The 72,089-nt window shown below is 41.5% G+C and overlaps 1 protein-coding gene and 1 non-coding gene across 3 annotated transcripts; both read left to right on the top strand.

The window, feature by feature from the left end:
- The first annotated feature begins 7,856 nt into the window (after positions 1-7,856).
- Positions 7,857-22,136, top strand: LOC117667750 (uncharacterized). Of its 2 annotated transcripts, XM_034421347.2 has the most exons (3): positions 7,857-7,899; positions 18,777-18,902; positions 21,424-22,136. In XM_034421347.2, the coding sequence occupies exons 2-3, from the start codon at positions 18,855-18,857 to the stop codon at positions 22,081-22,083; spliced, it is 708 nt and encodes a 235-aa protein (XP_034277238.1). In that variant the 5' UTR covers positions 7,857-7,899; positions 18,777-18,854; the 3' UTR covers positions 22,084-22,136. The 2 variants fall into 2 exon arrangements, with proteins under 2 accessions (XP_034277238.1, XP_034277240.1); XM_034421349.3 differs by lacking the exon at positions 18,777-18,902.
- Positions 22,137-28,472: 6,336 nt separating this feature from the next.
- On the top strand, positions 28,473-28,589 carry LOC117667795 (U5 spliceosomal RNA). Its single transcript, XR_004592148.1, has one exon. It is a non-coding gene; the product is annotated as a U5 spliceosomal RNA (small nuclear RNA).
- Positions 28,590-72,089: the final 43,500 nt, after the last annotated feature.

The raw sequence follows: 72,089 nt of genomic DNA on the forward strand, positions 1-72,089 counted from the left end.
CTGGATTTTTATTTGCTGGCTCAGCTCTTTTATATTGCTGTTTGCTTTTTTAATTACATTTTATTGAATTGAGGATTTTATACATTAAACTACCATGGGGAGAAGCATATTATAAATGCTGTCAACAAATAAATAATACATCTGTCCTGCTTTTTGTTAAGTCAAATAATCATCCTGGGGCTTATGCTGTTTCCATAACTTCAAGTAGCTGCAAACAATATTTTCTCCCCCCCCTAATTTCTCCCCCCTCAAGGTGCTTTTTCCTTTCCTGTATCCATCTGTCTTGTTTATTTTCTGCTACACACATTGGGTCATGCATTTGCTGGTAAAGGGTACTGATAATATACACCCCATCATAATAGGATCATCCAGAAGAAAAGTTGGATGATAGTAGTGCCAAGAGAGAGGTGGAAAGAGGCGGGGAAAACAGTGAAGTGAGATGAAACAGACAAGATAAACATTATCTTTGCCCAATGCTCTTCTGAGTACATTGAAGGTAAAAAATAAAATAAAATATCATCCTCATCTTATTCTCACCTTCAGAGCTTTCTAGATACTGTTGTGTTTGTTATTTTTAGTTAATAGTTCCCATCTCTCTCTGCCGCGACAGGATAGGTTACACAATAATACCGACTGCTGGGATAAGGCATCTCAAACCAAAAACTGACAAATGATCTGAGTAATTTCTCTTCTGTGCCGCCAAGAAGACTTCTCTTAATAAGCAAGTAAGAGATAGCTAACATTTTGGCCAGGCAGTGGCTCTACAACTATGACATCAAAACAGCAGCTCTGTTTTTCTCCAGGTGCGATGAGATCTCAAAAACCACCAGAGTTTTAGATTGAGGTTGAATTGCCTGAACCTTCCTGGTCCTACTTGTACTCAGAATAATAGGTCTCCAAAATGTAGAATGAGTTCCCAAAAATTGTTTGACCCTAAGGTGAACAAAACACAACTGCTGTTTTGATGTCACGCATGGCCTAGGCAATACAACATGCCGAAGCAGTTTTCCCAAATCTGCTGAAAAGTATTAGCCCCCCACTTGACTTATTCATCAAAATAATAAAGAAAGGATATAACTAAATAAAATAAGCGTGCCAATTTTAACTTGAACTAGTGTGTTGTGTGAATTCAACTAAACCTCCTTAGGAACAGACAAAATTTAATACCAGAGTCACAGGGGCTATAATACAAAATGGATCACAAGCACAGTTAGGGCTCAACTTTTATGAGATTTGAGACTTGTTTTAAACAAACAAGCTATACTAAGTCTATTCTTATTTATTTATCAAATTTACATTCTGTCACAATCATAAAAAGATTCTTGGTTCACACTAGCAAAGGAACAACCCTGTAGCGGTAGTCCTCGACTTACAACAGTTCATTCAGTGACCATTCTGTTAGGCCTGGAAGCCATCTTCTGCATTGAATCTTCAGGCCTGCCACATTTACTACTGTGGGGAACTGCTAAGGGGGATTGTATGGAGCAGTCATAATAACATTCCTTTCTCAGAGAATCAAGGACATCTTGCCCTGCATCTGGAGGGCTGGAACTGGGAGGCATCTCCAATTGGGATGGTGTTGGGCAGGGACTTGGACTTTCTTATGGGTGGGAAAAACCTGGAAGCTTTCAGATTCAGGTTTTCCCAGATGTGCCAATATGACATCTCTAATAAAATGGAACTTTGAGGAACTTCAAGCCTCAGAGCCTTCTTTCATTGGGGGTGTTACTTGGAACCCTGACACGTTCAAGGTTACAATGGCACTGAAAAAAGTGACCTAGGACCATTTTTCACAATTAAAACCTTTGCAGCATCCCCATGATCATGTGATCAAAATTCAAAGACTTGGCAACTGGTTCGTACTTATGACCATTGCTGTGCTCCAAGATCATGTTATCCCTTTTTGCAACCTTCTGACAAGCAAGGTCAAGGGAGGGGGGGGAGCCAGATTCATTTAACAATTGTGTTGCTAACTTATCAACTGCAGTGATTCACTTAACAACTGTGGCAAGTAAGGTCACACAATGGGGCAAAACTCAATAAATGTTTCACTGAACAACAAACATTTTGGGCTCAATTGGGATCGTAAGGCAAGGACTATCTGTAATACAGATTTAAAAATATATAAATACTCAAAATCCTACAGAAAACTCTGTAGGGTTTGAATTAATGGGCTGTGGGAAGTATACTCCAAAAGGACAGTGCCAAAAACTTTATAGCACCAGAAACCAGAAAAGGAGAGCAATTAAAGGGAATCAGGCTAAAAATAACTCACCTGGAACTTCCCTTTTCCTCTTTCCTGGCAGAATTAACCCCCAGGATAGGAAAGTCAAAGCCCCAGGAACAGGCATAACCCATTAAGGCAGGAAGACAGAATTCAGAGCAATCACCTTATCTAAATGAGATAAAATCTCATCAAACCACACAAACTTCAACGGGAAAATAGGTATAAAAATCCATACACTTATCATGCCACTTTGCTTGCAAGCCAGGAACGCCGGAGCTGTGTCACTACTTTTCTTGCCTTCCTGAATTAAAGGATCCCTTTTCTGGCAGCTGCTTCCATGTCTATTTCTTCTCAGCATTGGTGACAGCTTCCCAGCTGGGAACAAACCACAGAAATTTCTTCCAACAGGGCCTTAAGGACAGTAGTGAAATTCAATTTTTTTTTACTACCGGTTCTGTGGGCGTGGCTTGGTGGGCGTGGTGTGGCTTGGCGGGCATGGCTTGGTGGGCGTGGCAGGGGAGGGATACTGCAAAATCCCCATTCCCATCCCACTCCTGGGGAAAGGATACTGCAAAATCCCCATTCCCTCCCCACTCCTGGGGGAAGATATTGCAACATCTCCATTCCCATCCCACTCCAAGGGAAGGATATTGCAAAATCCCCATTCCTTCCCCACTCCTGGGGGAAAGGATATTGCAAAATCTCCATTCCCATCCTACTCTGGGACCAGATAGAGGTGGTATTTGCTGGTTCTCTGAACTACTCAAAATTTCCACTACCGGTTCTCCAGAACTTGTCAGAACCTGCTGGATTTCACCCCTGCTTAAGGAGAGAACTAGCCCATGTGCCATTCCATAGGCTAGCCACCACTTCAGGAGTCTCTCTTCCCTCTACCTACCCTAACTGACTGCTGAGAAAAGAGCAAAATAGCTCTTTTCTAGAGCTAGAAAAGAGCTTGTGTCCAATTCCCAACTCTTGCAGCTGATCTACAGGAATATCGTGGTCAATAACATTGATGGTCACAGACTGGTTCAGACAGTAGGTATGCTATCCCCATCCAGGTCCCAACATGGCTCATTGCCAAATGATGATTATAATCCCTGTTCCATACCCGGGCTTGAAATCTGAACAATAATTTTCCCTGCCATATTATTTCTCAATATTCTTGTTCAAACCCCCACAGATTTTACGTGCATTTAATTTTAGTATGGCTATTTTTAAACAGGGTATTATGCACTGTTATGTATTTTACCTTGAACAATGGATGTTTATGTATATTCTTGAATATTAATGAGCAAAAAACAGAATTGTCAAAATATTATTTTTGCACAAACAAAGGAAATTCTGCATCAAGATATCCTTGATATCTTGATAACCTCCCACTGGATATCCAATAACCTCCCACCGGCCAATATGCTCTCACAGAGGGCCTCCTCGGGGTGCCGTCGGTCAGGCAATGTCGGCTGGCGGCCCCCAGGGGGCGAGCCTTCTCTGTGGGGGCACCCGCCCTGTGGAATGAGCTGCCTCCTGGAATACGATTGATCCCGGACCTCCAGACCTTCCGTAAAGCCCTGAAGACGTTTTTATTTCATCAAGCCGGCTTAGCCTAAATGGTTTTTAATTGGGATTTTAAATTTTATGGATTTGGGGTTTTAAATTGGGTAGCCAGTGATTTAATTCTTTTAATTATCTTAACTTTTACATTTGTATGTTTTTTAATTTTGGCTGTTCACCGCCCTGAGTCCCTTCTGGGAGAAGGGCGGTATACAAATTAAATAAATAAATAAATAAATAATAAAATATGGCATAGGACCTGGGTATTTGCAGGACTGCCTTCTGCCGCCGATAGCCTCCCACCGACCAGTACGCCCACAGAGAGGGACTCCTCAGGGTGCCATCAGCCAGGCAATGTCGGCTGGCGACCCCCAGGGGGAGGGCCTTCTCTGTAGCAGCTCCTGCCCTCTGGAACGATTTGCCCCCGGAGATACGAAGGATATCAGATCTCTGGGTCTTTCGCCGTGCCCTGAAAACTTTTCTTTTCCATCAAGCAGGGCTGGGGTGAACCCCCTCCCCTTTTTTTAGTCTTTTTAGTTTTTTAGTTTTAAATTGTCATGGGGTTTTAAATTGAACTGTTTTAAATTGGGCCAGTTATATAATTCTTTTAACAATTTTAAATTTTGTATTGGCATGTGTTGGCATGTGGCTGTGGCTGTTCACCGCCCTGAGTCCACTAGGAGAAGGGCGGTATACAAATTTAAATAAATAAATAAATAAATAAATAAATAAATGAATAAATAAATAAATGAATGAATAAATAAATAAATAAATGAATGAATGAATGAATGAATGAATGAATGAATGAATAAATGAATAAATGAATAAATGAATAAATATGAGAGAGCTAGTTTGGTTCAGTATTAAGGTGCTGGCTTAGGAAGCAAAGGACTGTAAATTCTAGTTCCACCTTGGGAATGAAAGCTAGTGGGGCGACTTTGGACCAGTCATCCTCTCTCAGCCGAATCTACCTCACAGGGTTGTTGTTATGTAGAAAATAGGAGGAGGAAGGAGTATCAAGTATACTCACCACCATGATTTATTTATAAACGATAATAAAGGTGGAATAAAAATTAAATAAAGCATGCCCCTCTGTTGCAGACCAGTTAAGTTCTTGAGTTTTCCTGCTGGCCATTAAGATCATTTCCTAATGCTTAAGAAAAAAAAGCTTTCAAAGAGCCTTGGTAGTACTAGGGTTTAAGGCACCCTGTTATTAAGCTGCTTAAGACCAGCTGCCTGCAATTACTGCAGGGTTCGAATCTCGCCAAGGCTCAAGGTTGACTCAGCCTTCCATCCTTTCTAAGGTAGGTGAAATGAGGACCCAGTTTGTGGGGGCAATAAGCTGACTTTGTATAAATATACAAAAGGATGAAGGCTATTGCTGAGCACATTGTAAGCCGCCCTGAGTCTTCGGAGAAGGGCGGCATATAAATCAAATAAAAAAAAAAAAAAAAAAAAAAAAAAAAAGAATACCCCTGTTTAAAGGACATAAGAAGGGGCATTACATATTGGGTGAATTCCACAAGTCAACACTATAAAGGAAAAAAAGAATCAACGGGACTGTTTCTTAATCTTTTCGGGACAAAGAGGCATTGGTTGTTGCAAAGAACTTTGTGGGTTTATAGAAAGTGTTGTCACAAGCAAGACAGCCCTGCTGGTTGAAACCGCTCCTCCGCTCATGAGTTGCTGGGAGATATCAGTAGAACTCCAGCTTGATTTTCAACTGCCCTGTGCCAAAAATATTCCGAGCGCAGAGCAGAGCTTCAATTAAGAGGGCTTGGAATAAAGTGAGGAAATTCAGCAAACGAATGCAAAACGAGCTGATTTGTATTCACAAGGCTGATTTGGATTAAATAACTCCACCTATAATTCCTTTGCCAAGAAAAACTTCAGGGGCTTGCCCAGGCAGTCTCTGAGAATCAGACACGATTGACTGGAACGCAGATAATAATAATTCTTTGCCTCAAATTCACCTCTCCCTTTAAAAAAAATACAACAATGTGCATTTCCTTCCTACATCTTATTCTCTGTTCCTTCAAAACCTTGCTCCACCCCCCAGTTTTCTTCAAATTTGGTCCTCAATAAATGTTAGAGATAGACTGCCTCTCAACGTGAGGGCTTAGAGCACTATTATGGTTGATAAACACTAGACAACCTGTGGCCCATTGGGTTATCTTTTCAGAGATATTTCCTTATCAGATTCTTCACTGCCTTCAGCAAAGGTAGAATTTCTAATGTCTTCACTGGAAAAGTTGGGATGCATTCACAGATGTACCTACTTTGAAAATTGTCCACGTCAAACCATATAGCCCATTCAAACATCACCATAGGAAACTTTTTATAATATTTTCTATTATGCCACAAATAGCGTTATGATCATTTCATGTCATAAAATGTTTTATGAAATTTTAGTTTCATGGGAGTCATGAATATCAGGTTTTGGACACATTCTGTAAGTTAGCCCATGTCAGGTACCTTGGTTCAAAAATTGTCACCCTAAATGCACCATTTTGTCTAGTTAAAGTTACAAGAATGAGGCTGTAAGTAGTACAGGTAGTCCTCGATTTACGATCACAATTGAGCCCAACAGTTCTGCTGTTAAGTGAGACATTTGTTAAGTGAGCTTTGCCCCCCTTTTATGACTTTTCTTGCCACAGTTGTTAAATGGATCACTGCGGCTGTTAAGTGAATAGCAAAGTTGTTAAGTGAATCTGGCTTCCCCGTCCTCAGTTGCCAAATGTCCTGAATTTTGATCACGTGACCGTGGGATGTGGCAATGATCATAACTGTGAAAAATGGTCATAAGTCACTTTTTTCAATGCCATTGTAACTTTGAACGGTCACTAAATGAACTCTTGTAAGTTGAGGACTACCTGCATATAGATTTAGCAACATGTCTGCCATCGATTTATCTGAAGGTAGATGTTCTTCGAGAATTTATTTGTTTAGCAACCATTCAAAGTTACAACAGTGCTGAAAAATAACTTTAATGACCAGTTCTTTACAGTCATTGCAGTGTTCTGTAGTCATATGATCACAATTTGCTTGCTATACAGTTGGCTTCCAACAAGCAGAATCAATGAAGAAGCCAGCAGTAAAATCTGTGATGTTTGTGATGCCTTGTTTAATGACCAAATGGGGAGCGATATTGTTAGACCATCATGATCACGTGTTTCACTTAATAACTGCATCACCTAGGAAAAGAGTTGCCAATTCCAGTTGTGGTCTCTAAGCCAGACTTTCTGAATTGCTTGTTTCTCATTACAAGCAGCAACAGATTCCACAGGTTAATTGTGCAGCCTGAGAAGAAACGTTGCCTTTTGTCTCTCTGTCAACCTGTTTTCGACAGACATGGGGCAAGGTTCACACATTAAGCTACAGTATCATATGCTTTGTTTGGTTTTGGCTCTACACGTTGTTCAAATCAGAGGTAGTATTCAGCAGGTTCTGACCAGTTCTGGAAAACTGGTAGTGGACATTTTGAGTAGTTCAGATAACCGGTAAATACCACCTCTGACTGGCCCTGCCCCCATCTATTCTCTGCCTCCCAAGTCCCAGCTAATCAGGAGTAAATGGGGATTTTGCAGTAACATTCCCCTGGAGTGGGGTGGAAATGGAGATTTTACAGTATCCTTCCCCTGGAGTGGGGAGGGAATGGAGATTTTACAGAATCCTTCCCCTGGAATGGGGTGGGAATGGAGATTTTACAGTATCCTTCTCCTGCCACGCCCACCAAGCCATGGCCACAGAACCAGTAGTAAAAAATTTTTTAATCCTACCACTGGTTCAAATCCAACTATTGTGGTTTGCAGGCCATATTTATGGACTGAATCTCACCAGCTGTAGTGGAGTTATCTATGGGTTAATGAGATGTGTAACTTGGTCACGCATAAGCACCCTACTCAGTTTCTTTGTTCCAAATGCCCCCATTTCCTTGTCTCCTGTTTGGTCTTTTGTGATTGGTGGATTAACACCCAGTCCAGGCTGCAAGCATCATTGACTTCACAATAGTGCCACTAGATAAGTCCTGCCAAAGACCTTTAAGGCCAGAGAAAACTGCATCTGCTTTCACTGGCATCTCCTGCACTGGATGAAGCAGACAGCTAGCTAAGATGTTGGTAAGAGTCCAAGGCAGACACACAATGCTCTCAAAAATTTATTTTCCCCACTTACTCAGGGCTTTCATTATGGTCCCACCAACCCATTAATCTGGAAGTTTGATGGAGAGCAATTTTATATTGTTTTGAATATAACAGATCCAAACTATTCAGCTTGCCTGTTTAAACTGGTCAGGTTTATTCAGGAAAGGAGCTGCTGTGGTTCTAATTTTCAAAAAGAGAGGAAAAGGTGAATCCGGGAAATTATAGGCCAATCAGTGTGACATCAATAGCTGGGAAAATCCTGGAAAAAATGATCAAGCAGTAGATTTGTGAGCATGTAGAAATGAGAAATGAGATTACTGGAATCCAACATGGGTTTGTTAAGAACAGATCATGCGAGACAAACCTTATTATCTTCTTTGATTAAGTTACTAAATTAGTGGATCATAGAAATGCTATGAATTTAGTATACTTGGACTTTAGTAAGGCATTTGATAAAGTAGACCACAGCCTCTTGGTAAAATAGACAGTACCACCACCAGATGGATTAGTACTTGGCTGACCAACCACAGTCAGTATGTAGTCCTCAATTGAATTAACATCTACGTGGAGGGAGGCATGCAGCAGGGTACCTCAAGGTTCTGTATTGGGGCCAGTACTCTTCAACATCTTCATAAATGATCTAGATGAGGGATAATACCAAGCTGGGGGAAATTGCTAACACTCTGGAAGATAAACTCAAGATTCAGAAGGATCTTGACAGACTTGAGTGTTGGGCCATAGCCAACAAGATGCAGTTCAGAGATGAGAAAAGTAAAGTCTTGCACTTAGGTAGGAAAAACCAAATGTGCAGGTACAGAACAGGCGGTACTCAGCTCAGAAGTAGTAATTGTGAGAGGAATCTAAGTGTCCTGATGGACCACCACTTAACTATGAACCAGCAATGTGCTGCAGCTGCCAAAAAGGCATCAAGATCATGAGAAGTGATAATACCACTTTATATTGCGCCAGTGAGGTCACACTTGGAATATTGCATCCAGTTCTGGTCACCAAGATACAAAAAAGATGCTAAGGTCCTAGAAAGAGTGCAGAAAAGAGCAACAATGATGATAAAGGGTCTGGAGGCTAAATCATATGATGAATGGTTGAGGGAACTAGGTATGTCTAGCCTAACAAAGGGAAGGTTTAAGGGTGACATGATAGCTATCTTCTGATATTTGAGGGCTGTCAAGAAAGGGAGTTGATTTATTCTTCAAAACACCTGAGAGTAGGATAAGAAGTAATAGATGGAAGCTTGTCAAAGAGAGATCCAACCTGGAACTAAGGAGAAATTTTCCTATTAGTGAGAACAATAAATCAATAGAACAGCTGGCTTCCCAGACTTGTGGGTCTCCATCACTGGAGGTTTTCAAGAAGAGATTGGACAACCATTTGTCTGGGTTGATATAAGGTCCTCTGCCTTAGGCAGGGAGTTGGACTAGAAGACCTCCAAGGTCCATTCTTGCCCTGTGGTTCTATTCTATTCTACATGCTGAAGTGAATGGCCTCTTTTGTGCCTTGTATCTGTCAAGGGAGCCAAAATCCACCCTGTCTGAGAGTGATGGAATTCATAATGCAGCACAACAGGTGGGGGTAAACTAATTTTGCATAATACCTGCCTCCTCCTCCACCAATAATTGTATGCATTACATTGAGGTGTTCTTATTATATGTTGTGTCCAAGCCTAAAAATACAAAGTTGAAGTATAAAAAATATTGAAAGAAATACATTTATAGTAGTTGTTAAGATTGAAAAACAGAATTGGAAATATAGGGAAATTTTGTTTGGTCCATATTTTCAAGAAAAGAATTCTAACGTATACTTTCTAGATCAGGGGTAAGCAATTAATTTTCCCAAGCAGCCACATGAGAAACTGGAACTGTTGTGAAGGTCCAAATCAATAGGCTGAATTTAATTCTGCCACCGGTGCCCACTCGTTGAGGGAGGAGGTAGTGCAGAGCCTCGCCTCACCTCACCTCAGCCGAGCCACTATTCTTCTGCTATAGGTGCAGAAAGCACTTTCTCTCACCAGCTGACTAAAGGAACGCACACAGCTTCTTTTCCTGCCACCTGAGGTGCACTTATGTAAATTTTATTTTCTAACTTCCAATTGACCTCACACGGACTGGACAGGGCTGGACATGGCCTGGGGGGACCATAAGATGCTCAGGTCTGTGCTAGACTAATATGCTAACAGAACACAGTTTCTCTTTGAGGTGCATCATGGTTTAGAAGTGATGTACAGGGACATGACGATTCAACCCAACCCTAAGCCTGCTTCCAGTAATATTCAATCAGATATTTTCCAGAAAACTCCTATTTAGCTTTTTGTCTCCAACAACTACTAGTAATACCCTGTCTCTGATAAGGCTTCAGTTTGGCTTATTGTGGATTCAAATGTCAATCGATGACAACTTTGTTCCATGAATATCCATGATTTTTGAGGACCACCTCATCTATGTCAAATTTGGGGGAACCAAGCAATTTTAGGAATGTGTAACCATGTGGTGTTTTGTCCTACCTCTGTGATTACATCCTAGATAGATAGCTTCAGACTTTGGCATTCTGAAGACTGACTCTGAAAGGGGATTATCTGCACATTGAGTCTTAGTAAGCCTAGTGTGATTAGGATCCATGACTGCAAGAAAGATTCAATTGTACCATCAAAATTCTTGCACCAGTCTTTTTGTTCAACATGAGAAGGGCTCATGTTATGGCTGGGTGAGAGGTGAAGAAGTAAAAAAAATGGGTCTTGAATGCAGGATACAATTCCTCCCACCATGAAGACTTTGCAACAGTCTAACTTGAACTATCATGCAAGTCTGTTATTTAGCTGATGTTCTCAAGGGCTGGCTCTATCAAAGTCCAATCCTTGGAAACCAGTTGTTAAATTCTTCTTCCAAGGAAGAGACATATTTTTTACCAGGCTCACAATCTCCACAGGCAGACCCGAGCTATACACCTTCCCTATACCTCTGACAGCTGCATCCTGTATCCATAGAGTGATGGCTTCTATTTGTGTCTATGTTGCTGCAGCTTGGAAACAAAGCTAGTACATTTCCTTACTAGGCAAGATTACTAGACTGGCCAAGCTGGACATGAAAGAAAAACCAAGATTATTTAAATGCACATTTTTGCAATCATCTGCTCTTTAATTGTACATTTGTTGATGAAAATATTATTAGCAAGTAATTCTTTCCTTATTTAATGCATTGATGTTCATAATAGTTTTTGAATATTAACATTTTTTGTATGTATTCTGTAATACTTCCTCTGATAGGACTTTTAAAAAGTAAGATAGAAAGAATATTGATGCTTTTGAACTTTGATGCTTTTGAACTTTGATGTTGGAGAAGACTCCTGAGAATACAATGGGCAGCCCAAGAAAAAGAAAGGATTATCCAACAAATCAATCCAGAGTTCTTACTTAAAGCATAAATGATCAGGCTCAAATGATCCTACACTGGACAAAGTATGGGAAGACCTAATATTATGGAGATATCTGTAATGCTGGGAAAGGTGGAAGGAAAGAGAAGAAGAAGGAGACTTAAATTATATCAGCAACAAATGTACTGTTGGAAGACTTGAAGGACCAGGTGATGGACAGACCTTCTTGGCGAATAGCTAGATAGCAAGATACTGAGATAGCTAGCGAGATAGATAGATAGATAGATAGATAGAGAGAGAGAGAGAGAGAGAGAGAGAGAGAGAGAGAGAGAGAGAGACAGAGACAGAGACAGAGACAGAGACAGACAGACAGACAGACAGACAGACATATAGATTCATTAAGCGTTGACACTAACCTGATGGCACATAATCATTTTATTTGTATCAAGAAATGACTAGCACACACAGAATTTGGAAAATTGCACAGTTTGAAGGATTACTAAAGTTTTGGTTCAATAGTAATAGCATTTACACTTATATACACTTCATAATGCTTTACAGCACTCTCTAAATGGTTTACAGAGTCTGCATATTGCCCCCAACACTCTGGGTCCTCATTGTACTGATCACAGAAAGATGGAAGGCTGAGTCAATCTTGAGCCAGGATCAAACTCTTGGCAGTGGGCAGAGTCAGCCTGCAATACTTCATTCTAACCACTGTGCCACCACAGGTCCTGAAATTTCAGTTCCAAAATATAACATTAGATAAAGTTGCAGTCCAAATGCAAGCAAAATATTTATTTCTCCATTCCTAGTCTAGAATGATGATGATGGTGGTGATGATGATGATGATGATGATGATGATGACAATAACAATGACAATGTGCCATAATCCATCAATATTCCATCAATTCCTATTAGTCCTCTAACTTCGCAACAACTAGAGCACTGACCTAACTTTATCTTTTAGTATTAGAAACTCTTGTAAATGGGCAGTATCTTGGATGCTGACATCTCTACTGTACCAAACAATCTTTGTCTGATTTTCTTTGATCAAATACTATTTGTCTATTGGTGTCCTTTATCATACCAGTTTGAGGTTAAAGCCTCCTACTGAGTTCAGGTATTTTTGGAAAACTGTTCTTGTTTGTCTGTGCTGCTGTAATACTGCTATTTGTGTCTTCTAACAGCTCTTTGAAATTCTTTGTTCCTTCCTGAGATCTTTGTGTTTTTTTCAAAGTGATTTCTAGTATCTGAAAATGGTGAGAATTTGCTTAAGTTGAGCCAGTTTTGTGTAGCACCTACAAGCTAGAACCAGGAGATTGTGAGTTGTAGTTCTGCTTTAGACATGAAGCCAGCTGGGTGACCTTGGGCTGATTACTCCCTCTCAGCCGTGGGAAGCAGGCAATGGAAACCATTTTTGAAATCTTAAGAAAAACTCAAAGGCACAAAAAATAAATGATCAGACTGATTCATTTTGTCCTTTAGCTAAACCTGGAACTTGCACACAAACTGTCTGTAATCCACCCACAGTGAGCTCTTGGCCATGTCTTTGTTGTTCTAACTGAGCTCTTCTACATCCTTGTACCATAATGCAGTTCAGAGGTGGGTTTCAGCAGGTTCTGACCAGTTCTGGAGAACTGGTAGCAGAAATTTTGAGTAGTTCGGAGAACCGGTAAATACCACCTCTGAGTGGCCCCGCCTCCATCTATTCTCTGCCTCCCAAGTCCCAGCTGATCGGTAGGAAATGGGGATTTTGCAGTAACCTTCCCCTGGATTGGGGAGGGAATGGAGATTTTACAGTATCCTTCCCCTGCCATGTCCACCAAGCCACGCCCACCAAGCCACACCCACAGAACCGATAGTAAACAAATTTGAAACCCACCACTGACACAGTTGATGTGATTTCTAGCAATTCCATCTGGTGATATCCGTACAGGTAACCTTTGTTTCAGTAGACAGTGTTAGCAAAAAAGAAATTGTTGGTTGCCAGAAACGTCACTCATTCCAACTACATTTGTCTCCTTAATATTAGAAATATAGTTCCAATGCCAATATTGGACATGCTAGCCTCCAGCAACAACAAGAAGCATATATTGCTTGGATTTTTGTCAATTTCAGACTGAATGTGACCATAAAACCCATGAAGCTCCTCTTCTTCCGTATCAGTAGTTGGAGTAGAAAACTTGGACCGTTTACTTACTTATTTATAAGCTGCCTCTATTATTTTTACAAATAACTCAAAGCGGTGAACATATCCAACCCCTTCCTCCTTCTGTTTTCCCCACAACAATAACCCTGTGAGGTGAACAGGGAACTGAGAGAGAGTGACTGGCCCAAGGTCACCTAGTGGGCCTTCATGACTAAAGCGGGACTAGAACTCACAGTCACTTCCTTTCTAGCCTGGCACCTTATGCGCTAAACCAACCTCTCTGTAACTGTTATAATGAAAGGTTGTCCATGAAGTCTTTGTTGGTGTTCCAAGTAATGCACCCATTGAAAGCAGAACTCCAAGGTAGGTAGATTCCTCAAAGAACAATTTATTGGATACATCATATTGGCACAACTGGTGAAAACTGACTCTGAAAGTTCCTGCCGTTTTCACCTAGTTAAAAAGTAAAAGTTTCCCCTTCCCCCGGGGTCATCGGTCACATTGCCCAATCATGGTGTTAGCAGGTTGCCTGGTTACTCCAATCCTCCTCCCCTCAGCCACCTGTTGGAATGACCTTGGTTCCCACAAGAAAACTTTTTATTTTGACAGCAAAACAGAGCTATCTAAATTTCACCCCCCTACCCTTTCTCCCCCTCTGCTGTGTGGCAACCATGAAGCCCCAAAGATAGCCTCAGCCAGGTACGCTTCAGGGTTGACAGGGGGTGTGCATAAGCGCACCAGTGTGCCTACCATCCTTATCCTACTGTCCCCATTTATATGTAATTATTCTATGTGTTTATGGCTATGTTTTGCCTATTTATATCCTTTTATTTGTGCCAATTTTTTTTCATGAGTCCATGTTCTGTCCCCCTTCCTCACACAGGCAAACGTAATTTTATTTTATTTTTATTTTTTATTTTATTTCAAATTTATATACCGCACCTTCTCTCAAAAGACTCAGGGCAGTGTACAGCCAGATAAAAACATACAATACAAACATTAAAAAACAATTAAAAGGATATATATTAATTTGGCCCCAGTTTAAGATAACAAACACATTAATTTGGCCCCAGTTTAAGGTAACAAACACACCAATACCAAGCACACCTGCCAATATTTTATTAGGTAAACAGATTAGAATTCTTGGCAGACCAAGGTTTTGGCAGCAAACTGCCGAATGCCTACCAAGACCGTTTTCACTCCCATAAAGCAGAAGAGGACTTATCTTCAGTCCGTTCCAGGAGCAACAAATTATCCACAAGACAAGAGTTTAGTCAATGTTCAGTCCAAAATATATCCAAGCCGAATTTCAGAGATCACGATGTGACTTTCAGGGTTTAACTTTGTCCATCACAAAGCCTGAAGAGCAATCCCACCCACTTTTATTCCTGGTGGGGCGTGGCTCCGTGACTCAGCTCAATCTCTGGCCCTCCCATGCCTCTTCCGTTGCTGCGCACGCTTCTCCCTCCGACGCTACCTGGGATCAAGCCAGGATTCATCATCCTCGCTCCCTATCAATTGGTGCTCCGATATGCCTTCCTCCTGGCACATCCCAGGCTGTTCCTCCTGGCCTTTGGATGGAATCTGAGGCATTGCCAGAAAGGAGGGTCCTGGAGAGGGAGGCCTTGTCAGTTCCTCCCCATCACCTGCTGAGTCCTCTTCCTCTGTCAGGACAGGCTCGGGAGTCAGGGTCAAAACAAGTCCATGTCTGGGTCTATACTGTTACTTGTTTCCTTGTACTTGTTGATAAATGAATGAATGAATGAATGAATGAATGAATGAATGAATGAACGAACGAACGAATGAATGATATTATTTAGTCATGGATTTCAGCATAGCGAAGTAGTATTCTTTCTCTACCCTTCCTAACTAGGAAAGCAGCACCCTTCATTCTTTGTTTTTCATGCCTTGACTCTTGAGTAATATGAAAGGTACAGGAGACATTACATTGGTGAAGGCTGCAGTAGTTCCCTGTTGGAAATTATTGCAAATAATCTTTGCTTTAGATGAGGGACAGAAAACTCATTTGTCACTCTCCAAGGGGGACCTATGGCTTACAATTTTTATAAACTCTTATCATTTCCCCGCTCTGCTTATCTTATTTTCTTTTCTTGATCAAAGGCGAAAATAAGCGTTACTCTTTCTTTCCAGAAAAATCCCTTGCAAGCCCTTAATCATTTTAGCTGCCCATTTCTTTTCCAGTTTCTCATTAAGAGTTATGGTGACCAGAAAGTACAGTCTTCCAAGCCTGGCTACCTTCACTTTATATAATGGCATTGATGCTTTGCAATTTTGTATTCAATCACTTTCTTAATAATTCCAAGCCCTGAACATTCCCCCTTTTAGGGCTGTAGCCTGCCAAGAACATCTAGCTGAGATAAGTTTCATAGGTAGTTACAACCAATTTAAAATCCATCACTGGATGTGAGAAGGTAAAATTATTGTTATTTTGTCCATCTGTGAGTCGCTTTGCATTTTTCTCTGGCTTATTTGTCAGATCTTATTTGTCATTTTATTGAACAGTCACCCACATTTGGAAGGATCCTGTAAGAGTCTGAACAATCAACCTGGATTTTACTTTTCAGAATAATTTGCCATCGGTAACCATCTGGCTAAATGATATTTATACTGATGTGCTCTTTTTAAGAATGATTTTTTTAACCCATTCCCCTTCTATACTTCATAAATGTATGCATTTACCCCATTTCATTATTGTGGAAGATAGAGATATCATCCTGTTTTCAATCCGGTTCTGGCTTGCATATGGTCTGTTTTGTTCCAATTCTGCACCAGTTTGTGTTATAAATATACTGATTATGTGCCATTACCGGTAAGTTATTTTTAATGTGTTAGTTAGATAGTGTCCATGAAGGCAAGACAAGAAGCAATGGAGGGAAACTAATCAAGGAGAGAACCAACCTAGAAATAAGGAGAAATTTCCTGACAGTTAGAACAATTAATCTGTGGAACAGCTTGCCTTTAGACGTTGTGGATGCTCCATTACTGGAGGTTTTAAAGAAGAGATTGGACAACCATTTGTCTGAAATAGTATAGGGTCGCCTGTTTGAGCAAGGGGTTGGACTAGAAAACCTCCAAAGTTCCTTCGAACTCTGTTATTCTATTATGATGATTTGTCCTTCAAGTTTTCCATGCCCACTGTAACTGAGTCCATCCACCTTCTGCTGGCCTTCTTCTCTTTCCTTTCATTTTTCCAGAGAATTAGGTCTTTTCATGTTAGAATAGAATAGAATAGAATAGAATAGAATAGAATAGAATAGAATAGAATAGAATAGAATAGAATAGAATAGAATAGAATAATAGAGTTGGAAGGGACCTTGGAGATCTTCTAGTCCGGGTCTCAGACTTTTAGGCGCCTACCTTTAGCAGTGCCTGCTTCTCCTCCAGGGTTCTGCTTCCATGCATTATCCACCAGCTTTTCTCCTCGGCTGGCCCACTTCCATTCTTTCACCCTGGCACATGGGCCATGGCCCCTCCATCCCAGTCCCTTTGCTGTGGCTCATTTGTCGAAGTACAGTTCGTGTCGGGCATTTGGGCGCATGGGACAATTCGCCACCAGCCAATCGGCTGGCTGGCAATGCTGGCAACCAGAAGTCACAGCACGATCGATGCAGGGGCTAGGAGGCTTTGGGGGAGGTGATGTAGCCAAATGGCCTCAGGTGCTTGTTAGGAGAAGGAAAGGGAGGGTTGGAAGCTCCCCTGTACCTGATTGTGTCTTTCTGACACCAAATGGGAAGAGAAGAGTGGAGGGTGGGTAACCCTAACCCTAACCCTAACCCAGTCTCTGCATCAATTGTGCTGTGACTTCTGGTTGCCAGCATTGGCAGCCAGCCGATTGGCTGGTGGCGAATTGTCCCATGCACCCAAACACCTGACACAAACTGTACTTCGACGAATGGGCTGCGGCAAAGGGACTGGGACTGACGGGCCGTGGCCCATTGCGGGGGTGAAAGGATGGGGGCTGGCCAGCCGGGGAGAAAAGCTGGTGGACAATGTGTGGGGGAGGAACACTGGAGGCGAAGCAGACACGGCCAAAGGTAGGAGCCTAAAAGTCCCATTCTGTCTAGTCCAACCCCCTGCTTAGGCAAGAACCCTATTCATTCATTCATTCATTCATTCATTCATTCATTCATTCATTCATTCATTCATTTATTGGTTCGATTTATATGCCGCCCTTTTCCAGAGACTCAGGGCGGCTTACAATGCGTTAAGCAATAGCCTCCATACTTTTGTATATACCTGCTTAGTAGGGCTTTTTGCCCCCCCCCCAGAAGCGGTGTTCTTTTTTATACAAAGTCAGCTTATTGCCCCCACAAACCGGGTCCTCATTTTACCTACCTCGAAAGGATGGAAGGCTGAGTCAACCTTGAGCCTGGTGAGATTTGAACTTGCAGTAATTGCAGGCAGCTGGTGTTACTTAACAGCGCTTTAGTCTGCTGCGCCACCAAGGCTCTATTTCAGTGGTGGTGAACCTTTTACTCACTGAGTGCCAAACAGATATGTGCTTCACTTATGCACAGCTCCCCCGCGTGCTGCGCACGCAACTACACCATCTGCACATGTGCACAGCTTTTGCGCCCCCATGCGCTGCAACCGCAACTGCACCATCTACACATGCGCATGGCTTTCATGTGGCTCCCCCATGCGCTGTGCGCACAATTGCATCATCTGTGCATGCGCTCAGCTTTCGCAGACGCAATGCACGAGCACAAACACCATCTGCATGTATGCAGGTACTCGCATGCGCATGCTCAAACACACACGCATGCACAGGAGACCTCCGAAGACCAGCTGGGTCTCTGAAATTGCACTCATGCACACTGGAGGCCCGAACAGCAGTTGGGACGCACGCTTGGGCAGCTGCAGGTGGGTTGGGTGACAGGACACGTGCCCGGAAAGATGGCTCTGCATGCCACCTCGGGCACGCGTGCCATAGGTTCGCCATCATGGCCCTACACCACTTCAGACAAATGGTTAACCAATCTCTTCTTAAAAACTTCCAGTGTTGGAGCATTTACAACTTCTGGAGGCAAGTCGTTCCATTGATTAATTGTTCTAACTGTCAGGAAATGTTTCCTTAATTCTAAGTTGCTTCTCTCCTTGATTAGTTTCCACCCATTGCTTCTTGTCCTACCGAAGTCAGTTAATTTGAGCCTGGTGGTTTATGTCCTGAATGAGAACTCTGGGTCAATTGTGAACATATGTATTTTTTACATATCTATATATATGTAAATGTTGTATCCCAAGTATATATTTTTAAATAAAGTATATCCTAAAATATACATTTCATTCAATTTAGCTACTTGCATTTGTTGAATCAAGAACTGTTTCCTAAAAGCCCTCAAGAATAACTGGATGCCTTTGTATATCAGAAAAAATGGACCAAACAAAATCCAGAAGCTTTTATAAAGAACAATACTGTGAGGTAGGCAAGGCTGACAATGAGTATTCAACATCACTCAGTAAACTAATACAGAAAGCCTGAATTATGCTACAGATAATTAATTTATAGAACTAGACATAATTAATTTATAGAACTAATTTATAGAATTTATAGGCCCGAAATAGAGGGAGACGGCACAAATTCACGAAGGGAGGCCAAAAAAATAATAATAATCAGTAGCTCTGGACTATTGATTTCGGGATGAAACATCAGCCATCAATATCATATATGAGGGGAAAAAATGAAAGAAAGACATTACCACATTTGTATTCTAAAAACCAATTGTGCAAATGTTGGTATCAAAATAAATATCCCAAAAGAATGTTCCCCAGAACATGTTGAATAATTCTTTAGTAGTTCAATTTTTAAACAGCAACCTTATCAGTTCTGCCTTGTAGCAGGCTTGGTTTTTAACAACAGCAACAATGACACCTTAATTCAACAGCTTCTGTAACTCTGCATTTAGAATAATCAAAGCCTTTATCTGGCTAATCCCTCCTGAATCTGAGCAATTTTGTATTCCTGCAACAGGAAATATAGTCTGCATCTAATTTTGCAGGCTAAAAAAAATGCACACAGCCTTTGCATCTTTTTTTTTTTTTAAAGTTAGAGAATTTCAATTATTTATGCCACTTCTGTGTCATCTTGTCCCCAGGAAATCAGGCTGGCAGATCATTTTTCACTCCATGCACATTGTAACAACCTGTGAGATGGGCTAGGCTGCCAAGTAGTGTCTGGCCTAAGGTCACCCTTTGAGCTTTATTTCTGAGTGGGAATTTGAACCCTGCCCCCTCCCTCTTCTCCCCCTCCAGATCTTGCCTGATATGTCATCTCCTGCATGATAACTAGGCCAATCCACACTCCAATCCCCAAAGCATCAAAAGAGGACAGGGTTTAGCATCTTTGCACTTCTTCCAAAACTCAGCAAGTGAAATCTGAAATCTTTATCTCAGTTATTGAGGTAAACATTGGGTTGGGGGGCAGGCAGCAGCAGGAGAATTAAAAAAGAATCTGCATGACAGCTTCTATCACAATGGTAGCCGCCATCTTGATTTTTCAATCTACTTTGCAAGCACGCCTGTGTAACTCGCATAAATTGGTGCCTCCTGCTTTCTTCCTATTTCTTCCCAATTTTGTAGTTATATCCCTAGACCAGGGGTGTCAAACTCAAGGCCCGGGGGCTGGATCCAGCCTGTGAGGTGTTTACATCTGGCCCATGGGGCTGCCCTGGAAACAGCGAAGGACTGGCCCGCAGTGCCTCTGCCAGTGAAAACGAAGCTAGGGAGGGTTGCGTGTGGCCCTCCCAAGCTGCCTTTTCACTGACAGAGGGTTGCAGGAGGCTGTCGCAGCCAAAAACAAAGCTCATGAGGGCCACGGGTGGCACTTCCAAGCTCCGTTTGGGCTGCAGGGGGCCATTGCAGCCAGAAATAGAGCTCAGGAGCCTGTTTTTGCTGGCAGATCACTCGGGCCGCCACAGGCGTCCCCAACATGAATGACATTGAGCTGGCCACACCCACCCTGGCTCCCCGAGGTCAAACATAATCCTGATATGGCTCTCAATGAAATCCAAGTTTGACACCCCTGCCCTAAATGATGGGCTGCTGTCAATCAATCAGGGATCACACAATCTCATAAACCAGGGGTCTCCAATCCATGAGTCATGGCCCACCTCCCAGCATTGAGCAGTTCAGAACCAGACCATGGAAATGCACATGCATGCAGTTGAGCGTGCACATGCATGCACCCCCATTTTAGCGAACAGCGGGCGTACTTGTATGAGTGCTCCATTTGTGCAAGCAGCAAACATGCATGCTGCCACTTGTAAAAATAGATCTGCACACACATTTGCCCATAGCTCAAACAGAACCATCCCCTCTCCCCACTCCTGTCAGTCCACAAAGCCGAAAAGGTTGGGGAAGTCTGCCCTAAACAACTGGATTTGGTTTCATGAATACCGTATTTTTCAGAGTATAAGACACACTTTTTCCCCCCCTAAAAGAGGGTGAAAATTTGGGTGCATCTTATACATCGAATGTAGCCCCACCCACCCGCCAGCCCCCACCTTTTGGCCTCTGCCTCCCAGCAATTTGCCTCCTTGCAGCAAACAGCCCGTTTCAGTTTCAGCTTCAGCACAGCCTGATTAGCACAAGCAGCTGATTGTCAGTTGGATCGGCCTCCTGACCATCAGCTGTTTCAGGCTGCAGGGATTGCCATTGCCTATTGCCACCTCTGCGCGCCCCACCTCTGCTGTTTGCTGCAAGGAGGCAAATTGTTGGGAGGCAGAGGCAGATTTTTTTTTCTTGTTTTCCTCCCCAAAAAAGGTAGGTGCGTCTTATAGTCCACTATATCATGTGAAATAGAAAGAAAGGGCTAAGAGGGTGGAGGTATTTTTCAGTTCATCACAGTTCTGATTTGCTCCAGCAGCTTTCTGATCATGTTTTGGCAAGCCAGGGTAACTTTTAGGACCACCACCCTCTGTTTCTGAAATGCCATCTCGTTGCAGGGGAAAACAGCAGCAATGCCGATGTCCATCCCGCAAAGACAACGGCAGGAAGTCTTCTACTGCTCACCTGGCTACCAGTCTGAGTACACGCTCTTCCATACTACCCGAATCATCAAGTATGTCTTTTTGGATGGAAGCCAGAATATTGTCCCATTGTCTCAGGCCTCATCTGGCTTTGAGTCTCAACTTGGCTATCTGGAGTCTAGCAAGGGCTATTACTATCCACTTGTCATTCCGGAACACAGCCTGGCCAACTCCTTTTGGCCACCGGACCTTGGGCGTCTTCCCATTTTCGTCACTCTCTCCAAGGCCCAGGAGAAGTCAAATGCTGGCTGGGGGCGGCCCCTTTTTTCTCGGGATCGGTTACCTGTGTTCCGGCAGTTGTGTGGAGAAGGGGTGGTGTTAACATCCCATAACCATGAGAATAAAGCGGGCCTGAAACCAAGCAAAGATGAATGGGATAAAATTGAGGATTCAAAAGCACAGGAACTAGGAGGAAATATAGGCAGAGAGGAAGAGGAAGAAGAAAAGGAAGAGGAAGAGGAAGAGGAAGAAGAAGAGGAGGAGGAGGAGGAGGAGGGGGAAGAGGAGGAAGAGGAGGAGGAAAAGGAAGATAAAAGCTGCATGCCCCAGAACAACTGCCCAGGAAAGGGGAGCTAAGCTCTAAGGGTTTTTTTTTTTTCCGGATTCACAATAAAACCTGTGGTGCCAAATTGCTTTCTCCTCCTCTATAATTTTTGAATCTGTGCATCCCTGCAGGATGTTGTTTTCTGCATTAGAGGAAAGCTGCAGAGCAAGTTCAGGCACTTTCTCAGTTCTGCCCAATTGTATGATTCCCTAAGATTTACATTTCTAAAACTACAGTCAAGTTACCCTCCACCCTTATTCACCCATGATGCTTATAGAGACTGATTTTTTTTAAATTTGATTTATATGCCACCCTTCTCCGGAGACTCAGGGCGGCTTACAATGCGCTAAGCAATAGCCTTCATTCTTTTGTATATTTAAACAAAGTCAGCTCATTGCCCCCACAAACTGGGTCCTCAATTTACCTACCTTAGAAAGGATGGAAGGCTGAGTCAACCTTGAGCCTTGACAAGATTCGAACCTGCAGTAATTGCAGGCAGCTGTTCTTAATAACAGGGTGCTTTAGACCACTGTACTACCAAGGCCCTTAGCAAGCAATCCTTACCAAGGATTGTATAGAAAAACAGGGTTATCGGTAAATTCTTTCACCCACAGTCATGGCAGGTAGTGAGAAGAATTGGATTGCTTAAGTGAGAAAAATAGAACTATGCATGGGCTCTCAAATGTGGAGAATTAGCAATGAGAAAAGTTGCAGAGATTAGAATAATTAGGTGAATTACAATAATTTGATTAGAATAATCAAAGACACAAACGCATACATTAAACCTTGGACCAGACTGGCAGCTACTTACTTAAAACTCTAGAAAAGAATGAGAGGACAGGAACTGAATGCAACATTTGAAGCATGGAGAGAGAATAGCCATTCAAATTCCTAAATGCAAATCCATAAATTGGAGTCAAAGCACAGCAATTAATTCCCACATTATCAGAGGCAATGGGGCTAGCTGACTTGAGGGGGTTTGAACCAGCTTAAAAAGAGGTTAGAGATAAAGGGAAGAAATAGACACAGGAGGAGCAAAAAGGAAACTGGGGTGCAAATGTTATCTGCTGCAATGCTGGTGGACAGGAAGCAGGCAGGGACAATTGCCTATGTTACATAAGGAATCAGGTCCTCTGGTCTGGTCTGTGGAGCTGGCATAGCAATAGCAATAACATTTAGACTTATATACCACTTCATAGTGTTTTACAGCACATTCTAAATTTACAGAGTGAGCATATTGCCCCCAACAATCTGGGTCCTCATTTTATCAACTTCAGAAGGATGGAAGGCTGAGTCAACCTTGAGCTGCTCAGAATTGTACTCCTTGGCTGTGAACAGAGTCAGCTTGCAATACTACATTCTAACCACTATGCCACCATGTTGGATCCCTTTAGTGAATCCACAGTGGAGAATTATATATTATATAAGTATGCATTGATGAGAGCCAGTTTGATATAGTGATTAAAGATGCTGGATAAGGAGCAGGGAAATCTAAATCAGGCATGACTTTTGGATGACTTGGGCCAGTTCCTCTTTCTCAGGCTTTAGAAGAAGGTACTGGCAAACCATTTCTGAGAAGTTGCCCCCCCCCCCAAAACCCCTGAGCAGACTTATCCATATAGTCACCAAGAGTCAAAACTGACTTGAAGGACCATAGCAGTAGAGTGAGAGTTATTGAATCACTTCTTTAAAATGAGAAGAAACCAATCATTCAAGTACTGGATGTACTTAAATGCAGACCAAAAAAAAATTATCTAGAATGCTCCTGTACTGAACAGAGGGTTAGGCATGACGTCTTAAAAGGCTCCATCCAACTGCATAAATAATTGTCCTGCTTAAATATCTTAGCTTGTGGAAACTGTTTTTATGTTGATTGTTTTGCTTCAGAACAAAAGGAAGAAAATCCTGAGGACATCAATTGGTTTATCATAACTAGTGGGGAGATGCATGACAACCAAAGAGGCTTTTGGTACCATCCATATTCAGTTGCTGGATTTTTGTTTTGTAACTAATTTTGAGGGAAAGGAAGTATGGAGTGTAAAAATATAAAGTAGAGAAGAAAGCTCCTTATCTACCAATTAGATGCTCAGGACAATAAGAGATAATGGAGCTATCAGAATTCTGGCATGTATGATTATGGGGATAGAGACAGGTGGGTGATCTACAGTGAAACTATACTAAGTTCTGGACAAGTTCCATATACATGGTTGGAAAAATTAAATAGTTTTTGTTTTAAAAAAAGTTTACCCCCCAAAATTGAAAGACTGGATTAGCTTCTCATTCATCAAAGCATGATATTGTCAAAAAAAAAAAAAGAAAGAAAAAAGGAATTTTGACAAACTGTGGAATTGCTTTGCATTTTTCTTGTCCCATGACATTTGCCCAATAATGTCACTCTTCTTCCATACTTTTTGCTCCTAAGACCCTGGAAGTTTCTTGCAGTACTGAGAGCCTACACTTCAGTGGTGGGTTCCTCCCGGTTCTGCCCTGTTCCACCGAGCCGGTAGCAGTGACGATATGATGTCACCGAACCGGTTCTGCCCCCCTGCCCCCCCCCCCCGTGTTATTCTTACCTTTTATTTGGCACCACCCCCAATCTATTGCTGCCTCCTGAGTCCCAGCTGATCGGCTAGAAAGAAAAAAACTGATTAAACTCTTGCTGCGGGGCTTCAAAGGGCAGCCCTACAGCTGATCAGTGTTAAAAGGCAGTGTGGTGGTAGACTGGTGCCTGCAAAAACAAATGAGTGCCTGCAAAAACAAATGAGTAGACCGGTACAGCTCTGCAAGCAATTAAAAGCCTGGTAGACCAGTACCTCTGCTAAATCCTAAAGAATTGTCACACGACCATTAAGCCACGCCCACAGAACCAGTAGTAAAAAATTTTAGAACCCATCCCTGCTACACTTGCTTGTTCTAGATATCCTGATTATTGTTATGTATTATTGCTATTATTGTATTGTATTCAGCATGGTGGCTCTGGATGCAGACCAAACTTGGCAAACAATAATATAAATCATAATACCAAACAAACCACACTATGGCAACTAAGGGTAAGACTTCAGAACAATAGCAAATCACCTAGGTTCCGCCATATTCTGGACCTTGGTAACTGAGCAAGCAGACAAGGAACAACACCCATCTTTGCTCAACACTTTTCTGAATGATGAACCTTTCTCCAGTCCAAACCTTCCATTTATTCTCACACATAATCTATTTCCAAAGTATATTATTCTTGCTGCATTCAGCAAACAACCTTGAACACCAAACAAATCCATCTCTTTAGACTAATTTGCAATCACTGTTTGCAATCAACTATTGTTCCAAGAATGTTTTCACAACTACTATTAGCAAGCTCTGTTTCTCCATTCTATATTAGTATATTTGATTGTTTCCTTCATGAAGAAGTTGGCATTAATCTTTGTTCATTTTCATTGTGTTACTTTCAGTCCATTTTTCTGACCTATCATGATTGTTTTCAATTTCCTTTTGGTCTATTTGCTATCCCATCCAATTTTGTGTCATTTGCATATTTGATAAGCATTTCTTCTATCTCACACAAAACAGAAATGTGAATACTGGAAAGTTTTGTTCTGAACCATTGGATATCTCAGTTGATACCTTATTCCACTTTGATAAAAAAAATTATTGATGATTTGTTTTGATATAGTTTTTAAGTCAGCTGTGAACCTATTCACATGCTTTCCATGATATATTTAACAAGTTTGCTAATCAGAATGTCATGGGGTACTCTGTCAAGTGCTTTGTTGAAATTAAGGTATGTCTATAGCGGTCTGAAAATTCATTAAGAAAATTGCTAGATAAAAAAATAAGATAAGGTTAGCCTGACAAGACATGCTCTTGACATATTCACACTGATGCCTAGTAATTATCACAAACATGAGCCACTGAAAAAGAACTAGATTGGATATGACTGTTCAACTCGTAGTGAAAAGAGCATTCCACTTTATAATATGAAAAATATATCATACCTTTTGGCAGAAGTAGTATAAATGTCTAACCCAGTGATGGCTAACCTTTTTGCCATTGTGAGCCAGGAAGGGGGAGGGCAGGGGAGGTTTGCGCGCGCGGCCACGCCTATAATTCTATGTGTCCCACCCTGCGCATGCAGATCCTCTCTATGCATCTGGGGAGGGCCTCCAAGGGGGTGGCGAAGGCTGTTTTCACCCTCCCCAGATGCATAGAGAGGATCTGGAGCCAGGTGACAAAGAAAAATGGGCCTACCGGGCCATCGCGTGCCAAGACCGAGGGGGGGGAAGGGGAGTTGTGCGCGCATGCGCAGGGTGGGGCACATAGAATTATGGGTGTGGGCATGCGCGCGCACGAACCTCCCCTGTCCCTCCTCCTGGCACGCGATGGCATAAAGGTTAGCCATCACTGGTCTAGAGAAAGTCAGAGGAACTCCAACATTTATGGCACATGTTGATACCTTTAGGATACTACAAATGTGAAAATTTATAGTATCAATCAAATAGCATTTCAAAGCATTTCAGGGGGAAGTGGCACTGGGTGGTTACATAATCCCTTTATCTTTCTGATATCTATCTGTTTCAATGTTATTGCCAATGTACATAATGGCAGGAGTGGGTTTGCTTGGGGCTCTTTCCTGCAGTCTGCTGGCAGGGAGCCCAGTGGCTCACTGCAAGTTATTTCCAATAAAGTAAACTGTTATTTCTATCTCCAAAATGCTTTGGTTTTGCTTTAATGAGTGTTTTCCTCACAATAAACCCAACTGAAGTCTATCTCATGATAGACATTTGAGTGGGCAAATTTTATTTATTTATTTAGCATATGGCGTATCATATACACGGACTAGCAATATGATTTAACATTTCAACTAGATTAATAGAACCCAATAAAACATGAAGATTAAAAAGATCTATGTTCAAAGATCAATGTCTAAGCCAACTAATCACTGAAACTCAGCATTATTTTTGTTTTAAAAAAATCAGATACTGGAACAGTACATGCCCTCAGTTTACAGATGATAGAATAGAATAGAATAGAATAGAATAGAATAGAATAGAATAGAATAGAATAGAATAGAATAGAATAGAATAGAATAGAATAGAATAGAATAGAATAGAATAACAGAGTTAGAAGGGACCCTGGAGGTCTTCTAGTCCAACCCCTGCCTAGGCAGGAAACCCTATACCACTTCAGACAAATGGTTATCCAACATCTTCTTAAAAAGTTCCAGTGTTGGAGCATTCACAACTTCTGCAGGCAAGTTGTTCCACTTATTAATTGTTCTAATTGTCAGGAAATTTCTCCTTAATTCTAAGTTGCTTCTCTCCTTGATTAGTTTCCACCCATTACTTCTTGTCCTACCCTCAGGCGCTTTGGAGAATAGCTTGACTCCCTCTTGTCTGTGGCAGCCCCTGAGATATTGGAACACTGCTATCATGTCTCCCCTAGTCCTTCTCTTCATATTCAGTTCCTGCAACTGTTCTTCATATGTTTTAGCCTCCAATCCCCTAACCATCTTCGTTGCTCTTCTCTGCACTCTTTCTAGAGTCTCCACATCTTTTTTACATCGTGGCGATCAAAACTGAATGCAGTATTCCAAGTGTGGCCAATGTGATCTACTCTTTGACATCGGACTCTACAGTCACACTGAGGGGATAATACCATGCGTTTATACAGAGTCCCAGCAGACTCATGTGAGATGCCTGCCACCATTTTTATGGGATCATTTATATGTCTTCCTATAACTGAACATCCAGTGGCCTATTTGGCTTTTCATTGGGAATTGATGTTAAAGTAATTGGGCAGAGGTTGTTGAAGTGCCAGTGGGGGCTTCCTGGATTTGAGTCTTTCTGCTGGTAGCAATAGCAATAATATTTAGACTTACATACCGCTTCATTGTGCTTTACAGCCCTCTCTAAGCGGTTTACAGAGTCAGCCTATGGCCCCCAACAATCTGAATCCTCATTTTACCCACCTCGGAAGGATGGAAGGCTGACTCAACCTTGAGCCAGTGGGAATTGAACTGCCAAACTGCTGGCAGCAAAATTAGCCTGCAGAGTGAGGGCAAAAGAAGAAGGGGATGACAGAGAATGAGGTGACTGGATGGAGTCACTGAAGCAATAGGCTTGAGCTTAAATGGACTCCAGAAGATGGTAGAGGACAGGAAGGCCTGAAGGAACGTTGTCCATGGGGTCGCGATGGGTCAGACATGACTTAGCAACTAATAACAACTGCATTCTAATCACCGCGCCACCATGGTTCTTAAATGAGGAAGGTCAGCATGCACTGGTAGGAGTGAGTTGTTCGAAAGTGTTTCTTCCCAAGCAGTACATAAGGGATAGACTCAAAGGAAATACAGAGGGGAATATGACTGCATAAAAAAAAAAAAAATCATTGATGCTCTTGTTATTGAAAATTTCCAACAGGAAGCATATTACTGTGATTTTTCTTCAGACTGTATAAATCTTTCACTTTTTACTAAAAGATTTCTGTGGAGAGGAACATTTATGATTTTCTACTAGATTTTTGAGGTTATGGTCCCCGCCGAATATTCTCCCATTGGAGTTGAGTTCTTCCCCAACCCTTCTCATCTTTTGGAAGAGCCTAAAAACTTGTCTCTGTTGCTTGGCCTGGGAGTAACCCAATAGGAGTCAGTTACACTGAGGGTGGCTGATTCTAGATTCTAAAAGATTCTAATCCCCAGGCTACCCATCATCTTTGTTTTTAATTTTTAACTTTTCTATTCAATTTTTCTTATTTTAATTGTTTTTAGCACTTTGTATTACATTATAAGCCACACAGGGTCACTGTATCAGTATGATGGACCCATAGAAATGTAATAAATAAATAGTACATATTAAATATGTCAGCTTAACCAGATCAATTTAAAACCTACCAGATATATATGCAACACCAATGAAGCTTGGTTAGGATTAGATCCATTTCGCAGATAAGTGGCAAATCCAGTTATTTGATTTTCTCACATCTTAATATATTGAGAGGGTCCTGAAAACGGGTTAATTTAGTAACGGATGAAGCAATGCTAAATTATCTTCAACTGGGTGTAGTAGTAGTAGTAGTGGATAAGATGGCGGCCTAGAAACCAGGAGACAGTGAGTTCTAGTCCTGCCTTAGGCCTGAAAACTGACTGGATAGAGTGACTTTGGGCCAGTCATCCCCTCTCAGCCAGTGATGGGATTCAGCCAGTTTGCACCACTTTGGGAGAACCGGTTGTTAACTTTCTGAACAGTTTGGCAAATTGGTTGTTGGAAGAAATAATTAGGGCAGAGAACCGGTTGTTAAATTACTTGAATCCCACCACTGCTCTCAGCTCAACCCATCTCACAGGGTTGTTGTTATGTGAAAAATAGTAAGAGGAAGGAGTATTAGATATGCTTGCTGTCCCAAGTTTCTTATATTTATTTATTACTACTATAAAGTAATAAAACCAGGACAGATATCCCATAAATAAATAATAGAGCTGAAAAATCCCTGGCCTGAAATTCTAAAGAACAACTAAATCACTATTTATTTTTACTTCTTTCTCATAATTCTTTCTCAGCCATCCTATTGTAATGACATTCCCCAGGAGATGCTCTTTCACACAATCCTTGAAATGATAAGGCATCACTTACCACTCCCATATCTTTCTCTCTTCTTTTCTTTAAAATACTTTCTTCCACATTAATTGCTGTTCCTCCCACTAACCCTTAAATCCGGGCGCAGAAAATCATTCCCTTCCAAAACAATCCTTGTTGCTTTGATTATTTAGCTTCAGAGATACCTGGAAACATTGTTGAAATAAGGTATTAGAGAGCTCAGCTTGGATATAGCTGAGAGTTTCAGCAGAGGTAACATTATTTCTGGATTAAAGTCTTTGCAAACTATTTACTTGCTTTTTAAAGGAGAAGAGATTGTGGGTTTTTTTAAAAAATAATAACTACCACAGATCAAAAAGAAAGTTGCCTTTGCTCCTGACAGATTTAGAAAATTGGTGATTGTATGAAATTGGCACAGATTTTGCAGGTAATTTCAATTGAAAATCTTTTCAAGCCTCTTATCTAGGTTTGATAGTATTTTCAGATTATTAAATGTGAACTGAATACATTTTATATACATTTTATATAATGCTTGGAGATAGTTGTTGGATGAAACATTCTTATATCATGTCAATTTTGTGCACATTCAAACATAAGTCTGTTCCATTCAGTTTCTGCCTAATGTAAGTCTATGCTGTAATTTGCATTTATTTCACGTACAGTTTTTGTTAATAGGAAAATGTTTCTTTTCCCAGTTTGTACTAGTTTATTAAGTTTATGCTAACAGGCAAATTTGGGGTAATGGCTTTATTACAATCTTTTAGCAAAACTTCTGCTCAGAGCTACATCGCAACATTCAAATACATACACTATGTCAGAAAGCTAGCTATTTTCTGGTCCTCCTATTAGATTGGGAAATGTGAGTTGGGTCAGCTTGCATAAAAATTGTGGACCAAAACCTTCTTCTTCCCAACCTTGTTTAAAAATACCAATTTCTGCAAATTTCCTCTTTGTTTAGGGTTTCCAGTTTTGGTCCATAGAAGTTGTAAGTGACTTCCAATCAAAGTAAACTAATTTTTTTTCTCATACAAACCTGTTTTCATCTACTCAGAAACATCTCTGATGCATTATCATCCTCATCTAGGGTATTTTTTTAATGACCCTTTAATCAGTGGTGGAGCGGGCGAGCAGGGTGGGTGGAGCGGTGGAGCAGGGTGGAGCGGTGACCGGGCGACTGGGCAGATGGGGATAGGGCCAGCCAGAGGTGGTATTTGCCAGTTTGGCGAAACAGTTAACATTTCTGCTACTGGTTCGCCCGAACTGGTCTGAACCGGCTGAATACTACGTCTGCCTTTAATCCCTTATATGGGGGTGGAGCAGGGGTTCGTTCTACTTACCTTTACTACCGGTTCACAACGGGATCATGCGCTGATGCCAACATCCGGGACAGTGGGCAGGTCCTCCTGCTGGTCCAAACTGAGGGCAACCCACCACTGGGGTGGAGTTGGAGGTGACTGAATGGAACTGAGTGTTTACTTTTTGTACCCTGAGAGACAAACATCTGTCACTATTTAGGATTGAACTCTCAACCTTCCAAGTGGGAGGCATGCCTCTTCACCTCTACAACACCATGCCACCATGCCACTCATATTCTCATCTAGGGTGTAATTAAGTTTATTCATCCTTTGCTTTTGGCTACTAATACATTTGCATCCATGCTGTTCCTTGCCTCAACAAAGTGCTTCTATTAGATGGCTTGGAATCTCTTGCAATAAATCAAAATGCATAGTCCTCAGCTATAAAATGGCCCTTTCTCTCTGCCATCTTCCACCTGGGATTGCCAGGCCTCATCTCTGATAAATACACCCAGTGGCAACAAATCAGGGATCCATCACACTAAATTGAGCACCATGAATCACTTGTTCACTCCAGAAATTCCAAGTGTGGCAATTTATTTCAGCTAATTTGATACCCTGAGGAAAGGATACACCACATGCTTGCAATGCAAGCTATTTCTATTAGGAGTATTGTTCCTAGTTACAAAGTACTTGCAATTTCTGAAACATTGCATGCCATCCGAAGGATATAAGGCCCTGACTGCAAATTCACAAGCTAACCAATAGAATAAATGAAGAATGGCATGAAAACAAGCCATGGAGAAGCTGTTTCTTGGTTGGCTGACATATGGGACCCACCTGGTCTTCTCTTGCCCTGATGCTTCTCTCAGTAGTTAAAGGATGCAATCTTCCAGAGGTGCTTGATCAAATTGCTTGATCTAGGAAAAGCCAGTGCGTTCTTCTGTTCAAGGGTGTAGATTCTGAATGGTAGATTCTTGGGAAGAATAAAGCCAAGAGTTGTTCCTTCTTTGATGGGTGGTGATCACATTAGTCTTCTACCAGGTCCTTCTCCTAGTTTAAGATTAAGATTATTCAAGAGACATTAGATCTTTGGGAAGGCCTTTACTTTACCCTCACTTTGTATTAATATGAAGTTGATTTAGTTATTGTGGAATACTAACAACAACAATGGTAATAGGAATGGGAGATTCTTGTGCAAGTTCATGTACTCAGTCCCATATTTGGAATGCAAATACTGCATTCAAGATGTCTGTTAATCTTACTTGCTCTCTAGGACGTAATTCTTCAGCAAAGGGCTCATCCATACCCCTTACTCTAGTTCCAACATGGCCTGCTGCCCTATGGAATGAACTGCCCCCGGAATTGCGCAAGATCTCCAACCTCCGTGTATTTCGCTGTGCCCTCAAGATCCTGCTGTTCTGCCAGGCCAGACTATCAATGTAATGATTTTTAAATTGGGTGTTTTAAATTTTTGGGTTTTAATTCAGGCCGAAATTATTTAATAATTTTAATTATTTTTTAATTGATATCCGTATATTTTTGTGTTTTAATAGGCTGTACACCGCCCTGAGACCTTCGGGAGAAGGGCGGTATAGAAATATAATAATAATAATAATAATAATAATAATAATAATAATAATAATAATAATAATATTTAATCTTTAGTGAGATTCACAGCCTTTGAGGCTGGTTAATAGCTCAACAGCTCGAGTCCTAACCAAGGACCTAGGAACTGTTAAGGTATCGTCGGAGGATGTAAGCTGTTCCAAGTAAGGTGGTTTTTTTGTAGAGTCAAAATGTTCAAGTCCGGCAAATTTAGAATTTCTAAATAGTGGGGTAGCCCTTTGGGTATTGCTCCAAGGGCTCCAATTACAATTGGGACAACACACGATTTCTTTTTCCACAGTCGCTCAACTTCAATTTGCAAATCCCGGTACTTTGTGATTTTTTCTTGCTGCTTATCTTCAATCCGTGCATCACCAGGTATTGCAATGTCAATGAACCATACTTTTTTCTTTTCAACTATTTTCAACCACTCCAGGGGAAGGTTCCTGCAAAATCCCCATTTCCTCCCGATCAGCTGGGATTTGGGACGCAGAGAATAGATGGGGGTGGGGCCAGTCAGAATTTTTACTACCGGTTCTCCAAACTACCCAAATTTCCGCTACCAGTTCTCCAGAACTGGTCAGAACCTGCTAAAACCAACCTCTGTTTCACACCTATAGATAAGATTTTGCCAGACTAAAGATTCTATTACCTGCATGTACAATAAGATGTGAACCTTTAGAGAGAGACTAATAGAATGAAGGACTATCAAAAGAGAAGGGTTTGTGCAGGAGTAAAACAAAAACAAAATGAATGCTATGCCTGGTTTGTTTAGTTTAATGTATGAACTAGGTTTAAATAAATTTAAGGAGGTTGTTAGAAGAGCAGGTGTTGTTTATGGATTACAGGTAGTCCTCGATTTACAATAGTTCATTTAGTGACCACTCAAAGTTACAACAGCAGTGAAAAAAGTGAGCTGTGAGTTTTTCACCTTTACATCCATTGGAGCAGGGATGGGTTCTAAAAATTTTTACTACCGGTTCTGTGGGCGTGCCAATCATTTTCAAATACAAGGGTCATGCTAATAAATTTTATGTTCCTTATTTTTAAGGAATGCTAATCCTCCACTCGCTTATCAAATATGGTCACCAAGTTATACAACTGCATAAAACTTTAAATTGAATATGTCATTTTATTGTCCTATTATTTTTTTGCCCTTTACCAATAACAAACTCATATGTCAAACTATCCTTTTTTTTTTTTTTACTGTAAAGGTTGGTCAAAGACTGTAACAAAGATATATGATTTCGTTTGAACATTTCTTTCCCTTGTAAAAGTAAAAATAATCCATTTTACACCTTTTAAGAAAAGATGGGTTTGCGGGTTTTTTTGTTTTTGTTTTAATAGCAAGCAGAAAATTAGGCCATCTATTTTGCTGTACTGAAAATATGCTTCCTGCTTTCTCATTTTGTTCTCTCCTACAGACTTACACTACAAACTTACACTAAGTTTCTAGTGTAAGCCACCTTTCCTTCCTTCCTTCCTTCCTTCCTTCCTTCCTTCCTTCCTTCCTTCCTTCCTTCCTTCCTTCCTTCCTTTCTTTCTTTCTTCCTTCCTTCCTTCCTTCCTTCCTTCCTCCCTCCCTCCCTCCCTCCCTCCCTTCCTTCCTGGAGAGTGGGGTTATTATCTAACTGCTTTCAATTTAGAATTCAATGTTTGTTTTATGCTTTTTGACAGAATTATCTAGTTGCCTCTTACAAACTCTGCAAAACTTCTTAACCAGACTAACCATAATTGGAAATGCTTCTCCAAACCCAGCAGAATATTTTCCTGTTGCAATATTTGGAGGCTGTCCTTGTTTGATGGCGAAAGTTTGATCTTCCACTCAAGTGAAATAATCCTGGTGACAAACACACACACACCCCTAGAGAGAGAGGTAGATGGGGAGGGAGAGAGAGAGAAAGAGAGAGAGAGACAGAGACAGAGACAGAGAGAGAAACAGAGAGAGACACGGGGGGGGGGGAGAAAGAGAGAGAAAGAAAGAGAGAATTATTATGATTCAGCCTTTGACTTCTGCTTAGATGTGGAAAAACGGAGGGTGGGAGGCTCCTGAATTCAGTTAGGTTTGGACCTCTATATCCTGTTATTTCTGCAGCCATTTTACCAGGCAGTCTTGGCTCTCTCCTATCGGGTATTTAATTGCCAACGTATCAGCAGGCTGTGTGGGAGAGAAGCCCCATCAATCTTATTCAGGGAACATGAACCTTTGATGAAAGGTTATAGGGTTAACTTTGTCCCATTCTCTATGCCATGGCTGGAAGGCAAAAGAGGGAGGGAGGGTGGGTTTGCAATGGCTGAATTTCTTAAGCTTTACACATGGACCTTCTCTCAAATGCCATGGCCCTTCAACCTGATGGAGGTATGTGAGCCATAAAGATGCCTAAGAGCAAACAAGCTCTGAAAAGTGAAGTCAAGCAGGTTAATGGTGGAATGGGAAAAAAAACTCAGAGGGGGCAGGATTTCCTTGACACAATTCTCAGCAATCATCCAATTCATTCCCCCTCCCTCTTTCTGCCAGCTAATGCCCAAAGTATGCTTTGTTAAGATGCAACAGCAGGAGAACAGATGTAAGTTTGATTCTTCCCTGTTTAAGGTATAAGATTCCCAGCCAGTGGAGAGACTTGCTGGCTGAACTCAGCAGTTCCCTCCTAGTAGGAATATTCATCAAACACTCTCAACAAGAATTCACAGGTTGGACATGGTCCTCCAGACTGGAGGAGAATGACTGTAGTTTCATTTCCATTTTAAACCAAATGCTTCTTATTCACACTTCCTAGGTTTATATGAAACCTGGAAAGAGCAACATGCCAACATCTTATTCCTTTTTTGTGCTTGGCATAATCCCTCCCTGCCTTCTTCCTAGGATAGAAAGAAAGTGACTGGCCCAGTTGGCTTGTTGGAAGAAACGTCCATCTGGGTTCAGTTCCAAGTGGGAAGAAAGACACTGGAAACATGGAGACTGCTTGGAAAGAAGGTTTATTGATGAACAGGATCACATGCCTTGAAGATCTTCGGCAAAAAGGGAATAGCTGCTGAGAGTCCCTGGGTTTTATACCCTCTCTGGCTTTGAACTTCCTGGGGCACAGGAAGAGTATCCTGATTGGTTGTTGTCAGAGGTCATAGCTAGCCTTTTAGGTTGTTTCTGTGTTAAGTTTGGTTGAATCTTGCTGGGTGATGCAATGAAGGGCAATTAAATGGCTCTGCCTGAAGGAGGTAGATCTTTGTAATGTAGAATAGACTGGCCCAGCCCTTAATGGCCCATTGACAAAGGGGGGGGGGGTTTCTGCCTCCCTTTTAGGGGAAATATTCTGCCCTTTTAATATTTCCTAAAATATTTCATTTTCTAGGAAAGAGGTGGGTTTTAACTTCCTACAGGCTTTATACCTAAAATGGGACTAGAACTCACAGTCTCCTAGTTTCTAGCCTGTTGTCTATAAACTTGACTTTATAAGTAGGAAAAATACCCAAGTATACTAGACACAATTCTTATTCTTCTTTTATATTCAGGTCTATAACATGGATTACAGATCTCTTTTTCCTCCACTGGAGCTCTCTTTGTGCAAAGCTCTCTAATGCTATATTACAGAGTTATACAAACATACAACCTAAAGACTCTGAGCTAGCATTGGGGAGAAAAGTTTACATAGAGGTTAAAGCTGGTGCTGTTATGAATATTCTCTAAGAGTTAGTGCTAATGGGAAAATTTCATCATAACCAGTGGTGGGTTGCCCCCGGTTCGCACCGGTTCTATAGAACCAGTAGTAAAACCAGCGGGAGGCTCCGCCCATCGACCCCGACGTCACTAAAACGCTTCTGTGCATGCGCAGAAGAGCACACCACGGCCCCACTGCGAAACAGTAGTAAAGGTAAGTAGAACCTACCCCTGATCGTAACTATTCTGAACTGGAAAAGCTTAGGCCCAAATGTAGACTGGTACCCTACAACGGTACATAATCAAACTGTAGAAAGCCAGATATTCACTGTGTATCCCTCACACCCACCTTCATTATTAACTGCAACAGAGTCAAAGAAAGGTTACCCTAATGCAGAGTCCCCCAACCTTTGGGCAGGGGTGAAATCTACTTTCCTTCCTTACCAGTTCGGAAGTGCATGCGCCATGCACGCACGGACCCTCTGTGCATGTGCAAAACCTTATGGGGGTAAAAAACACATTACTTCCTGGTTAAAACCAGGAAGTAATGACAACCAGGTGGGTGGAGCCTTGCGCCGCCATCACTACCGCCATTGCTACTGCCATCACTACCGCCATCACTACCGGTTCTCTGAACCACCTGCCATGATCACTACTGGATCGGTCGAACTAGTCCAAACCGGGAGCATTTCACCCCTGCCTTTGGGGCATCAGGGACTGGTTCCGTGAAGAGATGTTTTTCCACAGACCGGAGGGAGTGTGGTTTTGTGTGCTGCCTGCAACCAGCAAATGGGTTTTTGCTTGTTTGCATGGTCCGGTTTCTGGCATGTCGCTGCCCAGTGCCAGTCCACAGTCCGGGGGTTGGGGACCCCCAGCTTTAATGCTCCAAACTGGTTGGTCTGCAGACAAAGGAATTAACTTGGAGCTCATATAAAGAATGGTTGCTGGAATTGGGTATGTCTAGTTTAATTAAAAGAAGCACTAGGGGGTCATATGATAGCAGTGTTCCAATATCTCAGGGGCTGCCACAAAGAAGAGGGAGTCAAGCTATTCTCCAAAGCATCAGAGGGCAGGATAAGAAGCAATGGATAGAAACTAATCAAGGAGAGAAGCAACCTAGAAAGAGAAATTTCCTGACAGTTAGAACAATTAACCATTGGAACAACTTGCCTCCAGAAGTTGTAAATGCTCCAACAGTGGCAGTTTGGATAACCATTTGTCTGAAATGGTATAGGATTTCCTGCCTGAGCAAGGGGTTGACTAGAAGACCTCCAAGGTCCCTTCCAACTCTGTTATTCTAAGTGATCAATGTTACTGTTAAATTATATGCATTTACTGCATAAACTAGAGACTACGGTTATCTCAAATAACATTCTAGAAGAACAAGCTGGCTTTAGAGTTAGATCACTCCACGTTAGATAACCCCTACTTACGAGACCACCTTCTGCCACTGATAGCCTCCCACCGACCAGTCCGCTCCCACAGAGAGGGACTCCTCAGGGTGCCGTCAGCCAAATTATGTTGGCTGGCGACACCCAGGGGGAGAGCCTTCTCTGTGGGAGCCCCTGCCCTTTGGAATGAACTGCCCCCGGACATAGGCAAGATCTCTGATCTCCGAGTTTTCCACTGTGCTCTTAAGACCCTGCTCTTCCGACAGGCAGGGCTAGCTTCATAATTGAATTTTAAATTCGGAGTTCTTAAATGTTTGGGTTTTTTAGTTAATTGGCCTTAAATGTAATACTTTTAATAATTTTTTAAATTTAAATTGTGATATTTGTATTGTGTTTTTATCTGGCTGTACACCGCCCCGAATCCTTCGGGAGAGGGGCAGTATAGAAATAAAATTATCCTTATCCTTATCCTTCTTATTGACCCATTTGGTTAATAATAAGTACGCGGTACAAAGTGAATGAAAAATAATTGCTGTTTTGTTGTGCATGGGATTCCATTGGTAAGAATGGGCTTTTGTTTAAACTAGTCAGCTTCAGTATCAGTCAGTACTATTACTGATACAGACATACCAAAAGATATTCATAAGAATTTTTCACGTAATATCTGATCGTATCCCAGTTTCTTTCTTTCTTTTTATCAGACAGACTGCTCCCTTGCACTGTGATCTTTTAATTTATTCATAAATGGTACTACTTCAAAGAACAAAGAAGAACCTTTCTCTCCAATCAGTCTAGATTCTCATATCTCAGTCCATGTTAATTTGAACAGAGCAAAGATGGATAACCTTAGACCCAGAACTGGGTACAACCCCTAGTAATCTTGAGTGTGATCCTTTGAAGACTTTAACAGTGTTATCGGCTTGTTTTTAATATTATTCAAGGGAGGAAATTTTAAAATGTGACTGGAGAGTGTTCACCTATATTAATTGGTAATAGGCAGGGGTGGCATTCATTTACCTTGGCTACCGGTTCGCAAATGTGAGCACACATGCCACCTTCACGCATGCACAGAGGGTCAAAAATGGGACATGATGACGTGCGGGTGGGTGGATGGAGTGCAGGGGTGAAATTCAGCAGGTTCTGACAGGTTCTGGAGAACCGGTAACATAAATTTTGAGTAGTTTGGAGAACCGGCAAATACCAACTCCTTCCCCTGCCACACCCACCAAGCCACACCCACCAAGCCACACCCACAGAATCGGTAGTAAAAAAAATTGAATTTCACCACTAGTGGAGCCTCCCACAGCTGCCGCTACCGGTTTGCCCGAACCGGATAAAACCAGTTGAATACCACCACTGGTAATGGGTTTAACCATATGTGAAATATGAAATTACATCAAATGTTTTTCTTGAATTCCCACCACATTTTGGGGGAGGGGGAATGCAGTCTTTAATTTATCACTCAAAGGCCATGGATAGCCTTGAGTCCAAAGAATTTGTGTATTCTTGGTATGGATTATTACTGCCTCTTGGTAAATACTAACCAGGTGAATCATTAATAATTAATTACAAACAACAAAAACGATGAATTTGGACCAAAGTAGCTCCAAGTATAAGTGGAGAATTGATTATCATTTCATCAAATCAAACTCTAAATATCATTACCTAGGCAAATTCTTTTCTTTGTCTAGAAGGTGGCTTGCACATTAGAAGGCCAAGAAGGTAAATACTAATCAGCAAATAAGACAGATCATAAATTTGGCACACAGAATGGGGTAATCGAATACAGCCAGTTGGTTTTTCTGTATATGTGTATAGACATACAGAAGCAGAGAGTGTGTGAATTAAACAAACTGCCTGTTTAATTTTTCACTTTAATGTCATCTCTTGAAGCCATGTATTTTGCAGCAGGCTTATGAATAGTGAGGCATTCAAGGTCTGGACTGACAGATATTTTTTTTTAACCACCATATTTTTCATGTTTAAATAATTGCAAAGCAAAGATATACATTCAAGTGCATTGTATAACAATCCAACTTTGCCTATAGTTTTTAAGAGCAGGAGCAACCCTAACCCTTACAATCACAGGAGATAGATGGTATCATATCCCCCTTCAGGTGTGCAGTCCTGTACATTGGGGAAACAAAACAACCATTTCACAAACTCATGGCACAACACAGGAGAACAGACTCATCAGGACAGGAATTAAGCAGTCCATCTGAAAGACAAGGGTCACTCTTTTGAAGACAGCAAAGTTCATATTCTGGACAGAGAGGAACACTGGTTTGAAAGAGGAGTCAAAGAGGCCATCCATGTTAAAATCGAACAGCCTTCCTTCAACAGAGGGGGAGGAATAAAATACCACCTATCTCCTGTTTACAATACAGTCCTTTCAACAGTCTCAAAATTTCACACCAGTGATGGGTTGCCCCCAGTTTGGACTGGTTCACAAGAATCAGTAGTAAAACCAGCGGGAGGCCCCACCCACTGCTACGGATGTCATCATCGGCAATCTGCGCATACACGATCCTGTTGCAAACCGGTAGTAAAGGTAAATAGAACCCACCCCTGTTTCACACCCATTTGCACTCAAGGTAACTATTTAGATAACTCTGAGGATATACTGTAGAAAAACCCCCAAAGACCTCAAAGAATATAAATCCTTCCACTCCCTACCATTTAGTCAAAACTGAAGAAGCTTCTTGGATGAGAAGCAAAATGTATTCAAAGAAAGAAAGAAAAAAGAAAGTCCAGGAAAAAAGCACTTTAGGGACAGCCATGACTTGGATGATTGAGAATCTTTATAAATATTTATCTATGGATTTATTTCATTGAGGCAGTCTGCAAATACAGTGAATGAATCAAGAAGAAACTGGTGACAAATAATGCTAGCTTGTGAATGATGGCAAGGCAAGGAGAGTGAAAAGGCTACTCTGCCCTCTTGCCCAGCCTGTTTAGAAACCTTGTGAAATATTTAACTCCAAACCTGAAAGGGGAAAAATACCTGATTTTACCACATACTTTAATAATAGGACAACCCTCAGGTCAAGCTTTGCTAGAGTAAGAGTTCAAACGTCTGTTAACTTTTTGATCCCTGCCAGTAACTGAACATTGTAATTTATATAGATTCATTTGGGGATGGTTGTGATCCTTTCACCCTGTTCACAACTCATTTTCTTTTTTTTTTGTTTTTCTAGTAAGTTCTTTATACTGTGATCTTATATTTAAAATAATTAAATAGTACTACTCGTGCTGCTGCTGCTGCTACTACTGCTGATTTACTATATATTGAGTTGACTGACTGAATAAGATATTTTAAATATAATTAAACCAGGGCAACTACTTCTAGAATAGAATAGAGTAGAGTAGAGTAGAGTAGAGTAGAGTAGAGTAGAGTAGAGTAGAGTAGAATAGAATAGAATAGAATAGAATAGAATAGAATAGAATAGAATAGAATAGAATTTTTTATTGGCCAAGTGTGATTGGGCACACAAGAAATTTGTCTTGCTGCATACGCTCTCAGTGTACATTCATCTGCCAGCTACTGACCCCTGACACAGTAAGAGCACTTTTTCACATTGGTGCTGGGAATATACTATATCATGATATAGTGTGATTCGCTGGGATATGATAGAGATCCCTCCCTTCTTAATCCCTTCGTTCCTTTCTTTTTTCTTTCCTAGTGAAACAGGGCTGAGGAATTTCCAAATAGCTTCACTCTCATTTCAAGCTTCATCTACAGTAGGTCCTTTCAAGTCTTTGGTGGAAGTGACCTGTTCACAAGAAGCCTTGCACCTTTTATATACAGTATGTTTCAGGTATATAGCACATGTAAAAAAAAAAGGACAGAGCTTTAAACGCACAATTGGGATTGCCATCTTGTCCACAATTCACATGTCTTTACAACAGAAAACAGAAACTGCCAGCCTTCAGCTTACCTTATTTCCGGCTTTGTTAACATGGAAATTACTACCTTATTCACTCTACATGCTTAAGGATGAAATTCAAATACAACCAGATCTATCCTAGAGCCATGGTGGAGCAGTGGTTAGAATGCAGTATTGCAGATTAATTCTGCTGACTGCCAGCAGTTCGATCCTGATCAACTCAAGGTTGATTCAGCCTTCTAGGTTTCTGAAATCAGTAACATGTGGACCCAGATTGTTGGAGGCAATATGCTCACTCTGTTACCTGCTTAGTAGAGAGGGCTGTAAAGCACTATGAAGTGGTATATAACAATGCTACTGCTATTGCTATCCTTTCCAAAATAAGAAGCAATCATGTTTTGCTTATGTCTCTATCTCAGCAGTCCTAGATGCAACCTAACTATTGAACTGCAGTGGCGCAGTGGTTAGAGTGCAGTACCGCGGGAACTTCGGCTGATCACCGGCTGCCAGCAGTTTGGCAGATTGAATCTCACCGGGCTCAAGGTTGACTCAGCCTTCCATCCTTCCAAGGTTGATAAAATGAGGACTCAGATTGTTGGGGGCAATATGCTGACTCTGTAAACCACTTAGAGAAGGCTGTAAAGTACTATGAAGCGGTATATAAGTCTAAGTGCTATTGCTATTGCTATTGCTAGTATTTGGTTTAGCTTTTCCCAGCCTATCAAAAACAGATCATATCAAAATTATGTAATTCAAAACATACAAAAGTCAGCAACACTGACAACAATATAATTCTTCCCACTTTTTTCCCCCCAGAGAAGCATGACATATTCCAGCAGCACAAAGTTATATTTGGTGAAGACATGCATGCAACTTTTCTCCAGAATTCAGATAGGACTTCAAATATATTTCCCATATATACCTAATGTGGGATTATGAAGAGAAGTTGGTCTGACTAAAGTGGAGACAGGTGCATTTATTGAACTTATTTATTTCACTGGCCAAAGCTATAGGTTTTTTTCCCCCAGGAAGCCTAGATGAGTGGCGTCTCATCTAGGCTTACTGGGTGATGATGGATAATGAGTCAACATGAAAAAGATGACTGTTGCAAAAAATGCAACACTCTGGGTTCTCAATAGAAGTTATTTTGAAGGCTTTGATTAAGTGATCACTTTGCTCAATCAACATTCAATAGACTTGGAATCCAATCAATCTCCCCAATGCAAGATATATATATATATATTGAGTAGTCAAGTGCCTTTTTCGAGGCCAGCAAGATATTGACGTCAATTCCCAAACTCTGAACAGACCTAATATTAGCAAATTGTAATGCCTCTCACCAGATGTTCTGGAGGGCAGATATAGGAAAGATCCACATGAGCTAAGATTGGGGTGAAGGACCTACTGAAGCTTTGATCCACATTTTATTAAATTGCACCTCCTACAAGGATGCAAGGGGGCCATTTTATAAGCCTCTATTTAATGAAGTAGCCAGATGATCTACATCTGGGTGGGTGGAACCCACACTGCATATCAGACATTAATACAATTGAGAGAGTCCAGAGATATTTTACGAGAAGAGTCCTCCATTCCTCTATCTGCAATAGAATACCTTATGCCACTTGAAATTTTGGGCTTAGACAATTTAGAACTTCGCCATCTTCGGTCCAACCTAACCGTAGTACATAAAATTATCTGCTACAATGTCCTACCTATCAATGGATACTTCAGCTTCAACCACAACAATACACGAGCACAGATACTAACTTATGGTAAACCACGCCAAACTTGATTGCAGAAAATACGACTTCAGTAACTGAGTGGTCAATGCCTGGAATGCACTACCTGACTCTGTGGTTTCTTCCCCAAATGCCCAGAACTTTAACCTTAGACTGTCTACTGTCTACTGTCACCCCATTCCTAAGAGGTCCTTAAAGGGCGTGCATAAGCACACCAGCATGCCTACCATCCCTGTCTTAATGTTCCCTTTTTTCGTATCTATTTCATGTATTCATAATTATGTTTATACTTATATCTGTTATCTAATACATATATGACAAAAATAAATAAATTAAAATAAAATCTTTTCCTCCCAGATCAGTATGATTCAGTTTCCTTGAATGTGACAAAATCTAGTTAAGCTCCCTCATCATGTCCTGATTGCTTTGACAATGAAGTTACAATTTGGGGTTTCTATTTTATTTTCGTAGAAACAGTCATTGCTTATTTACTTCATTAACCTGCAGAATTCTGGTCAGTGACCACAGTAAATAATTCTGGTCAGTGACCATAGTAAACAACTCTTCTACACCTACAATGTGGCACTGGCGTGTTAATCATACAAATCCATGATTTAGGAGTTTTTTCCCATCTTGCTTGCTCCCAAAACTGCTTTTTGTAACATCTTGCTTGTGAATTGATCTGAAGATTTCAGAAGGCTTTTTTTTTTTAATTGCTGATCTCTGGATTGGCTTAATAAAGTTTGCCCTAAAATGGTTAGGATGCATTTTCCCCCCAGCCCATTTAAATTTCTATAACTTCTGAGCCTGTCTTTGCCATTGAAATGGTAATTGATTTTTTTTTTATGGCTGTCTTTTATTCGGGCTGTTAGTTGTTAGCTTTATTGCACTGTCTTAGGTTTTTACAGTAATTTATTACTGATATTGTACCCTACCATGGAATCTTATGTGATTAAAGGGAGCAACAGAAATGGCTAAATAAAAAAAAAATGACTGAAAATGGCTGTGCATTTCTCTTCCCCACCCGACTCCTGTTAATGGTACACAACTGTACAAGCAAATAATGCTAAAATCAAAGGGGAGGAGAAAGAAGTCTTGATGTGATCCTCAATAAGTATCTTTTTTGTACAGTGATTTATTGAGATGCACCTGGACTAATAAAACACTGCAGGAAAAGTATCTTGGCCTTGCTATATATGCAACCACATTGGAATTGCTGCTGGTGGTGGTGGCTGTGCAATGGTATGAATCTCAAGAAACGCATGATTTGGAAACAGAAATAAATATTTAGCAGAAATATAAAGGTGGAAGTTTTCTAATATATGGGCCCTACAAGAATAACAAATTCCACCAGTGGTGGAATTCAAATTTTTTTTACTACTGATTCTGTGGGTGTGGCTTGGTGGGTGTGGTGTGGCTTGGTGGGCGTGGCAAGGGAAGGCTACTGCAAAATCCCCATTCCTTCCCCACTCCAGGGGAAGGATACTGCAAAATCTCCATTCCCACCCCACTCCAGGGGAAGGATACTGCAAAATCTGCATTCTCACCCCACTCCAGGGGAAGGATTCTCCAAAATCACCATTCCCTCCCCACTCATGGGGGAAGGATACTGCAAAAACTCCATTCCCACCACACTCATGGGGGAAGGATACTGCAAAATCTCCATTCCCACCCCACTCCAGGGGAAGGATACTGCAAAATCCCCATTCCCTCCCCACTCATGGGGGAAGTATACTGCAAAATCCCCATTCCCTCCCCACTCATGGGGGAAGGATATATAAAATCCCCATTCCCTCCCCACTCATGGGGGAAGGATACTGCAAAATCTCCATTTCCACCCCACTCCAGGGGAAGGATACTGAAAAATCCCCATTCCCTCCCCACTCATGGGGTATGAATATTGCAAAAACTCCATTCCCACCGCACTCTGGGGCCAGCCAGAGGTGGTATTTGCTGGTTTTCCGAACTACTCAAAATTTCCGCTACGGGTTCTTCAGAACCTGTCAGAACCTGCTGAATAGCACCCCTGAGCTGCACCTTTGGGTACAGGTAATCCTTGATTTACAAACACAATTGTTGTAAGCTGCCCAGAATTGTTGTAAGCTGCCTGGAGTTGCCTTGTGGTGAGATGGCCAGCAAACAAATTGAATAAATAAATACTGAATTGATTAATTAATTAATTAATTAGGAGCAGAATTACTGTTGCTGTGATGGAATGCAGCCTGGATTCCCAAGAGGGAGGGAGAGAGTGCATTCCAGAAAAATAAAAGACAACTCAGTTCAGATAGTTCGTGTGAAGAAAGGTGGTGGAGAAGACTCCTCCCTAATAGTTCCCAGAGTATATGCTTTATGGGATTGGTGGTCTGCTTTAGTTTGGCAAGATTCTGTCTATTGGGGTGGAATGATAAAGAAATCTGCTTGGAAGAACCACCCATATTTTTTCTTGGTTTTTTGAAGTCTGGCAATTGCTAAGCATGGAGGTCGTTAAGCGACTCTCGTCTGATTTTACAATCTTTTTTGCCATGGTTATTAAGTGTACTTGCTAAGCGAATCATTCAGTCCTTAACCAAATCTGGTTTCCCCCATTGACTTTGCTTATCCGAAGCTGGCTCAGAAGGTTACCCAATGGTGATCACATGACCTTGGGTTGCTGCAACCATCATAAATGCATGCTGGTTGTCAAGTGCCCAGAATATGACCATGTAACTGTGGGTATGCTGTGCTGGTCGTAAGTGTGAGGACTAGACGTAAGTCACTTTCTTCAGCACCATTGTAACTTCAAACAGCCACTAAAGGAATGATCGTAAATCGAGGACTATCTGTAATCTGATAGAATTCTGTTGTAGTTGCTAATTTTGAAGGGCCATGGAGGAGACAACTTGGCAACCTGTTTCCAGGTCTAATAATGACTTGCATGCCCTCAAATACATATGCAGGGACAGCCTGAGTGACTAGTGTAGCTATTAGAGCTGACCCAATTATCATGAATATGGACAGAGATAGTTTTTCAGTTTCTATTCAATACCACAAAGGGAGGTGACCATTTTTTTTAATTATTTTTTTTGTCTGAAGGATCTGGAAATGCTGATTGCATTCTCATGTCCTGAATACTGATGGATGCAAAATCTTGTGCTGTATATTATCCATGTCCCTCTTGCATGATAAAAGCAAAGAGAGAAGAGCACAACTACAGTTGTTGACAGATTGGTAACTCAGAAGGGCAAAAAAAAACTTCAGCTTTTTCTAAATCGGAAATGGCTTCTCACCATTCACGTCTATGGTATATTATTCTACTGTTGAACTAAATAGGAGGAAATAGCAGGCAGGATTATAAGAGGAGGCAGGAGAATTAGGTATGTTCGTCACCTCGAGTTACATGTTAAAAAAGCAGGATTAAAATCTAATAATCTAATAATAATTTTCAGTTTGCAGATGCAACTATTGAAGGTCATCTAATCCATTCACTCCCTTCAACATCCGAAACAAATATCTCTTCTATTCAGCACCATTATTTTCCTTGATTGTGAGTTAGACTGGCCAATCCAAGCCAATTAAAGATCCCATAGTAAATAAAATTTACAACACAAGGTTGCAAATTAGACATCATTATTAAGATAAGCTTATATTAGCCAAATGGATGTTTTCCTTGATTCGATAAATGCTTGAATGGTCAAAGAGGCAGTTTAACCTGTTGGCTGTACCATCTTCCCAATTAGACATTGAAGAAGATAAAAATGTGCCCTGTAGTTTATAATGGAAGTTACCTAAGATAGCCAATGAGGAATGGAAGACCTAGGAGGTCTCCAGTTTAGGTCTGGATCGTGTCCAAGGGCAAAAGTTAAAAATCTTTCCCCTTCACTCCTTAAGGAACAAAGACACAGGCAAGCAACATAGGTAGACGCAAACATTTGTCCATATGCTAGTATGGTATCAAGTAGTCCTTGATTTACGACTGTAATTTACTCTGGAATTATAGTCATGTCCTGCTGATCATTAAGCAGGTCATCATTTGACCAATCTGATTTTATGAGTTTTTTTTTGCAATGGTTATTAAGTAAATCTATTACTCTAAATCACAATCCTATGGCCATGGGACACTGCAAACCTAATGAGATGGATGGCAATCAGAACTTTGGATCCCAAGTACCTTTTCTGGGATCCAGTGTGACTTTGAATGGTCTCTAAGTGATTGGTTGTAACTTGAGGATGGCCTGTATATGAGAACAAGGCTGGAACTCTCGAGGAACTCAATTGATACTATACCGGATGACCTTCCCCTTTATTGGATACACTAGCTTTTCCCCCACCTTGGTCCCTTCCTATATGTAAAGGTAAAAGTAAAGATTCCCCTCGCACATATGTGCTAGTCGTTCCCAACTCTAGGGGGCGGTGCTCATCTCCATTTCAAAGCTGAAGAGCCAGTGCTGTTCGAAGACGTCTCTGTGGTCATGTGGCCAGCATGACCAGGGGTGAAATCCAGTAGGTTCTGACAGGTTCTGGAGAACCAGTAGTGGAAATTTTGAGTAGTTTGGAGAACCGGCAAATACCACCTCTGGCTGGCCCCAGAGTAGGGTGGGAATGGAGATTTTACAATATCCTTCCCCCAGGAGTGGGGTGGGAATGGAGTTTTGGCAGTATCCTTCCCCTGTCATGCCCACCAAGGCACATCCACCAAGCCACGCCCACAGAACCGGTAGTAAAAAAAATTGGATTTCACCACTGACTAAATGCCAAAGCCGCATGGAACGCTGTTTCCTTCCCACCAAAGACGGTCCTTATTTTTCTACTTGCATTTTTTTACGTGCTTTCGAACTGCTAGTTGGCAGAAGCTGGGACAAGTAACGGGAGCTCACTCTGTTACGCGGCACTAGAGATTCGAACCGCAGAACTGCCGACCTTTCAATCGACAAGCTCAGCGTCTTAGTCACTGAGCCACCGCTGATGATTGGGAAATCCTGAAATGGTTGACCAAATTTATCTAGATTTAGGAAGAACTGCGACCTTTCAGAATCAAGAAAATTAGAAGCTAGTGATTCCAAAACCCCCCCTCTCACTTTTTTAATTACTTTCAGAGAAATCTGGATTCTGCATCAGATTCCCCCACACATTAATTCTGTCCACGCTGAACAGCAAAGATAAACTGCCTTGGATTTAGCATCCGGTATTTATCTGCTGTCTTGTGCCAAAGTAATGAACAGCAGTAATGGTTCCTTCCCCACCCCCCATCCCCCACCCACCCCCCACCCCCGGAGGAACAGAGAGCTGTAACAGTTGTGCATTAAAAGGAAGCATGCCTGAGCCAATCTGATTAAGATTTTCAAATAGGAAAGCTTTGCGTTTAAATGTGAGAATTAGCATTTCAAATTGCTGGTATAATGAGAGGCCAAAGGCAGCATAATATAACCATCTTTCTGGCAGAGAGTCCCAATTGCAAAGCCCAGAAAACAGAGGAAAAGCTCTTCATTCAGAAATATTTTTTTTTTCAATCCACCAAGTCTATTCACATTTTTTTTTCTTCCCTTCCTGTTCTTTGCTCTCTCCGTCTCTCTCCCACACGCCCCACCTGACCCTCCTCCACCCACCAGGCTATTTGAGAATTGATATATTTATTTTAGGATTAGATTAACAGGCTTTGTGATCTGCCAATTGACACTGTGATACTGTAGCACCGAGTGAGGGGAAGCCAGCCTTCTTGGCTCCGAAGAAGAAGGTCGCCATAGGTCTGACCTAAGCATAGTACACAAAATTATCTGCTACAATGTCCTACCTGTCAATGACTACTTCAGCTTCAACCACAATAATACACGAGCACACAATAGATACAAACTTAAGGTAAACCGCTCCAAACTTGATTGCAGAAAATACGACTTCAGCAACAAAGTGGTCAATGCCTGGAATGCACTACCTGACTCTGTGATTACTTCCCCAAACCCCCATAACTTTAACCTTAGACTGTCTACTGTTGACCTCACCCCATTCCTCTGGTGTGCATAAGCACACCAACATGCCAACCGTCCCTGTCTTACTGTCCCCATTTATTCGTATCCTTATCCTGTATTCATAATCATGTCTATACTTATATCTGTTATCTTATATGTATTTGACCAATAAATAAATAAATAAAATAAAAATAAATAAGTTTGGAAAGAAATTGTTCTCTTCTAAACTTGGTGCAGGCAAAAATCAGAGGGGAGGGGAGGAGGCCAGAAAAAGGAAATCCCAAAGGAGGGGGAAAAAGATGCAATGGAAGAAGGAGGTAAGATTCACTGGGGAGACCTAGATTCGTTGGATGACTTTGGACTCCACAAGTTACCTTGGTGGGGGGAAATGGGAGAAGGAAATGATAGATCCAATGCACAATTAGGGTCACTCTGGACCAGTGGTGAAATCCATTTTTTTTTTATTACCGGTTCTGTGGGCGTGGCTTGGTGGGTGTGGTGTGCCATGGCGTGGCATGGTGGGCGTGGTATGGCTTGGTGGGCATGGCAGGGGAAGGATACTGCAAAATCTCCATTCCCACCCCACTCCTGGGGGAAGGATATTGCAGAATCTCCATTTCCACCCCCCTCTGGGGCCAGCCAGAGATAGTATTTGCCGGTTCTCCCAACTACTCAAATTTTCTGCTACCGGTTCTCCGAACTGCTCAAAACTTCCACTACCCCTGTTCTGGACTCACAGCTCCTGTTCAAGGAGCAGGTGGTAGTTGTAACTAGGAGGGCCTTTGCTCACTTTTTGGTTGTGCATCGGTTGCACCCATTCCTTGATCAGGGAGTAGGCTGCTCATAGTCACTCATGCTCTTGTGGTCTCTAGATTGAACTATTGCAACCCACTCTACATGGGGGCTCTGTCAGACCCCGACAACCAAGGACACACAGTCATTCTTCTAAGCAGATTTCTTTATTGTTCCGTACCTATGGTCAGAATCTTGCCAAACTAAAGCAGTCTGCTGTATCATCAGAAGCACATTACATCAGAATGAATATAGGCTTGTTGCTTGGAGCTTTGCCACTGAATGGAATGAGTATGTCTAGTCAACCTATTTTCCAAAACACCAGAAAGCAAGACAAGAAACAATGGATGGAAACTAATCAAGGAGAAAAGCAACCTAGAACTAAGGAGAAATTTCTTAACGGTGAGAACAATTAATCAGTGGAATGCCTGGTCTTCAGAAATTGTGGGTGCCCTGTTGCTGGAAGTTTTCAAGAAAAGACTGGGCAACCACTTGCCTGAAATGCTATAGGATCTCCTGCTTGAGCAGGGGGTTGGACTAGAAGACTTCCAAGGTCCCTTCCAACTCTGTTATTCTATATTCTAACTATTGGAGAGAGGCGGTCTTCATCTGGCCCACTACATTCCATCACAGTCTCCCCTTGAAGAGCATCAGGTAGTTTCAATTGGAGCAGCATGGCGGATCAATGGAGTCAATTTTTCAGCACATGACACCATTGCTTGGTGAGTTGCATTGGCTTCTGGTAGGCTTCCGGGTGAAATTCAAGATCCATATAGTTACCTTTAATGCCTTTCCTGGCTTGAGACTAGGCTACTTGTGTAAGTGACTCTCCCCAATTGTTTCTACTCATCCCACCCAGTCCAGCAGGAGGGACATGCTCTGAGTATCATTAGCTAAGGCAGGGGTCAGCAAACTGCAGCTCTGGAGCCACATGCAGCTCCATGGGTCCTCTGCTGTGGCTCCCTGTCAGGTGATCCCACCACTGGCTGGCCCCACCCCTCACCCTTCCCTCCCAGTTACTTCTCGCCTGGCCTGAGAAGGTAAGAAGGATGGCAGGGGATGGAGAAGTGACCAGGGCAGAGACATAGAGATACAGCGAGAGGGGGAAAGAGAGAGACATAAAGAGATACGCAGAGAGAGGGAGAGAGGGGGGGAGGGAGAGGAGAGAGAGAGAGGTATGTGGGTTTTGTGGTTCCAGGTGTTTTTTAACAACTGGTCCTCTGCCCTAATGACCAGCTGGGTAGGCATGTCTGGGTGTGGGTGTCATGTGACTGGTGGAAGTGAGTGACATCAAATTGGCCATGCCCACCTAGGTTTTGTGACTCCCGGTATTTTCTTTTCTGTGGGAAACGGGTCCAAATGGCTCTTTGAGTGCTTAAAGTTGCAGACCCCTGAGCTAAGGAATACTGGCTGACAGGGCCAGGAAGAGGGTCCTTTCTGCCATGCTACCCATCCTAAGGAACATCATTCCACCTGAGATTCGTTCAGACTTGGATTTGCTAGTCTTTCATAAGGCTCTAAAAACTTGGTTTTGTGCCCAGTCTGGGGCCCTAAGTATGTGACAAAGACTATTGTGGATAATTGTTTGGTTGATGCTCAGCTGCTTTGTGCTTTTAATTTGTTATGTGTTTGATTGTTTTTGGCTATTTTATTGTAAAGCCATCCAGAGTCACTTATGTGAGATGGGTGGCTATATAAATCAAATAAATAATTACCTAAAATGTTGCCTTGAGATACTGAACAGAAGATGGGGAATAATAGATAAATCTAACACATACCTACCTATACATTAGTAAAACTGGAGTGACATGACAATCCTGTTGTTGTCCAGAGATGTGAACCCAAAGGAATGCAGAGGGGACAAGGGAGATATGCACAGGTTCATATTTATTATTAGATTTTTGTTTTTGGTACCGTTGAGTCAATTTTTGACTCCTAGTGATTTCCTGGACCCATCGCAGCACTTGCTCTAGCAAGATTTTCAGAAGTGATTTGCCATTGCTCAGAGAGAGAGAGATTGGCCCAAGTCACCCAGCTGGCTTTGTGATTAAGGAGGGACCTGGCTTTGTGATTAAGGAGGGACTTGAACTCACAACCATCCAGGTTCTAGTGTGGAGCCTCACCACTACGTCAAACTAATTCTCAATATTTTGATATTAGTTTGGAGATAATTGGTGAAGGTGCAGGAGGTTCCACAGGGAATGATCAACAGAGTCAAGAATGGTGGCCATGGTAGTTTGATCAAAACTCCATCTATTTTTATATGCATTGTGTATAAAAACAAGATGGAACTTCAATCACATCATTGTGGCTGCCATCTTGACTTTTGGGACTAGGCCCTATGGAGATGGAGGCATTGTCACATTGTGGACTAATTTATGAGGAACAACCAACAGGGAGACTCCCACCTCATCTCCCCATGTGGTAGCTCCCCTCCTCCCAAGTTCACATCACCAACTTTCAGTGGCAAAGCTCCAAGCAACAATAAAACAATTTTCTTCTTTTAAAAAAAACCTGGCAAAATGAGTGTTAAAGCATCTGATAGACCCAGTGCATCAATTTGACTATGAATGGTGATATGCCAAAATAAATCAGCCTACTGACTGTGACATCCTCCACCCTTTTCTTCTAAATGTGGGGTGGGGTGGACATAGGGAGAGGGATGTGTAACTGATGCAGAATTAGAGACACATTAAGTGACTAGAACATTAAGCTAAAACATGTTGTAGACATGTGTATTTTAGCCTTCAGATATGCCATACTAGAAAGCAAAATAATGTAGAAATTCATAGCTGGACAATTAAAACTAATTCTATTCCCAAATTGGATTGTGCCCAAAGCCTCTTTGTATCACACTTTAATATTACAATTTATCACAATAAACAAACAAACAAACAAACAAACAAAGTATCACAATTTAATATTATACTACTAACCAGAGCATATAAAACATCTGCTAGACCAATTCTCGAATACAGCTCATCTGTCTGGAACCCGCACTGCATATCGGACATTAATACAATTGAGCGTGTCCAGAAATATTTCACAAGAAGAGTCCTCCACTCCTCTGCTCGCAACAGAATACCTTATGCCACCAGACTTGAAATTCTGGGCTTAGAAACCTTAGAACTACGTCGCCTTCGGTATGACCTAAGCATAGCTCATAAAATTATCTGCTACAATGTCCTATCTGTCAATGACTACTTCAGCTTCAACCACAACAATGCACAAGCAATACACAATAGAAACAAACTTAAAATGAACCGCTCCAAACCCGATTGCAGAAAATATGACTTCAGCAACAGAGTGGCCAATGCCTGGAATGCACTACCAGACTCTGTAGTTTCATCCCCAAACCCCCAAAATTTTAACCTAAGACTGTCTACTGTTGACCTCACCCCATTCCTAAGAGGTCTGTAAGGGGCGTGCATAAGAGCACCAGCGTGCCTACCGTCCCTGTCCTAATGTTCCCTTTATTTGTATTCATTTTATGTATTCAATTCATGCTTATGCTTATATATATTATCTAATACACACTTAACAAATAAATAAATAAATAATACAATCTGGGACACTTTGCCCATCCCAGCAAAAGGAAGATTCCTCAATCTCTGACCATTTTATTCAGCCACTTCAACAAAAAATGTCTCTCCAACACAAGGACATGAAAATTAGTTTTGGCTTATTCCCTGAAAGAATGAAGCTTGATTCAGCTTCTGATGCCCATATTTTCTGCTTATTTATTGGTTTAGTGGGAAGGTGGAACATCCCTAAAGCCACTCTCCTGAAAAGCCATTGATCTGTGTAGCTCAGGAAGAAGAACCAGTAACTTCTAAAGCCATGCAGGATTATTCTACAATGATTCCACTGCTCTAATAAGGATGTCCATAGAACTTAATGTTTGAGATTTTCTTTATGATGTTTTGCTGCTTCACATGAAGATGTTAATTAAGAACAGCACAGCTGTCCATTCAACGAAGCCCAACATGGGCATTGAAAGGAGCCAATGGGAAGATGGTATCTACTGGTTCATTGGTGATAGTCTTGCCTAACTCTTATCAGTATCTGATAAACGATAAGCCAAAGGGAGTTAAATAGATTTATTCCCAAGGATGCTGCAGACTCATCACAGCAGTTTCATGCTACAATCTAATTACCTATATGACTTCCAGACACATTAAATTGGTTAAGGGTTCCTTTTTAAAAACCCACAGTGGGATTCCTTTTTCTTCCAAATTATCACCCACTTAATTTGTATTCTCCTTGCTAAAGCTTCCTGGAGGTAACAGCCAAGTATGTGGTTCATCAAGATGGAGAACAGATTCAATCCTGTGAGGACTTAGTAGTTCTCAACATGATATGATGGCATAAACTTGCAATAATGCTTGATAGCTTTTATGATGTGACCAAGATTTTAAAAGCTGTAGTTTGAAGCAGCTACCCGGTAGAAGGTTTCCCTCAAGTGCTTGGAAGTCTGCCTTTGATCTCTTGGAACCCCATACATCATATCCCTTTCAGCAGGGTTGAAGTCAGAAGGAATAGCCTCAAAGAAAGCGGTTTTATAATTCTAGGGTAATGTAATTATTCAATGATTCTGGGTGTGTGTGTGTATGGAAGTGGGCTCCTTTTCACTATTTCAGGCATAGAATAGAATAGAATAGAATAGAATAGAATAGAATAGAATAGAATAGAATAGAATAGAATAGAATAGAATAGAATAGAATTCTTTATTGGCCAAATGTGATTGGATACACAAGGAATATGTTTAGTGCATGCGCTCTCGGAGTACATAAAAGAAAAGATACTTTCGTCAAGAATCATAAGGTACAACACTTAGTGATAGTCATAGGGAAACAGTCAATATAAATCTTAAGGATACCAGCAACAAGGTTACAGTCATAAGTGGGAGGAGATGGGTGACAGGAATGATGAGAAGATTAATTAATTAATTAATTAATTAAATTACATTTCTATATCGCCCTTCTCCCGAAGGACTCAGGGTGGTGTACAGCATAATAGTAGTGCAGAATTAGTAAGTAGTTTGAATGTGTTGAGGGAATTATTTGTTTAGCAGAGTGATGGCGTTTGGGAAAAAAACTGTTCTTGTGTCTAATTGTTCTGGTATGCAGTGCTCTATAGCGTCCTTTTGAGGGTAAGAGTTGAAACAGTTTATGTCCAGGATGCAAGGGGTCTGTAAATATTTTCACAGCCCTCTTTTTGACTCGTGCAGTATACAGGTCCTCAATGGAAGGCAGGTTGGTAGCCATTGTTTTTTCTGCAATTCTAATTATCCTCTGAAGTTTGTGTATGTCTTGTTGGGTTGCAGAACCAAACCAGACAATTATAGAGGTGCAGATGATATAGATATAAATGCATGGTTGGACAGCCATCTGTTAGGGACAGTGTGTAATTCTGCAGTACAGATGCTGCACTGAAAAGGGAATTGGCCAAATGAGCTCCAGGAATCCACCATTCTGTAAGTCATCAGGATCTTCTGGAGAAGAATCCTGACATGGCTATATTGAGAGTACTACTGCCAGTCTCATCAGATCCAGCATAAGGAGTAAGTTGTGGGTACTATCTACTAACATCTGATGGGACTTAGGAAATGAGCTTTTTCTGCCGTGGTGCCTATGATGTAGAACATAATCACCCCCCATTGATGCCACTTTCCAGCTTTGCAGATTGGTGGGGGCAAGAGTGGCAGGCATATGCACATGCAGCTCCATTTGCGTGAGCGATGGACACACATGCCTGGCACTCGCACAAGTGGAGTTGTGCACGCGCTCTTCTACCGCTTCTGTGGCCCAGTTCCAAACAGCCCATAGTCCAGTAGTAGGCCATGGCCCAGGAGTTGGGGACTCCTGCTTTAAAATGGGGTTATGTCAGGGATGAAATCCAGCAGGTTCTGACAGGTTCTGGAGAACAGATAGCGGAAATTTTGAGTAGTTCAGAGAATTGACAAATACCATCTCTGGCTGGCCCCAGAGTGGGGTGGGAATGGAGATTTTGCAATATTCTTCCCCCAGGAGTGGGGAGGGAATGGGGATTTGGCAGTATCCCCTAGTGTGGGGTGGGAATGGAGATTTTGCAGTATCCTTCCCCTGCCACGCCCACCAAGCCACACCACACCCACCAAGCCATGCCCACAAAACTGGTAGTAAAAAAATTTGGATTTCACCACTGGGTTATGTCAACAGGTTTACAGATCTCAGGGACATGGAGAACTGGTGAGATGGCTATACTGTACATAATATCAAAGATGTTCTGTTCTAATCTTTTTAAACAATATTAATGCTTTTTATTATGGTCTAGTTTTTAATGTTTTTTTTGGTCTGTTCTTATTATACATCATCCAGAGTCGCTTATGTAAGATGGGCAATAATATAAATGTGATGAATAAATAAATAAATTCCAAGAAGGAATTGGATGGTACCAAAATAGAGAAGATTCTGCAATCATATAATGATAGCAGTAAATCTACATCTCTCTCTAGACAAATGCTGATCATGAAAGTTTTACGTTCCTCTGAGAGCTAGAAACAGAATACCAAGACTCACGATCCATGGACTTTTAGTCAGATCCTCCAATGATTTTCTCTTCCTCTTCTCCTCCATTATCACCCACTATTAACAACGACCTTAAATTTATCAACTTAAATTCCAACACTGTAAATGTGCTCACCAATTGCACAATATTTATATTTCAAGGTCATGGCAGCAAAGACGTACCACCATCTCCAAGAAAAAAAACTGCAGTATTTAAAGAAAGAAATTTTAATGGGATTCCAAAGCAAACCAATAGAAGGAAACATTTCCAAAATGTATCGCACCCTCTTCTGAAGAAAGAGGAATCAATTTTTATATCATCAGAAGCAGGACTGAAAAGAAGGGTAAACTTTGGTGTTTGTATTTCCTTTGGATAAATTAATTGGTCCTCTCCTCTTTAATCCCTTCAAGTTTTTCAGTTCTATCTGAAGGACAAGGTCTGTTACCATTTGCCATTGTTGATCTTCAAAATTCAGTTACAGCTGAATTTTTTTTTTTTTTACCATATCTGATTTTACTCTATCTGGCTAGTAGAGGGAAAGAAAATATATATATTTAGAACAGATATAAATGATTGGGGGGGGGAGGGGAGATAAAGATAAAGCAAGCGGATATACTGTCAACATCATCACAATTGCCTTCATGCCTTCAAAATTAGATATAGTTATCCAATGTGGTTTACTTTCCAAAACAGATATCTAATAAATCATGTACTGTAAAATTATTTCAAGTGTATTATTATAAAAACTATCAAAACCCTGTTTATTTTACCTGAGGCTGGATTTCACGAAATGGAGCGTTATTTCTGTTTATCTTTTCCATCTCAAAGGCCTCTGGGAGAGATTTCAGTGCCATCTTGCTTGATAAAGAATTTTGGAGAATTTAAAAACCTACACTTTTACATTCTGACCTTGAGCTAAGAAAAGTACCATCCTAATTTCAATCTTGGATTTTTTTTTTTCTTCTCTCTCTCTTATTAGCAAGGCTTGATTACTTTTGCTTTCTGACTAATTGGGTTGCTTAAAGCCTTAAACGCTCAACTGATACCACAACAGGTGTTGATCTCACAAAAATAGAAAACAAAATCAAAGAACTATTTATTTATTTATTTATTTATTTATTTATTTATTCATTTATTCATTTATTTATTTATTTATTGGTTCGATTTATATGCTGCCCTTCTCTGGAGATTCAGGGCGGCTTACAATGGATTAAGCCAGGGGTTGGCAAACTTAAACACTTATTTATTTATTTATTTATTTATTTATTTATTTATTTATTTATTTATTTATTTATTTATTCGATTTTATATGCCGCCCTTCTCCGGAGACTCAGGGCGGCTTACAATGCATTAAGCAATAGCCTCCATACTTTTGTATATACCTGCTTAGTAGGGCTTTTGCCCCCCCCCCCCAAGCGGTGTTCTTTTTTTTTTTTTATACAAAGTCAGCTTATTGCCCCCACAATCTGGGTCCTCATTTTACCTACCTGATTTATTCTAGCATGCAGGCAGCTGGCAGCTAAGTGCTACTTAACAGCACTTTAGTCTGCTGCGCCACCAAGGCTCTGAAGAAAAGAAGGTGATAATTTTCTTGACTAGTCAGAAATATATTGATGGCCTTCTTCTCCTATTCTGGTCATCACAGCACGAAGATGCCTCTCTCGAGCAGGGGGTTAGACTAGAACCGTGAGGGTGAACCTATGGCACGCGTGCCACAGGTGGCATGCGGAGCCATATCTGCGGGCACCCAAGCCATTGTCCTAGCTCAGCTCCAGTGCGCACTGATTTTTTGGCTGCCCCCACCGATGAAGCCCCTTCCCTCCCAGGAGTCTCCACGTGGCCTGTTTTGGATGCCAGGTAAGTACAGGGCTCACGTGGAGGCTCCGGGAGGGCATTTTCGGCCTCCAGAGGGGTGGGGGAGGCCGTTTTTGCCCTCCCCAGGCTCCAGGAAAGCCTCTGGAGACTGGGGAGGGTGAAAAATGGACCTACCAGAAGTCTGGAAACAGGCTGTTTCCAGCCTCCGGTGGCTTCAGGGAGGCCTGCTAGGCCCAAAATGGGGTGCGGGGGTGGGTGGGTGGGTGTTGTGCATGCATGCACGGGGGAGTCTCACGTGCCTGCGGAGGGGTGCGGGGTGCAGGGGGGCTTTAAATTATGGGTGTGGGCACACACATGTGCGACCCCCCCGTGCTTTCCCCATTTTTGGCACGCGACGGCAAAAAGGTTAGCCAAGATCTCAAGGTGCCTTCCAACGCTATTATTCTATTCTAAAGGCACATATTCTTATGACTTCATTTCTGTTTCAACCAATCCACCACAGAGACAGTCTAAATCCAGTCATTCCAGTTTTAAAGTAGTGTTTTTCATCTCCTAGTGTAATGGTCTGTGAGAACAACCTTGGGAAACAGAAGGAAGAAGGGCTATCTAGACAATGGTAAATAAATAAATTAAATCTGAATCCACAGGAGCAGTGGGGATAAAGAATGTGTCTTAGAAAGGACCCTCCTAATTCTCTGGGATATAAAGCCAGGGGAGTAGGGAAGTGCTTCCACACTTGCAAAATTCTGTTATTTAGCCTTGCAATAAAGATAGAATTAATGTTCTGATTTTCCTGTCAGGACTGCCTCAAAGGGCTGACATTTGGTGGCACAAAGCTTTCGGTGTGAACAGTTTACAGTATCTCAATTACACTGCAGCTAATGGTGCAGTAAGAGGCAGGGGTCTGCCTAGCTCCTTCTGCCTGTTTTAGGTTGCTGTGAGCATGCTCCTTTCCTTCTCTCACCAAGCACTGCCTTCCACAGCCATTTTGAGTGAATAAAGGAGCCGTGGGGGCACAATGGTTAGAATGCAGTATTGTAGGCAACATCTAACAAAATGAAATTCAATGGTAAAAAAAGTAAGGTTCTACATTTAGGCAAGAAAAACAAAATGCACAGTACAGTATATGTGCTACCTGGCTCAATAGTGGTGATTGTGAGAGGGATCTTGGAGTCCTAGTGGACAACCATTTAAATGTGAGCCAGAAGTGTGCAACAGCTGCCAAAAAAGCCAACACAGTTCTAGGCTGCATAAACAGAGGGATAGAATCAAGATCACGTGAAGTGTTAATACCACTTTATAATGCCTTGGTAAGGCCACACTTGGAATACTGCATTCAGTTTTGGTGGCCACAATGTAAAAAAGATGTGGAGGCTCTAGAAAGAGTACAGTGAAGAGCAACAAAGGTGATTAGGGAACTGGAGGCTAAAACATATGAAGAACGGTTGCAGGAACTGTGTATGTGTAGCTTAATGAAAAGAAGGACTAGGAGAGACATGATAGCAGTGTTCCAATAGCTCGGGCTGCCACAAAGAAGAGGGAGTCAAGCTATTCTCCAAAGCACCTGAAGGTAGGACAAGAAGCAATGGGTGGAAACTAATCAAGCACAGAAGCAACTTAGAACTAAGGAGAAATTTCCTGGCGTTTAGAACAATTAATCAGTGGAACAACTTGCCTCCAGAGGTTGTGAATGCTCCAACACTGGACGTTTTTAAGAAGATACTGGATAACCATTTGTCTGAAGTGGTGTAGGGTTTCCTGCCTAAGCAGGGGGTTAGACTAGAAGATCTCCAAGGTCCCTTCCAACTCTGCTATTCTATTCTATTCTATTCTATTCTATTCTATTCTATCCTATCCTATCCTATCCTATCCTATCCTATCCTATCCTATCCTATCCTATCCTATCCTTTAAGGTCCCTTCCAACTCTGTTATTCTATTCTATTCTAGGCAAAATCTGACTATAGCCAGGACTTCTATCCTGACCGGCTCAAGGGTGACTCAGCCTTCCATCCTTCGAAGGTTGGTAATGAGGAGGACCCAGATTGTTGGCGGCAACATGCTGACATTTATAAACCACTCAGAGGGTGCTGTAAAGCACTATGGAGCGGTATATAAGTCTGTTCTGTCCCCTCCCACGAGTGGCCTTGCAGAGGCTCAAATAGCCCAGCAGTAACAAACGCAGGCTAGAGAGGCTGAAGCTGGCCCTTTAATAAATAGTTCTCTTCCAAAAAGTATATCAGTCCAATAGTTACCGGGCAATGTTCCAAAAGTCTTGGCAGATGGCCAGCAGGCTAATGCAGAAATGCAGACTCTTGTCAAAAAAAACTCCAAACTAACAGTTGTAAATCCACTGCATCCAAAACCCCAACAAATTGTTCACCACGCCTTTCCAGCCCAGTCACACCCCTTTTATACTTTGTAGGGTGTGGCCCTATGTCTCCTGACCACACCTCTTGGGATGTGGCAATAGCTGTTCTCTACGATGTCTCCTACGTCTCTCTCTTGCATCCAATAGGGGCTCCCCCTCATTGTTACTGGCCTCTGTTTCCTCCTCAATTTGGCTGGGGTCCAGAGGCACGTCAGCAACTGTCAGTTCTTGCTGACTCACCAGTGAAGACGGCCCCTCCGGCACATAGCTCGTGACAGCTTCCTCCTCCTCCATATCATCCTCCGACTCAGCATGCGAAGATAAATCAGCCTCCGGGGCCGGGGTCACAACAAAGTCTAAGTGCTATTGCTAATGCTATAAAGCAGACACCTGGCTTCTGCAGGGGCCTGTCTTCATGCCCAACCTGTGATGAAGCATTAAACGTTCTTATAAACCTGAGTCTTTTGAAATCTCTTTTTGGGTATATGAGGGGGAGGGGAGATGAAGAGTACCATCAGCTCCTTCCCCCTCTCCTCTGAAAGGTGCCTGTTGATGGGCAGGCTGCCAATATTGCAGCAGCCTTTTTTTCGGGTAGGTTGCCTGTTTGGTGGGCTATGATGCTGAGCTAGAAATGGAAGACAGTGAGTTATAATCCTCTGTTAGGCATGAAAGACAGCCAAGTCTCTTCTTCTCAGCTCCTCACATGGATGTTGTGACAAAACAGGTGGCAAGAGCACTAGGTATGTACATATTAAAAGGGATGCAGTGGCTCAGTGGCTAAGACTCTGAGCTTTTTGATCGAAAGGTCGGTAGTTCAGCTGTTCGAATCCCTAGTGCCATGTAACGGGGTGAGCTCCCATTACCTGTCCCAGCTTCTGCCAACCTAGCAGTTCGATAGCACGTAAAAAATGGAAGTAGAAAAATAGGGACCACCTTTGGTGGGAAAGTAACAGCGTTCCATGTGCCTTTGGCATTTAGTCATGCCAGCCACATGATCACAGAGACGTCTTCAGACAGCGCTGGCTCTCGGCTTAGAAACGGAGATGAGCACTGCCTCCTGGAGTCGGGAACGATAAGCACATATGTGCGAGGGGAACCTTTACCTTTACTTTAAACACATATTGTATTGCTTTTCCCAATTTATTGATATATAGGAGAAATAGCAATAGCACTTAGACTTATATACCACTTCACAGTGTTTTACAGCCCTCTCTAAGTGGTTTACAGAATCAGCATATTGACCCCAACTATTTGGTTCCTCATTTTACCAACTACGGAAGGATGGAAAGCTGAGTCCACCTTGAGTCAGTGAAAATTGAACTGCCAAATTGCAGGCAGCCGGCAGGCAGCAGAAATAGCCTGCAATACTGCATACTAACCACTGTGCCACTACTGCTCTTATTACATTGTCTTACATTGTCTTCTAAGAACTATAATTGTTTACCCAGCATCTATTCTTTAGCACTAGTCATGGAATAGAAACAAACTCTTATTCACATGATGTACTTAATCAGGGTAGTGGTTTAATCCACTTTCTGGGTTTACACACTGTTTTCATAAGAATGAGGAATGAAGAAAACAGCATCAGAGTTCTTTTTGTATATGTGTGATATCACAATAAATAAAAGGGATGGGGCTTGCCTTGTGATGTCACAATGTTGCTTTCCTTATTTTGATTTCCTTTCTCTCGCTTATAGACATCATTCTTTATATAACACATTAACTCATAAACTAACAAAACGGACTCAGACCCAAAAGGGGGGGGGGAACCCTAATTATGGTTAACACCAGACAAACTTGTCATATTATGCAAATGCTTAATACGGTCTTTAAGAGACCCGATTAAGCATGTTGTGTGAACACAGCCTTCCAATACACAACCAATAAGCCCACAAAGAAAATAAGGTTTTAGATTGGGCTGGGAATTCAAGCGGCACATAAAAAGTTTGCAAGAAACCGTCAGGAGAATTAATGGCATAAATAGATTTCAAGAAGCTTTTTATAGCAAGTGAGGCATTCATATATAAAAAATATATACTCCTCGGTATATTCCAAGCCAAATAAGATGATCTGGAGGAAATTCGTTTCAGTTTGTAATTCAGCCAAGCAGTATAGACTCTATGAATTTGTAATCTGGCTCAAGTCCTTACAAAATATACTGAGATCTGCCTCTTCTGATAGGAAGCGCTCGTCACCTCCCGGATCGACTACTGCAATGCTCTCTACATGGGGCTGCCTGTGAAGACCACTCGGAGGCTTCAGCTGGTGCAGAATGTGGCCGCGCGGGTAGTAATGGAAGTGTCCCGACACTCTCATGTTACACCTCTCCTGCGGGACCTGCATTGGCTACCGGTTGCCCTCTGGGTGAGATTCAAGGTGCTGGTAATTATCTATAAAGCCCTACATGGCTTAGGCCCAGGGTATCTAGCGGACCGTCTGTGGCCAGTGACAGCTCCCCATCGCCCGGTGCATTCCCACAGGGAGGGCCTCCTTGGGCTGCCGTCGGCCAGACAATGTCGGCTGGTGACCCCTAGGGAGCGGGCCTTCTCTGTGGGCGCACCTACACTGTGGAATCAGCTCCCCCTGGAGCTCCGGGTAGCCCCTAACCTTCGCTCTTTCCGCCATGACCTTAAAACATGGTTATTTCGCCTGGCTGGTTTGGACTGAAGGGGTTTTAAAGGGGATTTTAATGGTCTTTTTAAAATCTTATTGGATATTTTTAACATTGATTTTGCTTGTTTTATTATTGTGAGCCGCGCTGAGTCCTTTCGGAGATAGGGCGGCATGCAAGTTTAAATAATAAATAAATAAATAAATAAATAAATAAATAAATAAATAAATAAATAAAGGGGACCTGAAAAAAAATCAAGCAACCTAGTCAAGAAAGATATCAGGCTTGCAAAAATACAGGTAGCCCTCAACTTACAACAATTCATTTAGTGTTCATTCAACATTACAACGGGGCTTTAAAAAGTGACTTATGACCATTTTTCACACTTATGACCATTGCAGCATCCCCACCTGATAAAAATTCTGATGCTTGGCAACTGACTCATTTATGATGGTTGCAGTGTCCCCGGATCATGTGATCCCTTTTTGTGACCTTCTGACAAGCAAAGTCAATGTGGAAGCCAGATTCACTTACCAACCTGCTTTTGCCTTGAGGACTTGTGTTGGCTTCATTTGAGTAGCCTGTGAAACTCGTTGGGGTTGAGCTAGTGCCAGCACAGGGAATTATTTGGGAATACCAATTCAGGCTCGGAAGCCTTCATAAAGACTCCTTACACTCATGGGATATGTGTGTGTGTGTGTGTGTGTGAGAGAGAGAGAGAGAGAGAGAGAGACAGAGAGAGAGAGAGAGACATGGTTTCTGGTTTCTGGATGAACATCAGCTCGTTTCCCCGGTAAATGTCTCCCCTTAATTTGTTACTGATACAAACTTTATAATATTCAATCCATGCAAATAATTTTACACTATGAGAGCCTGATCTTTCACTGGCAAAGTTTTGATCTTACTGTTTTCGCCTTGGGCCAGAAAAGCTCTGCAGTCTCATGCAGTCATTGTGGAGTTCAGCAGAGAATGTTTGTTTTAGCAATGCCTACTGTCCTGAAGGCAAAACATTTGTCTGTCAGCTCAGAGAAAACACAGGGACCTCCATTCTCTCTTCTTCTAAGTGGCTTGTCAGATGAAGTGCTTTCTTTGGGGGCACGAGTGCTGATTTTTCACCTTCTTGGCTTTAAGCTTCTCCTACCAAAATTCCATAAATGTCTTCCTGTCATCTGCTTTCTCCAAGGCACCAAATCATTGTTTTAACTCTCAATAAGAAAGATTGAAGGATGGAGGAAGCAGGAGAAAGGACAAGCCAAACAAGTTAGAGGCCTTAGGCCACCAGAGTACACCTGGCAGAACAACAGATAACCAAGCTTATCAAACACACTATGACTGGTGCTCCTGCAGTTACCATGGAAAGCTATTTCCATGGTGAGTCAGGCTCAAACCTGGGGGTCAGGTTGCTCAAGGTTTTGGCATTGAAAAAAAGAATACATTTGACTAATTTTTTTTAAGAAGGACCACTTTGGGTAGAATAAGCTGGAATTTTCTGCTTTTTTCTTCAGGTTTTGAGGTTTAAAAAATGAGCACCCTTCTCCTTTCTTATATAAATTAGAATTTACACTCCCATTTTTGTGTGTCCTTTTCTCAAAGTAGTGATGAGATGCAGTTTGTGACATCTCGACGCAAACTCTGCTCCTTATCTACTTGCAGGCAGTGTTGTGATGCACGTATGAAAGGCAAAAACAGGCCTGTTTTCGGCCTCCCAAACTAATTTTTTGGAGTATAAGACACACTTTTTCCCCCTCTAAAAGAGGGTGGGAATGTTGATGCATCTTATACACCGAATACAGCCATTTTTGGCTTCCCAAACCCCATCTCCGCGTCCCATTTTTGCCAAAAACAGGCCTATTTTTCGCAAAAACTGGGCGCGCAAAGGGTTTGGGAGGCCTGCAGAGTGCTCCTGGGGGCTGGGGAGGGCAAAAATTTTTTTTTCTTGTTTTCCTCTTCGAAATCTTGGTGCACATTATACTCCAGTGCATCTTATAGTCCAAAAAATATTTATTTATTTATTGTATTTATTTATTGGTTTGATTTATATACCGCCCTTTTCCAGAGGCTCAGGGCGGCAATATGGTATATTGAAACCACATATGGGTGTCAAACACTTCAGAAAGTATGCAAATGGGACAAATTTGTATGTGGGCAAATCTCCACCAAGGAACAACTATTCGCTCTGCACGAATGCCTGTAACAACATGCCCTGCCCTGCCACCAGTGTCAGATATAAACCTCCAGTAAACTGCATAGCTGGATGGAGAATAGCTCAACCAAGCAGTTGAAAAAATAATATGGCTAATGATCATTGATGCTCACCTCGGACTAAAGAAATACCAGCTCACTATAAACAACATCAAGAAACAACTGGAACAAACTATGACCCCAGAACACACAAAAATATTGATAACTACCATCAAGGTTACATTTCTAAGGTGAGCTGAAAAAAGAAAAAAAAACCCTCCAAACCGAACTGCTCAAGCTAAACCCCAGAACCAAAGAGGCACCTGAACCCCAACTGGATAATCAAAATATCCAGCCTCCCACTATCCACTGCAGAACACAATACCCTCCAGAAAGGATTCAATTACAACATAAATGAACTGAAAACTTAGAATTCTTTGCAGCCAATACTCAGACAAGCAGGGGCCAACACTAGACAAATAATCAGATAGAAAACAATGCCCTAATTATTTTTTTTTAAAAAAACCTATCCTGCAGGTCTTTAAATATGACAACTACCTCCTTGATTTTTGTCCCTGAAAACCTAACCAATGCACCTGGTGAAGAACCTGCATCCCACAGGTAAACTTGGTGTGCCCAGTAATGATTAGTGCACTCAAAGCTTTTAATTCTTTGCTGCCATCTAGTGACATCCAAAGTTTTGCAGAACATACAATAATCTAAATTTGAAGAATGTTTTGATTTGATTCCTGCACTGAGTAGATGAGACTCAGTGGCCTAGATGTTTATTTCCAACTCTACACACATGTACCCATAGCACGCAATCATGTTTTTTTCAACAGGCACAAATTAGTTAGCCTAAACTTGAGTTAGTTTTTAGTGTGTTTATATGGCTTTCTATAAGGGGACATGGTGGCTCAGTGGCTAAGATGCTGAGCTTGTTGATCAGAAAGGTCGGCAGTTCAGCGGTTGAATCCCTAGTGCTGCGTAATGTGGTGAGCTCCTGTTACTTGTCCCAGCTTCTGCCAACCTAGCAGTTGAAAGCACATAAAAATGTAAGTAGAAAAATAGGGACCACTTCAGTGGGAAGGTAACAGCGTTCCATGTGCCTTTGGCCTTTAGTCATGCCAGCCACATGACCACGGAGACGTCTTTGGACAGTGCTGGCTCTTCGCCTTTGAAACGGAGATGAGAGTCGGGAACGACTAGCATGTATGTGCGAGGGGAACCTTTACCTTTACCTTTATGGCTTTCTATATTGGATGAATCTTGCCCTGTTTTGTTTATTCTTCAATTAGTATAAAATAGGTTAATTCAGTGACTAAATTAAATGTATAAATCTATAATTGCACTTAATTACTTATAGGTAGGATTTAATTTAATGATATTGTTTTCATTAAATTAAAATAAACACCAACCTGTTCCATTTATGCTGGACTCCCTAAATCTGCTTCTCAACAGCCAAGTGCACCTCCAAGGCTGAAGAAGGAAAAGTGGTAGGGATGAATTTAGGCAGGGCAAATGGGCTTTCGAGTTCTTGGAATCAGCAGGAATAGTTATTCAGTGACATACTTAATATACTTGAACCCCAGAATAGATTGTTTTTAACACACACACATACACACACACACACCTTTTCATCAGTGACAGCCAGTTTGATGTACTAAGGAAGACACCAGGCTAAAAGCTAGAAAAATGTGAGTTCTAGTCCTGCCATAGCTGCAGAGCCAAAGGGGTGATTTTGGACCAAACACTTCTCACAATCCAACAAAGAATGAACAGGCAAGACATTTTTTTTAAATGTTTCCAAGGAAAACTGCAGGAGACACTTGCCAGCATTCAAAACTGACCTGAAGAGGTACGGTAATTATTAATCAATTCATGATGGCTGCTCTGAAAATGGTGCCTGCTTCTGAGGCCGAGCCACACAATCTGAAGACGCTGAAGAGTGGAGTATCCTGCTCCCCTTCCCCAAAACCCAAGCTCCTGAGCGCCAAATCTCTACAAAGGGGAAGGGTTCACCCACACTCTCCTCCCTACCCCACCCCATCACTGATTGCTCACTTATCTTCTGAGGATCTCCACAGCTCTGGAAATCTACAAAAGTTAAGTATCTACTATATGTTACACTCACTCCTTGCTCTCCACGTACAACCAACAGATCCTTTACCTGCCAGACCTGGAAGCCATCTTTTGCATTTGGGCCTTCAGGCCTGCCACATATTCTTCTGTGGGAAAATGGGAGGGAGGATTGCATAGAGTATGGGTGATATGTAGTGAAACTTGACATGTAGTTAAAATAACATTCCTTTCTCAGAGAATCAAGGACGTTCTGCACAGTATAGTAAAAGTAAAAAAGTGCCATTTAAAATAATAACATTCCTTGAGACTGTCCTTAGAGAGTGCTGGGAAAGTTTTCTTTAACAACAGCACAGCTAAGGACCCCCAGTTTAAGTGGGGGTAAGATAACAATAGCACTTAGACGTCTATACCGCTTCACAGTGCTTCCTCTAAGCGGTTTACAGAGTCAGCATATTGCCCCCAACAATCTAGGTCCTCATTTTACCCACCTTGGAAGGATGGAAGGCTGAGTCAACCTTGAGCCTGGTGAGATTCGATCTGCCAAACTGCTGGCAACCGATCAGCAGAAGTAGCCTGCAGTACTGCACTCTAACCACTGCGCCACTGCAGCTCGATGAAGGCAATATCATTGGAGTAAGGAAGGAAAAAAACTTCAGGGCACACGGGTGCCATAATTAAATGCAAGTGGAAGAAAGCCTTCCATTTCACTGAATGCTGCTGGTACTTTTATCTACTTAGCTTTCTTGATCTCTTGTTTCTTTTCCCCAAAAAAACTGTATTAACTTTTTAAAGTATCAAATAAAAAAAGCAAAGAAAAAGGAATTAAAAAGAAAGAAGGGGTAGGGAGAAAGCAAAATTGGGGGGTGCAAACTAACGGGGGAAAGCCACAGATAAAAAGGAACTTCCAACTTTCTCAAATGTAAATAAAAAGCCTAAATAATCAATGAATCTTTGAATTTGAACAAACTATAACAAATAGTACTTCTATCATCATAAACAAGCTTAATCATCTAAACCCAAGGTTAACATTTCAGCTCTTTCAGTTTCAGAAAAAAAAATACGAGAGTGGTTTCCAAGTGGAAACGAAGCTAGATACACTTTTCTTTCATCAAAGCAGTCAGTTTTGCCATCTGCGCCAACTCCATTAATTTCATATCCTGAATGCCTATTGTAGGTATAGGCAATTCCATTTCTGTGCATAGAAAATTCTTGTTTCTTCAGTTTTTAATTTTTGCACTCCTTGGAGTAATAGGTATTGAAGAAATGTAAGCAAAGAATTAAAATAAAGAAAGAAATCGTAATGCTTCTCTGGACTTTCTGGTTTTTCTCTTTGAAGATATTTTGCTTCTCATCCATGAGGCTTCTTCAACTCTGACTGGATGGTGGGGAATGGAAGAATTTATGCTCCTTGCAGACAGCTGGTCATTTGCATTCTTTTAGTGGGTCATTAAGGCCACCTGGAGGTTTATCTGTGTTGTCAGGGTCACGTGAGTGGTGCAAATGGGTGTGGAGCCTTCTTGGAACTGTTGAAAGGACTGTGTTATTGACCAGAGATAGATTATACTGGAGATAGATTGACCACTCTTTCAAACCAAAGGTCCTCTCTGTCCAAAACATGGACTTTGCTGTCTTCAAAAGAGTGGCCTTTGTCTTTTAAATGCAGATGGACTGCTGAATCTAGTCCTGATGTGTTTGTTCTCCTATGTTGTGCTATGCGTTTGTGAAATGGTTGTTTTGTTTCCCCAAAGTACAGATCTGCACATGGCTCACTGCATTGTACTGCATTTACAATTTCCATTCCCCACCATCCAGTCAGAGCTGAAGAAACGTCTTGGTTGAGAAGCGAAATGTCCAGTTGCCTCTTGAAAAAGCAGCTTTGGGACAGCCATGACCTGGATGACTGAGAATTTTCATAGACAATGCTTCTCCAAGGTCCTGGCTGGGGCATGTCTATCACCCAGGTCTCAATATGATTGTTGCAAATCAGGGCCCAAAAAGAGTTTCCCAGTAGAGTAGAGTATCCCAGTTGAAACTAATAATCCCCATTTTGGCTTATTGTGGTCAATAGTCCAACCAATCATAGGCCTATGGACTACAATAAGCCATAATGAGGATTATTCGTTTCTAGTTTAGCATGTTGTATGAAACCAGCTAATTGTGGTATTTTCAACAAAAAAACGGTTTACAATGTTCTGAACCTAGCTGTCGTTAAAGTACCTTCTTTCATACTGAAAGTTCTTTCAGTCTTGGCCTTCTTCCATTCAAAGATCTTAGGTAGATGTCCTGCAAAAACTCTTCAGAATAACAGAATAACAGAATGGGAAGAGACCTTCAAAGCCTTCTAGTCCAAACTCCCGTTCATGCAGGAAACTCTATACCATTTCAGACAAATGGTTGTCCAATCTCTTTTTAAAAACCTTCAGTGTTGGAGCACTCACAACTTTTGGAGGCAAGTCATTCCACTGAACAATCTCAGATGCTGGCCTATTAGACAAGAACCTAGATAAGAGGTACAGGTAGTTTGACTAAGTAAAGAGCAGCATTTAGCAAGTGTTAACATCATAACCAAAGCCATAGAAGAAGCTAGGAGCCATTATTGTTGAGATTAAAATACAAAGAACAAAATATTAACAAGAAAGGAGATAAATGTTAAGGATCACAGGGTCTTCAAGGGTTAGAAACACACACTTTGTTTGGTCTGCTGCCTTCGTATAATTCTTAAAGAAGAGCATCAGGAATAACCAACTGTGGATAAGGCTGTGTTTTTTGTAAATCAACTGTTATTTGTTCCTAATAAGGTAGGCAGAAAGATGTAAAATAGTTCTGTGAATTCCCTTGAAAGTAAATGTTAGATTTTACAGTGGATTGAACACATTGGCAATGAAGTTTGCTACTATCTTTCTGGAATCAAATACATGCAACAATAGCTCCTGGAAAGAACAACAACTCAAAATAAACGACACAATATTTATCTTTACCAAGAAATGTTTAATCGGGGATATTTATGTGTGAATGAAAGGAGACAATTTATTATCAGGTAAATTAGAAGAAGCATAAAAAGTTTTTACACCTTATCTAAAGTTACAAATGTTTATCCTGTTATATTTTCTGCACATTTTTTTTTAAAAAATCTGGTCTGCAGTACTATTCTAATGGGGGGCGGGGGAATTGGCTGGTTCTTTTTCTTAGTAATTCATAATCTCCGTTCAGCACCACAGGCTTTTGAACATCAAATGCTCAAAACTTTTTACTTGATGAATGTTTTCCTTCTGCTTTTTCTTAGATTCAATTTAAAAAGAAAATACCAACCTCAGATCCTTTCCGATCTATTTATGAACAAAAGTTGTGAAATTTGATAAGCTCTTATCAATAATCAATGGAGGGTTTGTTTCTTTGGGTCCTTTCATTCTGTATTCCAGTCTTGTTACCCCTTTAAAAAGCCTGGCTGAAAGAAATGATAGTCACCTGAGAATAAATGGAGACTGCTATTGCTGGGGCCATCAATCTCCAAAGCTGCATTAAAATAAAAGACATTCCAAAATGAAAACTGACATTTTTGTTTTATTGCCTGCCATTTTAAATCCTAGATATTAGATTTTATGACGCACAGATTGCAAGCTTCCAGTGACCACACAGTGTAGGATCTAAAATTGCTTCACCAATACCAATACTATTCCTGATCAAAACAATTTATTCTGTCAAATGATATTCGGGATGAGGCCAAGAGAACTAGTAGCCATACCAGTATCTATCTGCCAGAGAAGAAACTCCAAGGAGGGCTCTCTAAGTCAGCTGTCAATCAACTGGAATGATTATGTGCATTCTGCTTAGCAAAGTGATTTATCTACACAACTTAAATGGTCCAAAATCCTCAAGGAATCATGTGGCTGGTTAGATAAAGTCAAGGAAGTCAGATGAGAAAATCAATAGGGTTATTCTGAAACTCTATCAGCCTTCTCAGAGCCTCCGTCATTTGTCCATTTATCCAACAGCCTACAATCGCAGTGCTATCTACTTGACTAACTTGTCATCTGGTGCCCATTGTACACTATGGACTCATGTTCACAAGGAGGCTAAGGGTCTACTTCAACCCAAGTTCCATCATTTGAATTCATACAAGAGGAAGCAGTCATCGGATGCACTACACTTGAAGGGTTCATAGGAACTAGAATAAAAAAAGATAAACAAGGGTAAGCAGGGGCCACAAAACTTGATTCTGTGAAATGGAGATTCTCAGTCATTTAGGTCATGGTTGCCCCAAAGGTGCTTTTTCAAGAGGCAACTGGACTTTCTTGTTTTTTCTTTGAAGATATTTCGCTTCTCATCCAGGAAGCTTCTTCAGCTCTGACTGGATGGTGGGAAATGGATGGATTTACTGTATATTCCTTACAGAAAGCTGGTCATTTGCATTATTTTAGAGAGTCATTGAGTCCACTTGGAGGTTTGTCTGCATCCCCAGGGTCATCTGAATAATGCAAACGGGTGTGGGGCAGGGGTGGGTTTCACTTACTTTTGCTACTGGTTCGCTTGCACAAACGTGCT

Source organism: Pantherophis guttatus, chromosome 1, assembly GCF_059756535.1.
Source record: "Pantherophis guttatus breed Tessera chromosome 1, ASM5975653v1, whole genome shotgun sequence".
Lineage (NCBI taxonomy): Eukaryota > Metazoa > Chordata > Lepidosauria > Squamata > Colubridae > Pantherophis > Pantherophis guttatus.

What these genes read in the sequence shown, in the direction of transcription:
- LOC117667750 (XM_034421347.2), top strand. Translation starts at nt 18,855, where the DNA reads ATGGACCAAACAAAATCCAGAAGCTTTTATAAAGAACAATACTGTGAG. An exon ending in ATAAAGAACAATACTGTGAG is followed by an intron (nt 18,903 to 21,423) that starts GTAGGCAAGGCT and finishes ATCTCGTTGCAG; the next exon opens with GGGAAAACAGCAGCAATGCC.